Genomic DNA, 52,428 nt, shown 5'->3' with positions numbered 1-52,428 from the left:
AGAATGGGAAATAGATTTTACTGTTAAGGTTTCAAGGGATCAGTAAATGAAAAATTATGGATCAGATGTTGACCTCAGCTGGGCTTATATCCTTTCATGAAATTAGAACTTGAACTTGAGTCTTAAGAAAATAGAATTCACATAAATTATGCTGTACTCAACAGATGCACGTTCTCCGTATTACACACAAAAGGGTGCATGGTATGCAGGGAATATAAAGAGAATCAGCACCTTGGGGTTGTACTGGGCAGGGTGCTGACACAGAAAGCACCCTAGTAGATACCACTTCTAGACTGGAATGAATGAATAAATATCACTTTATGCCACATCAGCAAATTTACAGCTATTCACGACAGTCACAATGCTGGAAGATATACAACCTGTTCCTGCATCAAATGAAGATCTGGCAAACATACGACCAACATCAGGACAATGTGTCCACTAACAAGCTGATACTACTGCCTATTAACAAGTCCAACCATACTAAGACGTTTAATTACCTGGAATCTGGAGCTACTTACTATTTGGGCCAGACCAAATTAATAACTTGTTCCACAGATTTTTAAACCCAAAATACTTTAACATTGCTGAAGGGCAAATAAAATAAATCAAATACACTTTTTAAAAATAATATTTAATGTAAAAATAATCACTGATAAATGGAATTAAATCAAAATATATTACAGTAAACTACGTTTATTACGAACACACTTATAACGAACTGACCGATATAACAAACTTATTTTTTAGTCCTGGCCATTTGTTGTATATATGCTGTATGTATATGCTTATAACAAACTACAGTTATTACTAACTAAAATTAGCAGTCCCTTGAGTTCAATATAACCATAGTTTGCCGTACTTTAATTGTGGTCTTTACCATATTTCTTGTGCATATATACACAAACCTTTTGGGGTTACTGGTAACCATTCACTTTACTTCAATACTGATTGGGAGAATTTTAAATTAAATTGGTCTGGCCAAATTAGAATTTGTTGTGAAAGCCATACCAGGCAAGTTTGGCATAGTTACCATTGTAGCTGGTATTGATGGCGGTTAAGTAACAGCCGATCTCGAACAAGTCATGTCACAAAAACACCTGGGTGACACAACTGCTTACATATTGATCAACAATTTACATGAAACTGTCTTGATATGAATTCAAACCATCCTCTCTCACGTCTCCCACAAACACTGATGGAGACTGACAATATAACAACGCTAACAAATTTAGCTGGTCATGATTTTAAAATAAGCTGTTGACCCTTTGAACATTGTGTCTCTTAATACTGAACAAGAAAATACATCATTCGTCAATAAATAAAAACCACAGCAGTTTGAGAAATACTTGAACACAACGTTGTTTTGGCATGGCCAAAGAAGCTAATTGGTTATGATGATTAAGGCACAATACTGAAAGTATATTGTGAGGTAAGTGAAAATCAATAGTGTGGGGTTGGATGAAGTTTACTTCAGAACATCCTTTCTGGAGCATACATATTTGTTTTGTTGTCCTTGAAACACAGGCATGAGAGAACAGGCAGTAGGATAATTTGTACCTTTACTGCATCTAAAGGACAACTGCTTTTCTCCGTAAACGCCACATTTTGTAATATCTGTTTTCTATATTTGATGATATTTAAGAAGATTGTAAAATGAAATATTTACTGCTTAGCAAATGGTCAGACAGGATGAAAAATACAAATTGTTAAAACATGACCTATCCATTCCTTGAAAAAACATATTGGCCATATCCTCCAGCAGTCGAATTTCATCTGATACAAGTTTTGGTTTGATGGAAGAAATGATTCCCCGAAACAGGTGAAGCGGACATAGTTCAATTATGCTCAGTTTGTTTGTGAATTGAACACTTCTTATAGTGTTTTACATCCTTGTGGAAAAATATCTTGCGTTCATACAGAAGAGAAAAAGAAAGATAACATCTTGATGCTATCTAATAATACATCTCTTATATATCACCTTCCCGAGGAAAGGGAGTTAACTGACTGTAAAAGTCCACCCTTGCCGAACTAGGCTGCAATTATGGAGTTATATTTTGGCTGAATTAACGAGTCTTTGCATAGTCCAATCAAACTTACGTAACGAAATCGACATCCCCTTTGTAAATAACATTGATTTCAATGTGCAGATTTCGGTCGACTATAGGATTTGCAAAAGATATGTACTGTCAACTGGGCAATGACACAGATTTTTCAAATCATTTAATGTGTTAAATCAAGGTGTTCATGCGATTTGATGCACTTTTATTACAAAATATGTCTAAATCATCGATCAGATCGTCTTGATTGGGCATGGCCATTTTGATTGAAGCAAATGCAAGTGATATGAGAGGTGGAATCTAATTGGTCAATGATAGGGGCATGGCGCTACGATCCAGCCCAGAAAGTTCGGCAAGGGTGGAAACAGGACTTTTAGAGTCAGTTAACTCCCTTGCCTTGGGAAGATGCATATACAATTTCATTCACTACCTGGAATGTTCTAGGAAATAATACTTGAAAAACGGAAATAAAATGTGCTCATGTTTTGAACATGAAATATTCAATGATATATCCCGGGTATGTCAATTTATCAGGAAGCTATAATCTCATCATATCCAGAAAATTTTGAGGCTCATTCAGTACAAGTTTCAGTGCTAACTAGATTAAGCAGATGGCACCTGTAGGACACTTACATTGCTTTTAAAGAATCTGATGGGCCTGTTGCTGTGTTGTAAAGCAACCTGTTTAAGATATCATCACATGCTACTCGCATCAAAACTGATCCTGTCCAGGCTTTGCGTTACCATGGTGAAAGTCCAATCACAAGATATATGTTCAGGTCACAGAAACATATTTACCAAAAAACAATCTGTTATTTGTGATCAGCATTTTATGACCTGGGCCCCGTTCCACAAAGCGATCGTAGCACTAACTCCCATACTTTAACAAAGACTTACGTCAGTCTTAGCGCTAAGATGGCTTTGTGGAACGGGCCCCTGGAAGCCTATTTGGCTTGTAAAATCCTGTTCACCTCTCAAGTTACACATTCAACTCATTGCCTGGGTATACAACACTGCTGCTACATCCATGTCAACTGTACTTCAACACAGTATCACAGCAGGACCGGAAAGTGCAAAAACAAAATCACCTCGCAGATCAGAGTTTGTCTGTCTGTAGTTTAACCCCTTACTCAGCAATATTCTAGCTGAATGACTGCAGTCTGGAAATAAACTCTAGACCAGTCATATCAGTGATTGATATTATAAGTCACCTCCCATGCTGTCGAGGTACAATGAGTGAGTGAGTGAGTGAGTATGGTTTTACGCCGCTTTTAGCAATATTCCAGCAATATCACGGCAGGGGACACCAGAAATGGGCTTCACACATTGTACCCATGTCGGGAATCGAACCCGGGTCTTCGGCGTGACAAGCAAACGCTTTAACCACAAGGGTACCCGACCGCCCCCGAGGTAAAATGACACACAAGTCACTAAGTGTGACCATCTGATTCGTTTAGTTGCCTTGTACAAGTATAGATTACTTCTAACCTCAGAATTCTGCCTGAATCATATGGAGTATACACACGAAGCTATGAGTTACCCATACATTACACCCAACAGTACATGAATCATTCAGCACTTCTCCGGCAGGAACCGCAGGCATATCTTGGAGGAAGTAGATTGCTATTCCTGCTGAGTGTGCTTGGCCTTGACTGTCAGGCTGGCCTAACAATAATTTTACCACAGACCTTATTCTCTGAAAATTCATTTTGTTTTGATTGAGGGGTGTCCATGAACTTGCAGTAGGTAAAATCAAATACACTTTCTAATGACTTGTAATTTATAATCACTTCTGACCCATGAAGATCCGGATTAGAATTGGTTTCAGTAACACATTCATGTTGACAGTGGCAACTACACTTGTCGTAAGAGGCAACTAACAGGATCGAGTGGTCAGGCTAGCTTGCTTGGTTGATGCATGGCATCGTATCCCAACTACGTAGATCGATACTCATGAGGTCAATCACTTGTTTGCCTGGACTAGACTCAATTATTTACAGACCGCTGTCATATAGCAGGAATATTGCCATGTGTGTTTGTTGTTTAATGCCAAACATAATCACTTCTAAATGCCAGTAATATTCTGTGTTAAATCTAGTTCATGACACATAACAAAACAATGAGCCTGGGACAAGAGGACAAACATAATGCTGGTAGACAGACACGGATGACTTGATTGATGAATACTGGGAGGACAGAAGGATGACATGGGAAGGTTCCGAACATACTGGTCTGGAGAGACACTTGAACACACAGCTGCTGGTGTCAGGGTTATAACACAGAGGGTACCATACACAATAATGTGTACAGAGAAACCCTGTTAATACAAACCCTGTTAATCTGGACACTGCCTTATGGAGAGCTACTGTTGGGAAGATACATACAAAGGGACATCACTCCATACCCACAATGTTTTTATCAGATTTGGTCCAGATTGGATTAAAAGGGTTTCACTGTACTGGAGTACTCCAATAACAACACAGGCTGTAAATAAGGTGTGTGTGTGAGTTGGGTTTAACACCGCTTTTAACAGTATTCCAGTCATATCGCGGCGTGTCAGCTTAATGTGGGAGGAAAGCCCGAAGTGATGCAGGTCTCAGACGTTTACCACTTTGATGAAACCCACGAGCACGGGTATGGTGCTGACAAACCTAGAAACATAATTGGGGTGAACTGGGATTCGAACCCACAATCATAGGTTTCTGGCGTACCCAAGGGATGCAACTCTGCACAGCGAATCGCGGCGCCTTAGGCGACTGGGCCACCCGTGCCCCCTGTAAATAAGGTAGACATATTACTCTGAAAAGTTCAGCAGATCAGAAACATGATGCTCTGGACGGGTGTGAACATTCAGGTCGAGTCCCATGTTCATCACTGTATGTAAGTATCACAGTAGGATGTAATTATTGGAGCTGGTCACCCTCCCCCAACAGATGTCCCATCACATCATCACTCTCATCACTGCACATATATCTCAGCAGTGTTCACAGGACAACCCACTACAACGTTGAACTGAGAACATTCAGCAGTACTGACACTCTTTTTCATCTCACTTTGCCTTTGAAGTTTGCCTCACCACTATTTATATTTTGCCTGAGTTTTGAACACTGGTCTGAGGCAGAGGCAATTACACCAGCAACGCCTGATGAAGTGCTAATCCTCGAATCACTGCACACTTTTATCTAGGATCACACACCTCCTGGGATTGTCTGTCTGTGGGTTAGTTTAGTTCCTGCTAGGACTTTGGTACTGGTGGCCTTGAGGGTAGACTGGGAACCTCGGGGAGCTGGCGCCGTATGCGGGGGTGGGGGATTCCTGGCCGCGCTACACTACCCCCCGAGGTCGGGGGTGACGGACTTCCACCAGGGTTGGATAGTGTTCGTATGACAGGGGGAGGTAACCCTGTGGCCGTCGTCACTACACTCATCTCACTCTTCCTGTAACAAATAGCACAGGACATTTAATAAAGTTTTTGAAAGGCACTTAGAAGTGATACACAAAAGGAATAGAATTTATGGATGTCAGCTTCTTTTTCATGAAGGAGTAAGCATAGTCTCCGAAACGTTGTTTTCCTCATAATAAAGAAGTTGACATCCATAAATTCTCTTCCTTAGGACATTTAATGACAAAAACTTGTGAAGATATCAAAGGCGATACTTTTTGAAAAACAACACCACTTGTACCGAAACCTGTACTCGAGCATGAAGGGTGCATATTATATTCAAATGCATATTTTACACACAGAAAAATTTATACTGTGGATAAATCTCAAGCAACTAACCTTGCTGCCAGCTTGCCTGACAGGGGTGGAGTGGGCAGTTGTCTGCCGTTTGTCATAAGGGCAGCTGGTACTGGACTTTGGCTTCGTCGTGACTTTAACCTGAGACTAGGGCTGGGGGACCTCCGATGTGACCTCATAACAACTTCCTCCTCTTCTTCCGCTTCAAATGACTCATCATGCTTCAGCCCCAAATTAGGAGCTCGAAACTTATGTTGTGAGTACACTACACTGTCCTCACTTCCGATATGTGTCCCGAAATCTCCATCTGCAGTGTCATCTTCGTCACTGTCAGCGAGTGAGCTGTCCGAGAGCCCATCTGTTGGCTCCATGTGGTCCACCACGAGAACCTGGGGAGCTCTCTCCTTTTCCAGCTCTGCCATACGTCTGTTGCAACACAATAAACATTCTCAATTTGTGCTAATATTAGTGAGTGAGTGAGTGAGTGAGGGAGAGTATGGGGAACCATAAATGGGCTTCACACCTTATACCCATGTGGGGAATCGAACCCGGGCCTTCAGCGTGACGAGGAAACACTTTAACTACTAGGCTACCCCACCGCCCCTGTGATAATAATAACAACAACAACAACAATGATTATAATGATAATAATAATAGAATGTTTATATCGTAGCATATGAATTCTCTAAAGCATGCTCATGATGTGACAAGTTACAACCCTTACTGATGGATCAGTGTGCACAAAAGGCATTCTCAGCTCCCTGGGGAGGATACAACCCAAGCTGCTTTTAAGACACTGGATGTGTCACATCACGTCTGAACAGTTCCCAAACCTGTCTCATCTTGTACGGCTGGGATGCCTAAATATAGAATCTAGGGAATGTTGATGTAGAATTGTAGCTCATGATATTATTAAGCATGTCTTTCTGTATTGTGCATTGAATATGAATGACAGAAATGAACTATTTGAAATCCTTTGTGATGTGATAGATGTCTCTACATTTGCAAGACTATGTAGTGAGGACGATGATATAATCCTGTCTGTACTACTTGGCGGTATGCCTGAGTGTGTTAGCTCTTTATCTCAAAGTCTATGGGGTGACCTTATGGTTATTGTGTCAAGATACTGTAGGAAATGGCTGTATCTGTTACAAAACAGTTATGAGAATGCTTGATTGTCATGCATTTTGTAGTTATCATTTCTCATAATATTGTTAAATTGTACTACTGTACAGCCTGTAATTATACATAATATCATATATGATATGTATCTTCAATATCTGGAGGAAATAAAGAATATCTCTCTATCAAACCAGGTCCCCAGTCACTGCTGCAAGAACAGAGGTTTATTTGGAACAAAGTCATTTCATCAATAACCGGTGATTCACTGTGAACAGATTAGTGATTAGTGACTAATTAGAGTATGGACACTGAGTGAGCATGTGTAATTAGGGAAACAGGATATGAGGGTTTATTTGTTGAATCATGTACTGGCTGGTTTGACAATGTGTGGGCGTGAGTGATAGAAATAGGACTCCTTACTTCTTTTGTTTGTTGTTGGTCTGCAAAATTAACTGTGTCATAAGATTATTGTGAGTATGTCACTTGCAGTTTTCGCAGTACTTTCCTGCTCGCAAAACTTTCCTGGTTTACAGTACGGGTGGTGAGGTGAAATTGGGTTTAACGTCGCGTCCAAGATTATTGCACTTATATAGCGACGTGCATGCACGTGTGTGTGTGGCTGCTTGTACTTGTCTGGACTGATGCCAATTTATAGTGCTAGCTCACTGAGATACCATGCCGCAGTTTAACATGAATACCCCACTCAGACACAGTATACTGACCCCGAGCCGACCAGTCCTTGCTTTAGCCCCTTAATGCTGAGCGCCAGACAGGGTAACAACAAGTACCATCTTTTAACGTCTTTTGGTATGACGCGGCTGGGGATCGAACTCTGGACCTTCCGCTCTTCGGGCGGACGCTCTACCACAAGAACACGGAGGCGGTCTGGTTAACAGTACACACTGGACTCATCTGCCACATAAGCCTCATTTTGTGGCCAGCTTGAATGATATGGCACTAAGAGTAATCATATTACACTGCTCTTTTGTGATATAAATACAACACCAGTACTCTACTTCGAGTTTTGCTTGCAAATAGAACGTTCTGTAGGATAAGGGCTTCCCTGCCTCATGTTAGTACTCAGGAAGACATCTGTTCCAGCTGAACACTTACATGAATTTATTACAGTCTATGATTCGTTTAATACACTGAGGGCTCGTCTGGATGAGGCAGCCATTTGAATGCAGTTTCTATACCAAACTCGTCTTCAGAAGAAGCACTGTGATTGGGTATTGATTTCAGGTTCATGGGGGTGACAAATTCTGTGTTAAGTCAGTGATCATCATCCCGAGGCAAGAGCGTTAACTGACTTTACAAGTCTAGTTTCCACCCTTGCCGAACTAGGCTAGGATTATGGAGTTACATTTTGGCTGGGCTAACGAGTCTATGCATAGTCCAATCAAAATCGTGCACCGAAATCGAAATCTGGTTCGTAAACTGTCATGCAGAGTTCAGTCGATTGCAGGATTTGCAAAGCATGTGCATCGCCAACTTGTTGTCAACAGATATTTTCCAAATCTTTTCATGTTTTTAATCAAGGTGCTCACGTGATTTGTGATGTACTTTGCGAAGTAAGAACCGTTTTATCACAAAAAAGATCTTGATGGTCGATCAGATCGTCTTGACTGGGCGCCACCATTTTGTTTGAAGTAAATGCATGTGATATGACAGGTGGAATCTGATTGGTCCATATGGGAGAGGCATAGAAAGGACATAACTCGTAATAGCCACTGGTGGCGCTACGATCGAGCCCAGGGATTCCAGCCAAGTTTGGCAAGGGTGGAAACTGGACTTTTATAGTCAGTTAACTCTCTAGCCTCGGGAATGTGGTCAGTGATAAGAGAGATGGAGCTGGCGACGTTGCTTCCAAGATGAACTAATGGTGGCGAATGGGTTCAGAAAGTTTATCAAACATTGTATGCCACACAGTGGGATAGGTTCATCCCCCTCTTGAAATGAACATGTGGACTCCAGTTCCTCAAATCCCCTTACATACCTCCCATTATTGAAACACTGGTGAACATGATGCTGTCTAGTGTCAAGTGTACCACAGTATGAAATAAAAATGATAATGCTTGGTGAGAGTTACTGAAAATAAACAACAGATATTGTTGCCCCTATGGGTAAGATTACATACCTATCGTGGTGACTGCGCCACTCTGAGATCTCCTGTCGAACTTCTGGATCCAGCTCACTGTCCCCTGTAGAGATGGAGGTAGTCCGAGACTCCGCTAGCGCTATGTGGTGACCAGACTGTGGAAACATTGACAGTAGTACAGTACAGCTACAGGGATATGACGATCACGGCCAACATTTTGTTCATGCACATATAGTACACTACTGCAACACTTGCCTGACTGTTTCATCTTTCATGGAACAATTTGTTTTTCACAAAAATAAAACATAGAATAAAGTAACTATCAGGTATCATATCAGTGTATAAGGTCTGAACTTAATGAGACTGATTGATGCGTAACAGGCTTTATTATATACTTCAGTGTGAAAGACTGAGTTTTCTGAAGTTGAGAAAAGTGACATTTTCATTGCAGTGAATATAATAGACTTTGATATTTCACTGCAGTAAACATAACACTTCACATCTCACTGCCGTGAAGTGTCAAGCCCGTACACAAACTGTTGACGTCCTTTTTACGTAAGTTCTACATCGACAAGGCAAAATTATGACAGATGGTCAGTCATGAAGTTAATATCGCTTCTTGCTGTTTGTTATTCTCTTGAAAATGTTTCGTTTTAAATTTCTCATTCAAATTGTCAATGGAGACTGTTCATTTTGCAAAGCGCCATTTTTGTTACTTGACCAGCATGTACTCTTTCGCTTCTAACAGCTTCTCGTAGTTTTAAAGAATATTTTTTGCTAAAGTTGATTTTGTATATAATCATATCTAAATGTATGATCGAGAATTTTCGTGAACTGGTGACTTCCATTCCAGACTATGCTTTTTAAAGTATTTTGAATCAGTCATACAGCCCTAACCATAGTATTGTCTTAAGCTTTAGAGGTTGCACGATCATAAAACATATGCTGCAAACAATGTAACCTAACTATATGAATATTTCATTTTTCATTTTTATTACGTCTTTGTATCGTTATCTATCTTGAAGTTGTCACATTTTCGATCACGAAAGCTGATACAACTTTATTTCGTTTATCCAACATCCTCGTTAATCCGACATAATCATATGCAACTAACCATGTCGGATTAACAAGACTTGACTGTATATATCTAGAGGCCCAGAAACGCATGTTCAACAGTAAACAGAGCTAAAACATTCTCCTGTGATGAACAGTTTAAAGACCATGATGTGGACTGAGTATGGAGCATCTCCTCACCTCCGCTATCAGCCTCTGCTTGTCCTTCTCCAGCTCCTCCTCAGATGACCTCCGAACTTTCCTCCTGTTTTTAAGGGCTCGAGAAGGGTTCCCACATATGACGTTCCCCAGAGTTAGATCACTTGTTGCATCCACTTCCACTGAATCTGATTCAAATCATCAATTAGAAACTATTTTAATATGGTGGGTTTGATGAACAAGTTGTCTGATTCTGTATTCTATGAGCATACCTACTACCCAGTTGGAACTCAGGGTTCAGGGTTTGCACAGAGATAGTCTCAAACATCAAGACTTTCAAGGCTCAATCCCAAAAATCAAGGCCACGTAAATTTACACCAATGTGTACGTATTGTTTTCTTGGAATTTTTAAACAGTTTTTGATATCAAACAATATAAAGATATATTAAGATACGAGGTAGTTTAGTTGAGATGGAGACTGAATACGAAAATTCAAGATCTACTAAAGGCATATTATACATTTTCAAGGCCTTGAATATTGCAGAATATATCTCAGTGTTATGGGTTTTCGGAGGGCTTAAGAAACATTCATAGTCTTCCTGCTAAGGTCAAGAACAACTGAACAACATCACTTATAAAAGATGACTTTATCTAAAAAACAGCCCATATTTACAATGTCTGTGTGACGCCACACCCCTTGTTATAGCGTGAGTAATCGTGAAAAACATGTATGTCCGAGAATGTATGATGTCCGAAAACCGATGGTAACTTCAAAGATTTTTTTAGACCAATCTAAAATCAAAGGCTTTCTCAAGCCAGTGAGAATCCTGGAATTCTAGGGTAGAATTATGTGCACAGTGAGAGTAGCCTTAGGCAATGTGCAGTTGCAGCATGACAGTTGTGTGGTCTCCTGTAACAGTATTGTGCACATAGCAGGTGTGCATATTGCACATGTGCCCTGCATACAGAGGTAATCTACATGTTTTACATCTGTATCCACCAGCAGCAACACTATTGTACATGCCAGTATCTCAGACTCATACGTGTGGGCTGTCAATCCTTTCATACTGGTCATAGTACCTGTACCATATAGGCATTCTGGGTTAGAATAGCAATCCCTAGCAAATAATAATAATAATGTTGATGATGATAATAATAATAATAATGACATGTCATTGCAGGGTACAGAGTTAAACATCAAACACAGCACCTGTACAATGCCTGACATACTGACATATTCTCACCACTAGAACTTGGTCTGGCGGTCGTTGGCCTTGCACTGGTGGCTGGACGGGCTGAGGTTGCTGGACGGGCTGAGGTCGCTGGACGGGCTGAGGACACTGTTCGGCTGGCAACTGATGGGGAGTGACCACTTGTTGGACGGAAGGCTGTGGTCGGTCTCCTGAGGGCTGTGCCAGGCCGGTAGGCTGTAGCTGGGCGTAGTGCTGCTGTACCGGGACGGGAACCTTGACACAACAGTTAACGTTTCAGCATCAGTTCACACTATTTCAGCACTGGTCGAAGTTCAAAGGAAGGTCACATGTAAAACAGAGTAAAAAAATAAAATCGAACTCACATACTTGATCGAAATGATAATGATATAAGATGACAGTGAGTGATAGGAAAAAATGACATCAATACAGCTGGTTTCAATATCGATGGTTTGAATTGGATTTGAATTCTGTGAGCAAGCTTTTGAGACATCTTTGCTCAAAATGTGCAATGCCTCTTCCGTTCAAATGTCTATCCAACTGAAGCGAGAGATAGACGATAATTTAGACGGAATCAGTCATACGGGTTATAACTGTCGTATGGAATACCCCGTGTTAATGTTTTTGAGGTTGCAGAATCAGAAAACACATTCCGACTATCCCTTTCATGATCTGGTAAGCAACGCTTTGATTGGTTGGATGAAAGGTCTTTCTGACGTGACCCATAATGGGATGTCCTCAGATCTTTGCTTATAGCGATAGCGAGAAGTAAGATCTGATTTTAATGAGATTGAAGGATGATTAACATTAGACCAATGCTTGAGTACGGTGTATTATCGTGGCCAATATCGTGGAAATTGTTCAGATTCAAATAGCACCTATCACCCTGTCTGATGGTGCTCACCTGCCTCTGTGCCGATGTTGACTGTATCAACCAGGGACTCCATCAACAAGGCATCTTTCTGCAACTCCTCCAGGTATGCCCAGTCATCCTCAAAAGCGTTGGGCTTACGATCTGTGGCTGACCCGTCCAGTAGTGGCTCCTCGTCCAGAACTTGTAGGTTGGGCAAGACTTTCTTCACATACTCCCTGTAGTTATAGTCAGTCTGTAAAGAGATGGGTATTGGAGGTTTAAAGTGTATCGCAATATATTGTGATGCACAAGGCTGATTGCGATACGTATCATGATATATTGTATAATTCTAAATTTTGAATTCAGAAAAATCTGAAACATCAATGTATGGTTGGAAGTTCACAAATAGAACAAAAAAGGATGCTGGTACAAGAAAATGTTTACTCATTTGATAAATAAGCAGCCATCTTGGGGCCTTGGATGCACCCTCCGGGGCAGTGAAGGTATTTGGCAAGTGTATAACATAAAACACATGATAAAAGTCGCTATTTCAAATCCCCCGATATACTGAGCATGAAAAAATGATATTGTGATACGTATCAAGGAAAGAATTAACCTCAATTTACCGATATACTGGTAATACCACACACCCTTAGTCTACTAACATATCAATATTCTCAAACATAGGAAACTTTCTTCCGTTTTACCTGAAATAGTGTGTAGTGATGGATAATGGTGTATGGTCAAGGGGAGATAAGTCTTATTACCAGAAGTGCAGTAATTTAACAAGAGACACCCCACCTGCTGTGATTCTGGGTGGGGCATGAGACAGACAGGGTTGCCCTCCAGGGACAGACTCTTCAGACTCTGACACATGGCTAGGTACTGGATCTGACTGACATCATCAATGTAGTTTCTGAAGAACAAACATACCAAAAGGATTCAGCAACATGTCAGATTGGACCAAATTCTGATTGCCAGGTCAACGACTCCCACATTAAACCAAACCTTTATAATAAAGGTGCTCATTTCATAATTCAAAGATTTAATTTCAAGAGTGTGATGTGATGTGATGTGATGTGCAATGCTTCTTGAGAAGGAATAAGAAGAGAGGGAGTGTTGGGTTACAAGAAAGTCAGAAGCATTCTAGCTGTATTGTGACAGTTGGAAAATAATCAATTCTTGGCCTTTGGATGATTACACAGGTTACATGACACACAATCACTCTGACTACGTTATCCTGATTCTTGTCAGCACTTACAAGGTACTGGGGTCGTATTTGATACTAGAATGTAAACAGGTGCTTTTTGAAAAGCTTCTTGAATTATAATAGTTGACACAATCGTTTTATTTAATCAATCGTGTCATCATAGAGACTGCACTATGTCTGGAGCATGCCTGGAGCATGTCTGAACTATAACTGAACTGGACACTGCCCGGACAATCCATGACCACACTGCACCTACCCTTCCAGGTCCAGGATCTCTAACGTGTCGATCATGCTGATGGGGCTGATGTCAGATATTTCATTGTACGAGAGGTAGAGTTCCTTGAGACTGGTCAAAGAGGCTACTCCATCCAGCTCACTCAACCCACACCGACACATCCACAAGACCCGCAGACCTCGTAGGGATGACCCAATGTCTCTGCAAACCATGAAACATCATTGAACAGTTCGACTCCCATATGTCATCATTTCAATAAGGACTGATCTTCGCTATGGCTGTCAATTCAATACAAAAATACTAAATAGGTGAGTTGGGACTAAAGTTGCTTTTAACAGTAATTCAGTAATATCCCATCCTTTCACAATCAGATTTCAATCCACACCAACAACTTGATCCTGATACTGGTAAGGGGCATAACTCTGCAGAGTGAACTGCCACTGGGCCCCCTCATGCTTTCCAAATACAAGAAAAATTTATCTTACCCAATACAAGGAAAAACAAGAGTTATCAGAAGATGACAAATCCCCCCGGCAGCCACGATAGCAAAAGGCCCAACTTCAGCCCCTAGGTAAATAGATGCACCAAGTTTGGATGAAAACCAAATGGTGAATATATCCATCCACATTATATGCCGGGAGGAAAAAAGTGAAACACTAAAAATGATTGAGAATCCCCTGGTCACGAAGTGTTTCCTACCACCTCTATGGTTAATGACAGGTCTCTAACGGGTGCAAATTAATATTCTATGGTAGGCGTCATCAGGCAAGTCAAATTCGTCCCGTGTACCTGATTCCTGAGATGACACTGTCAGACAGCTTGAGTTGGCGGAGGTTGGGCAGCAGTCCCCCAAAGTTGCCCAGGCTGGTCTCAGTGGTGTCCACCTTCATCTCCAGAGAGTGCACCTCGTCCAGGTTCTCCACGCCCGTCAGGAGCCGCTGCAACAGAAACAATATCACACATCACACACAATGCACCTCGTCCAGGTTCTACACAATTGTCAGGAGCCGCTGCAACCAAAACATTATCACACATCACACACAATGCACCTCGTCCAGGTTCTACACAATTGTCAGTAGCCGCTGCAACCAAAACATTATCACACATCACACAGACAGGTGCCTATATTTTTGGTTTAGTGATGTTTTTTCAAGTAATGTCTGCTGGACCCGTGTGGTTTGACATGGCCTGGAATTGATATGGAGTGAGTGAGATGGGTTGGGTTGGGTTTGGCTGGGTTAAGACAGTGAATAAGTGAGTGAGTGAGAGTGAAGGAGAGAGTGTGTATGGTTTTATGCTGCTTTTAGCAATATTCCAGTAACATCATGGCGGGGAACACCACAAATAGTGGTTGGGTTTAGAACAGCATTTCAGATCTCTAAGAATTGACTTCCTGTGAGTTCATAGAGCGGGGACCAAACTGTAGTAATGTGGGAGTGTGCATGTACATTATTTAGTACCTTTACACTAAAAGCCATAAAGCAACCAGCTGTATCATGGATTAATACATTTCCTCAAAAAGACAAGAGTCATCACAAAGATGACATATCCCCCCGGCAGCTGTCTGTAAAGTAACCACAAGTAAATGTGCAATTCTGTATGTAATGGGTCAAGAGTTGAATGTTCTTGAAGAAGCATACATTGTTTACCCACAAAAGATCCACCATGGTCGCATCCATATGAAATAAAATGAAGTAAAACAAGTGTGTTTCTGTGGGTTTTTAGTCAAGCATATAGTCAACAAAGTCATCTATATCCTCCGCCCATTTTAACACGTTATGGTCCCAAACCAGGTAACTGACCCAACATTCTCTCAGCCCATGTCAAAATAGCTGCAATAGAAATTCTAAAATAAACATTTCTAAAACTCCTTAATATCAAATGGCACCAGTTCAGTATGCACTTTATATATAGACATGCAATGTTTGGCAAGGAAATATTAACAGTTTATTTGTTATACTCCATAAGTGAACCCACCCTATATTAAAACTTAAATCAAAATTGTTGCCATGGAAACGTAAAAATAAAAATTTATAAAATTCCTAAATAGCAAAAGGCACCAGTTCAGTATGTGCCTGGTAGACATGCAAAGTTTTGTAAGAAAATATTTAACAGTTTTTGAGTTATGCTCCGGAAATGAACTCTACCCTATAGAACCTAAGTCCAACTAGTTACCATGGAAACGTAAAAAATAAAAACTTCTAAAATTCCTAAATAGCAAAAGGCACAACTTCAGTATGTGACTGATAGATTTGCCAAGTTTCGATCAAATACACTGAATTGTTTTCAAGTTCTGCCCCGGAATAGGAAATGATTACAGACGGAGGGACAGACGGACAGACGGACAGACAGACTGGCTAATTGTTATATCCCCCTGCATTATATGCCGGGGGGATAAAAAAAGAGAGAAAAGATTATATGTGATGAGTATATGTAATGTGCTCAAAATGCCCTGGGATCACACCTTAACCCTCAACATATTTAGATTCATCATTGCTGAATTTGCCAATCATATGAAGGTGATTATCAAGATATGCTGAAGCAAATTGATAGATTGCTGCAGACTGCTGTCGACTGTCAGTCTAGGCAAAAGAGTTGGTCGTTTTTTCAACTCACAAAACTCACTCTCTCAAGCAATGCCACTGTCACCTCTCACCTAAAATCTCAAAATGACTTCTTAAAACATTGTGCTTTAATTTTGTGCTGATTGCCTTGTTTCTCACCACAACTGGCATAGTGCTTTTGTCTTTATTTCTATAACTACATTTCTATAAAATGGTTTTGATCTTTTTTGTCTGGGAGGGGGCAGCTTTGACAGCCCGCGACCCTCCATCTGTACCTCAGCGGGGCCTGGAATCACTGAACCCTGGCTAATATACATCTCACTCAACCTCTAGGGTTGGCAGCTCAATACTATTCTTTCTTGAGGTCTACCACAGATTTACTTTAACCTGTGACACTCTCTCTGTGACAATACATCTAATCCCTTGCCCTGATCAGAGCGATAGGGATATACATAATGGATGTAGTTCAATAGATTCGGTGGAGATTGCCACCTCAACTTGACAATCACTAGTCATAATCTCACTAAAACAGGCAGTTGAATAGGTTATGGTGAGAAAAAATTGTATTAACAGGTCAGGTTATTTTGCGTTTGTGTTTTATAGGTAAGTTGGCTGAATAAACCAAAATGCATAATGCATAATAATAATCCAGACTTTGTCATGTCTGTAGCTCACAAGAATATATCTAGTTAGTGAGTGAGTTTAACGCCACTTTTAACAGTATTCCAGTCATATCACGGCGTGTCAGCTTAATGTGGGAGGAAAGCCCGAAGTGATGCAGGTCTAAGACGTTTACCACTTCGGTGAAACCCACGAGCATGCGTATGGTGCTGGAATATATCTAAACACCATAGGCACTAGGATCCCCCTTAATTTCGAACACTGTATTCATACTATGGTGGCAGTGGGTCACAAAACAACTTGGGTTTCATAAACCCCCAGGGAGCTGAGAATGACCAATACTGACCCATTGACCTGCGTAATAATGTTATCGCTTTGACCATGCACCGTGATTTCCTTTCCCAAAATAAACATCAGTAACAGGTAACTGAGGTATCATTGTTGTTTGTGTTCGCTGCGGTAGTTTTAAACATCTTCGTTACCTGGCACTTCTCAACGACCTAAGATGGCCTCCTTGGTTTAGTGGGAGAGCGGAAGGTTGGAGGTTCGATCCCTGGCCGTGTCATTCCAAAATATGTTAAAAGATGGTACTATTTGTTACCCTGCCTGGCACTCGGCATTAAGGGACTAAAACAAGGACTGGTCGGGTCCGAGTCAGTGGGGTCTTCATGCTATACTGCGGCATGGTATCTCAGTGGGCTAGCACTATAAAATTGACAATAGTCCGGACTAGTACAAGCAGGCAGGCAGCAGGCACGCAGGCACAGACAGACAGACAGACAGACAGACAGAGACACACACACATACATCCCTATATAAGTGCAATAATCTTGGACGCAACGTTGACCCTATTTCCCTATGACCACCTGAGGTTTACTATTTGGTGGATACTTCAAGCACAGGTATGGTGCTGACAAACTAAGGACCATAATGGGTATGACAAATCCAACTGACGGCAGTGTGGCGCCGGCAGTGTATTTCGATCATGTTTCTAGACACGCTCTCTGATTGGCTCAGAGTACCATGTAGCCAATTGAGCAACTGATTGTAAGCTGCCATGGCAGGTTGCACTGGCTGCTAAGTTTGATTATGGCCATGAACAAATACATTATTTGTGGTGAGGAAAAGACCCTGGAAATACAAAACTGATTCATCAATGTCAAAATGAAAATCTCTGTGAGTAAAAGGCTGTGAGTCTGAAAAAGACATGTGAACAAAATGTCAGAAATACTGGCTTCAAGTTTCCAGAAACTACAAAGCAGATAACAATAACAATGCCATCAGGTGGAACTGACAGATTCCTTCTCTGCGTACAGAATATCGCTTGAAATCAACAACCAATCAACATGCCTCTTCAGAATGGACATTAGAATGAGTTAGCTTATTTTTTTTACTTGCTGCTACAGAGAGGTAGAGGCTGTTACATTGTGTTTTTGTAATAGATGTCCGATTCGGAACATACTAACAACCCCGCCATAATGTACATGAATCGGAGTCCCACGAAAACTGCAACACGATTCACAACCTAAAACATCTGACTTCAAAGATTTGTACTTATATTTTGATCAATTTCTATATGGTTGAAATCATAGAGAAGGTAGGATTTGGGTTGCCTCTGCAGTGTTAGAAATTGGCACTAGTCCTATAGTCCTTGCCAAACTGCCCAATGGTTAAGGTATCATAAGGACTAGTGGACTAAAACTGTTAGTTTCTAATAACTGCTTTGCTCAGTGCATAAGCGGATAAATATATTGTGTCACGACTTTAAATATAAGTACTTGTACTTGAAGGTAAGCGTCTTAGGTAGGGGATCCTGTTGCATCACTTTCTTGTAGAATATTATAAAGTGGGATGCAGATTTGTATCTGGGATCCATATAAGGAAAACACTATGAGACAGCCTGCAGCTCTGTGTAGCAACAAGTCAATACCAAAATTGTTTATAGGGAGAAGCAAAGAGACACGTTACCACAGCTACGAACAGGGCGATATATATAATCCAATGAGGAGACTGCTAATAGGAATTGTTTGTTAGAAAGTTGTTTTTATGACTGATATGACAGGAGGGAATTCCAAAAGCAATTCTTGCTAGACCAGAATGATGCCCTGGTAGTGATTGAGTTCAGAGTTCAGAGTATATCAGGACAGAATGGAGATATAATATGCTGGAACATTGATCTCAGGCTTGGTGGTACGATTTGTCACAGATCCCGCGATCTGCCGGTTACTGAGACACACTCACTCTCAGTGTTCAAAACCATGCACGCACGCACGCACACACGGACACAGAGTAAACGTCCGTTATAACAAACTCAAAGGGACACCTAATTTTAGTTTGTAATAACCGTAGTTCGTTATAAGCATATACTGTAAATCTTGAAATTAACACGAGCATGAATTAAATGTGAAAAATGCAAGTGGTCTTTGCTCGCATTTTTAAACATCGCATTTATATCAACAATAAGACATTTTGGATAGCAAAAATACCAACTTAGACATACGCTGATGTATTCCACACCACTGTTTATTGAGCAGCACTTGTATATAAAGTATATAAACAATGTCATTCAAACACAAATTACATCCTGTGAATTGTCACTGCTGGGGTCAGGACAAGAGTTGTACTCACTTATGTCATCACTGATCACACCTGCAAGTCCAGACAGACGCCACCCTTTGTTCTTAGCGACTGCGCCAAAGGCCGACACGAGCCAGCGTGCATGTATTGTTTTTGCGCAAGTACATTACTGAGCGCTAATAAGCGGTGCTATTTGGTGTGTGATTGGATTAATGTAAGGTTGGATAAGGTGAGGATTCTAAACCTGACTGAGGAAATCTTTAGATAGAAATCCACTGATGCTTGAGAGGAGGGGGTGTTGCATTCATATTGAGTCACATTTTTGGCTAGGGTCCAGTGGTCGCATTCTTTTGGAAACGCATTAATTTCATGATTTACAGTATACCGCATATATACAACAAATCGGCGGGATTAAAAAATATGTTTCTTATATCGGTCAGTTTGTTATAACCATGTTATAAAGTTAGTTTACTCTATATCAATTTCTAAACATGCTTCAGGGAGGTTGGTGGACATGGTTTAGGTTGTGTTGGAAGCATATTTGCACAGTTCTAATACAGTGAAGTGTGTGTAACTAAATTTAGTTTGATGATAATACAGATACTGCAACAAAACATGGTCCTACCTCTGATAACATTTCTGCATGTGGGCCTGCATGACTAGCACTGTCAATGTTCTGAAGTTAGAAATAATATCACAGAGTTAAAGTCTACCCCCTCTACAACAGGAGTAATTGGGGTGGGAGAAACACCTCAGAAATTAGAATTTGCCCATGTTAAAGATGTCTGCTAGTCGAGTATTAAATTTTTAAGAAAAGGAAACAGTTCATATATTTAAAAAAACTACTGTCCAAATGAAGAAAGGATATTGCGAAAGGCATACTTACTCACTATTGTGCCAATTTCACAGTTTTGTATGACATGTATACATGCTAGTATTAACTTTTTAAAAGTATTTCAACAACACAGTGACACGGATAAAACTTTTGTCTATTACAAAAATTATGATATACATGATCTTCCCAAGGCAAGGGAGATAACTGACTAGAAAAGTCCAGTTTCCACCCTTGCCGAACTTGGCTGCAATTATGGACTAGCGAGTTTATGCATAGTCGGCTAATAAAATCGACAACAGGTTACTAAACCACAGTGCTGATTTAATTTGATTGTAGGATTTGAAAAGCTTGTGTACCGCCAACTTGGCGTTAAGAGAGATTTTTCCAAATCTTTTCATGTTTTTAATCAAGGTGCACTTGAGCACTTCACGAAGTAAGATCCGTTTTATTTCTATATAGATTTTGATATCGAGCAGATTGTCTTGACTGGGCGGTGCAATTTTGTTTGAAGGAAATAAAATTGATATGAGAGGTGGAATCTGATTGGTCAATAGGATGGGCATAGAAGGGACAGCTAGTGGTGCTACGATCTATCCCAGTAAAATTCCAGCCTAGTTCTGCTTGGGTGGAAACCGGACTTAAAAGTCATTCAACCTCCTTGCCTCGGGAAAGATAACTATCTGTACGTTGTGAACTATTTCTTTCAAAAGTTTTGGAAATGTGCACAATTGTTTACTTTCCTTCATTTTCTTGGGAAGATTGCAACATTCCACTGGTAGCGTCTTTAGGTGCCATGACATCATGCAACAACGTTACAATGCAGTGCTGTCATTGTTTAAAGTGAGTGAGTGAGTATGGGTTTACGCCGCTTTTAGCAATATTCCAGCAATATCACGGCGGGGGACACCAGAAATGGGCTTCACACATTGTACCCATGTCAGGAATCGAACCCGGGTCTTCGGCATGATGGGTGAACGCTTTAACCACTAGGCTACCCGACTGCCCCTCATAGCTTAAAGAACGCTGCAGCACTACTATCAGGCTTTGTCATTACAAAGCAATGTGACACATGTTGAAATGTGAGAATTAATTACCAAATCTTACCAGCAGACATCCTTAAGAATAATGTTTTTAGTCGCAATAGGTAGAATAAATCGTCCTATGAAAAGAGGAGAGTTAGGTGGTACTACTGACTACGTCTGAATGACTCCACTATGACATACTAGTAGTCCATGTAGGCCCATGTGATAATATAATATGTTCATGAACTTTCTCAAATAAACAGTAATGATTTAAAATTAGGAAACTGATTTTTTAAACTCTTTCGACATCATTTCTTTGTCATCTTTTTCTGAATGTACACCCCCTTGTATTCTTGTATCAGCAGCAAGGTGGAACATGTGAAAAACATGGCGCAAATATACTTCCAACATCTACATCTTCATGTGACTGTTTGTTTTTTGTTTACTGTTTAGTTTGTTTGTTTGTTGTTTAAAGCCGCACTCAGCAATATCTCAGCTATATGCCAGTGGTCTGTAAATAATCGAGTCTGGACTAGACAATCCAGTGATTGACATCATAAGCATCAATCCATGCAATTGGGATACAATGACATTCATCAACCAAGTCAGCGAGCCTGACCACCCGAACCCGTTAGTCGCCTCTTACGACAAGCATAGTCGCCTTTTATGGCAAGCATGGGTTGCTGTGGGCCTATTCTAACCTGGATCTTCACAAGTCTGTTGTTTAATGACACACATGGAAATAAAATGTAAATAATCGAGTCTGGACCAACCAATCCTATGATTGATATTATGAACAACAATTCATGCCACCAGGGTACAATGACACGCAATCAACCAAGTCACAGAGCCTGACCACCTGATCCATTATGTCGTCTCTTACAACAAGCATAGGTTGCTGGAGCCAACTCTGCACATAAAATTGTGGCATCTAAGATGACTGGGTCACCATAACTAATATACAACCAAAAGCAGTGTTTGAAATAATTTAAAAACTCAACAAGACAGTCGGGCAGGGGACCCATCTTCAAAGTTACCTGTCCACATTCAGAAATTATAAATATTGAAAAATCATGAAAAATAAGAGATAAAACGTGTCTTGATTCAGTTGAGATAATGCAAACAATTACTTGAGAATCTACAAGGTGAGGTGAGGTGAAATGAGGTTTAACAATGCGTCCAAGATTATTGCACTTATATAGCGACGTGCATGTGTGTGTGGCTGCTTGTACTAGGGAGACACAGTATACTGACTACGAGCAGACCAGTCCTTGTTTTAGCCCCTTAATGCCGAGCGCCAGACAGGGTAACAACAAGTACCATCTTTTAACGTCTTTTGGTATGACGCGGCTGGGGATCGGATCCCGGACCTTCCGCTCTCCGGGCGGACGCTCTACCATTAGACCACGGAGGCGGTCGAATCTACAAGGAGTTAAAATAAAACTGAATATGTAAGAAGGCTCAAAATTATCAGCCAATCAGGTAAGATTTTCCTGCAGCCCGACAGAATGCATACCTTACAATCCATTCCTTCATTTAACCAAACTTAATCGAAATCACAACTGCTTATGATCTAGCTCATGGTGAAATGAGATTCACACTAAATTCTTCTGGGTACATATTAACATGCTTACGAGTTCTCTGCACACTTGAAAACAAATACATTACTGTCCCTGGAGTGTGTGAGTATTTCATTGATATCAATGTATCTGTGGGCTGTGAGGCTGACTACCTCTGTTGTGGATGACAACATCCTTGCTTCTGCAGAGCTCCAGATAAGCTTTTGGTGTTGTGGGTATTTTATCCATGCATTTAAAAATCATTGGGTATCAGTAATTCTATCTGGGTATTCAAATTTCTGTTTCCCACTAGTTTTTACACATGTGGGTATTTAAGTTAAATATTTAAAAACTCTATTCATCTAGGCCCTGCAAACTGGTTTCGTGTGGGTTCGAGAGCTTTATAGGACTAAAAAATACCACGATACTTCCACAAGAAAGTGTGATGGCAAATGATCAGGATGTAACTGTCATCGTGGAGTTTGGCAAGGTTGACGGAATGCCCGTTTATAATTTCAAAATAAGTTGCTGATTTGCTAATCAAATATGCAGGGTTACTTCACAATATTTTGATGATATGCACAACTTATATTTTTGTAGCGTATCTGTAATGTTCGTTGCGAATTTGATATGCTTGGATTATATTTTACTGCATATTTCTGCATTTCTGATGCATATTTTACGCAGATACGCAGCTTATCTGGAGCTCTGTTCTGTAGCATAGCAGTGTCTAGTGTGGACAGTATTTCAGTGATGTCTGTTTGTCAGCTTCGATGGGATGAAATGCTAGAGCATGGATTTGGTGCTGACAGATCAAGGATCTGTGTGAATCAAGGGTTCAAACCCTGACTAGCAGCTGCTGGCCACTTATGAACCCCATTCTTCCCCAACAAAAAATAAGACAACGGTTGAAGTGCCAGTGTATACATGTTGTTGTGTTGCTTGACATAATGTTCATGTGGTTGGTTGTAAGAAGCAGTCAGTTAATGGATCAGGCACTTATAAACTTGGAAAGACAAGTACAAAAGAGGCACTGACCAACTTGGTGGGAGATAGGGAGCCACTGACCAGCTTGGTTGGAGACAGGGAGACACTGACCAGCTTGGTGGAAGACAGGGAGAGGGGAGACACTGACCAGCTTGGTTGGAGACACGGAGAGGGAAGACACTGACAAGCTTGGTTGGAGACAGTGAGAGGGAAGACACTGACCAGCTTGGTGGAAGACAGGGAGAGGGGAGACACTGACCAGCTTGGTGGAAGACAGGGAGAGGGGAGACACTGACCAGCTTGGTTGGAGACAGGGAGAGGGAAGACACTGACCAGCTTGGTGGGAGACAGTGAGAGGGAAGACACTGACCAGCTCGGTTGGAGACAGGGAGAGGGAAGACACTGACCAGCTTGGTGGGAGACAGTGAGAGGGAAGACACTGACCAGCTTGGTGGGAGACAGGGAGAGGGAAGACACTGACCAGCTCGGTTGGAGACAGGGAGAGGTGAAGACACTGACCAGCTTGGTGGGAGACAGTGAGAGGGAAGACACTGACCAGCTTGGTTGGAGACACGGAGAGGGAAGACACTGACCAGCTTGGTGGGAGACAGTGAGAGGGAAGACACTGACCAGCTTGGTTGGAAACAGTGAGAGGGAAGACACTGACCAGCTTGGTGGGAGACAGGGAGAGGGGAGACACTGACCAGCTTAGTGGGAGACAGTGAGAAGGAAGACACTGACCAGCTTGGTTGGAGACAGTGAGAGGGAAGACACTGACCAGCTTGGTGGGAGACAGGGAGAGGGGAGACACTGACCAGCTTGGTGGGAGACAGGGAGAGGGGAGACACTGACCAGCTTAGTGGGAGACAGTGAGAAGGAAGACACTGACCAGCTTGGTTGGAGACAGTGAGAGGGAAGACACTGACCAGCTTGGTGGGAGACAGGGAGAGGGGAGACACTGACCAGCTTGGTGGGAGACAGGGAGAGGGAGACACTGACCAGTTTGGTGGGAGACAGAGAGACACTGACCATCTTGGTGGGAGACAGGGAGACACTGACCAGCTTGGTGGAAGACAGGGAGAGGGGAGACACTGACCAGCTTGGTGGGAGACAGAGTGAGGGGAGACAATGACCAGCTTGGTGGGAGACAAGGAGAGGGGAGACACTGACCAGCTTGGTGGGAGACAGGGAGACAGTGACCAGCTTGGTGGAAGAAAGGGAGAGGGGAGACACTGACTTGCTTGGTGGGAGATAGGGAGAGGGGAGACACTGACCAACTTGGTGGGAGACACTGACCAGCTTGGTGGGAGACAGAGAGACACTGACCATCTTGGTGGGAGACAGGGAGAGGGGAGCCACTGACCAGCTTGGTGGGAGACAGAGAGACACTGACCATCTTGGTGGGAGACAGGGAGAGGGGAGACACTGACCAACTTGGTGGGAGACACTGACCAGCTTGGTGGGAGACAGAGAGACACTGACCATCTTGGTGGGAGACAGGGAGACACTGACCAGCTTGGTGGAAGACAGGGAGAGGGTAGACACTGACCAGCTTGGTGGGAGACAGAGAGAGGGGAGACAATGACCAGCTTGGTGGGAGATAAGGAGAGGGGAGCCACTGACCAGCTTGGTGGGAGACAGGGAGACACTGACCAGCTTGGTGGAAGAAAGGGAGAGGGGAGACACTGACCAGCTTGGTGGGAGACAGGGAGACAGTGACCAGCTTGGTGGGAGACAGGGAGACACTGACCAGCTTGGTGGGAGACAGGGAGACAGTGACCAGCTTGGTGGAAGACAGGGAGAGGGGAGACACTGACCAGCTTAGTGGGAGACAGGGAGACACTGACCAGCTTGGTGGGAGACAGGGAGAGGGGAGACACTGACCAGCTTGGTGGGAGACAGGGAGAGAGGAGACACTGACCAGCTTGGTGGGAGATAGGGAGACACTGACCAGCTTGGTGGAAGACAGGGAGAGGGGAGACACTGACCAGCTTGGTGGAAGACAGGGAGAGAGGAGACACTGACCAGCTCAGTGGGAGACAGGGAGACACTGACCAGCTTGGTGGGAGATAGGGAGACACTGACCAGCTTGGTGGGAGACAGAGAGACTGAACAGCTTGGTGGGAGACATGGAGAGGGGAGACACTGACCAGCTTGGTGGAAGACATGGAGAGGGGAGACACTGACCAGCTTGGTGGGAGACAGAGAGACTGAACAGCTTGGTGGAAGACTGTGAGAGGGAGACACTGACCAGCTTGGTGGGAGACAGGGAGAGGGGAGACACCGACCAGCTTTGTGGGAGACGGGGAGAGGGCAGACACTGACCAGCTTGGTTGGAGACAGTGAGAGGGAAGACACTGACCAGCTTGGTGGGAGACAGGGAGACACCGACTATCTTAGTGGGGGACAGGGAGAGGGGAGACACCGACCAGCTTGGTGGGAGACGGGGAGAGGGCAGACACTGACCAGCTTGGTTGGAGACAGTGAGAGGGAAGACACTGACCAGCTTGGTGGGAGACAGGGAGACACCGACTATCTTAGTGGGGGACAGGGAGAGGGGAGACACCGACCAGCTTGGTGGGAGACGGGGAGAGGGCAGACACTGACCAGCTTGGTTGGAGACAGTGAGAGGGAAGACACTGACCAGCTTGGTGGGAGACAGGGAGACACCGACTATCTTAGTGGGGGACAGGGAGAGGGGAGACACTGACCAGCTTGGTGGGAGACGGGGAGAGGGCAGACACTGACCAGCTTGGTGGGAGACAGGGAGAGGGAAGACACTGACCAGCTTGGTGGGAGACAGGGAGAGGGAAGACACTGACCAGCTTGGTTGGAGACAGGGAGAGGGAAGACACTGACCAGCTTGGTTGGAGACAGGGAGAGGTGAAGACACTGACCAGCTTGGTGGGAGACAGTGAGAGGGAAGACACTGACCAGCTTGGTTGGAGACACGGAGAGGGAAGACACTGACCAGCTTGGTGGGAGACAGTGAGAGGGAAGACACTGACCAGCTTGGTTGGAGACTGTGAGAGGGAAGACACTGACCAGCTTGGTGGGAGACAGGGAGAGGGAAGACACTGACCAGCTTGGTTGGAGACAGGGAGAGGGAAGACACTGACCAGCTTGGTTGGAGACAGGGAGAGGGAAGACACTGACCAGCTTGGTTGGAGACAGGGAATAGGTGAAGACACTGACCAGCTTGGTGGGAGACAGTGAGAGGGAAGACACTGACCAGCTTGGTTGGAGACACAGAGAGGGAAGACACTGACCAGCTTGGTGGGAGACAGGGAGAGGGAAGACACTGACTAGCTTGGTTGGAGACAGGGAGAGGGAAGACACTGACCAGCTTGGTTGGAGACAGGGAGAGGGAAGACACTGACCAGCTTGGTTGGAGACAGTGAGAGGGAAGACACTGACCAGCTTGGTTGGAGACTGTGAGAGGGAAGACACTGACCAGCTTGGTGGGAGACAGGGAGAGGGAAGACACTGACCAGCTTGGTTGGAGACACGGAGAGGGAAGACACTGACCAGCTTGGTGGGAGACAGGGAGACACCGACTATCTTAGTGGGGGACAGGGAGAGGGGAGACACCGACCAGCTTGGTGGGAGACGGGGAGAGGGCAGACACTGGCCAGCTTGGTTGGAGACAGTGAGAGGGAAGACACTGACCAGCTTGGTGGGAGACAGGGAGACACCGACTATCTTAGTGGGGGACAGGGAGAGGGGAGACACCGACCAGCTTGGTGGGAGACGGGGAGAGGGCAGACACTGACCAGCTTGGTGGGAGACAGGGAGAGGGAAGACACTGACCAGCTTGGTGGGAGACAGGGAGAGGGAAGACACTGACAAGCTTGGTGGGAGACAGTGAGAGGGAAGACACTGACCAGCTTGGTTGGAGACAGGGAGAGGGAAGACACTGACCAGCTTGGTTGGAGACAGGGAGAGGTGAAGACACTGACCAGCTTGGTGGGAGACAGTGAGAGGGAAGACACTGACCAGCTTGGTTGGAGACACGGAGAGGGAAGACACTGACCAGCTTGGTGGGAGACAGTGAGAGGGAGACACTGACCAGCTTGGTGGGAGACAGGGAGACACTGACCAGCTTGGTGGGAGACAGGGAGAGGGGAGACACTGACAAGCTTGGTGGGAGACAGGGAGACACTGACCATCTTGGTGGGAGACAGACACCCTGAGCTGCGGACAATTTGGATACTGTGTCTACCCGACATCTTGGTGAACGCAGAACGAGGGCAGACAGGAAGAAAGGAGACAAATTATGCAAGACACTAACCAGCTTTGTTGGAGACAGGTACTGCTCTAGGAGATAGTCGGACTCCTCCAGACTGACCGGCTCCGGGTTGGTCCGAGACTCCTCCATCTGAGTGATGTGCACACCTCGAGCCAACCCAGACCTTGGACGCTCATAGTTGGGATCCATGTTTGGTATTCTGGAACAATGGGAGACATGTCATTTCAATGTGACCTCATTTATGTACAGGTGTACACGAGACAAAGTGTGTACCTACATAACATGGTATATTACATGAAACCTTACAGTTCTGGTGTACACTCAGAAAATCAACACATTTTTGCCCAACTTCTGTAGTTGGTGTTGAATCAATTCCAAAGAGTTATATCACGGCGTGTCAGCTTCATGTGGGAGGAAACCCCAAAGCGATGCAGGTTTTAGACGTTTACCACTTCGGTGAAACCCAAGAGCACGGGTATGGTGCTGACAAACCTAGAAACATAATCGGGGCGGACCGGGATTCGAAGCCACAATTATAGGTTTCTGGCGTGTCCAAGGGACGCAACTCTGCATGGCAAACTCCGGCGCCTTAGTCAACTGGGCCACCCGTGCCCCTCGTACTTGGATGATGTTTGATATCATAAGAGCCCCTTGTTGACCCACCAGCGTGAGAAGCTAACATGTTTAGTCCACTAGTCCTTATAATTATAACATAAAGCAAAACCCTTAAAAATGGCAATTTCCTACAAGTCCCAATGATACCTTAACAACTTGAAAACTTTAAATTTTAAAGTTGTGGAAAATATGTTCAAATGGCTGACAAGCCTTTTTCCCCCTTAAAACTGCAAGATTTGGACTTCTGACATGTTCAAGGAGACGTGCATGACTAAAATAAGTGAAAAAGGCAGATTTTAAAAACTTCAAATGAAAATCTAAGTACTATATATGAGCAAGTCTGTTAGCCAAGATGAATTATTTTTACTACGTTTGTAATGTTTGTATGTATCATCTTCAATGAAAATCTGCTTGTGTCAAACACTAGCTCATGTACAAATATTAACACTGCATCATGAAACCTCTACAATCAGCCTTTTAGACATACTGTATCCTCACCCATGCATTTAGCATTGTTTACTGTCGTCCTAAACATGCAATTGTTGAAAGAAATAAGTTTAGTTTCTCATTCACATATCTGATGATCTTCATAAGAATACTGCCGTGAAGATCCGTGATAGAATAGGTCTGCAGCAACCCATGCTTGTCGTAAGAAGTGACTTATGGTATCAGGTGGTCAGACTCGCTGACTTGGTTGATGCACGTCATCATATCACAGTTGCGTGGATCGATGCTCATAATGTCAATCACTGGATTGTCTGGTCCAGACTCGGTTATTTACAGACCATCTTCATACAGCTGTAATATTGCTGAGTGCGGAATTAAACAACAAACAAACAAACCAAAAAACAAACTACCCATGTATCAAAAAGGGCCCTGATCCTAGCTACCTTGTCCTCAGTAACATACATAAGACGTCTGTTCATCAAGTGACATCACTTCTAATTGGGGCCAATCTCACCTGGTAAGGTGTGCAGCATTCTGGGCTACGGCCATTTGCCTGACAGCACCTTCTACAGATCACAACGCTCCACAGGACCCTGCAAGAGGAAACACAACAATGAAACATATTTGTCCAGTGGCCTGTACAGGAACACATTGATCATAGCGAGACTATGCACAAGCTCATCCAAGTTTAATGGTAACCGATATCCTACGCTGCCTGAATCTACTTACTGTCTATCATTTGAGGTCACTCAAGTCATGTCAGTCATCATGTTTCTCTGACTGAATCAAGTTATAGATAAATCAATCTCAGCACAATGACTATCTCTGTGTTATTTAAGCAGAGTCTTGACAGCCCGATTGCTTTGAAGAAAATAGACCCTAGTTATCAATCTTAAGTAACAACAGCCAATGCTTGTCTTACTCGAAATGGTTTAATCAATAATTTTAATTTACTTGTTCATGGTCTTTTCTTGACCTAAAATAAAATAAAAATTAAAGGAAATTAGGTTTGTACCCTTCAGATATATCAAAAGACATTTTCAATTCAAAGAATAGCCTCAATCCTTTTTTCATTAAGTTCCCTGCAACTGAACATCAGTGTTTGACACAATTGTTTGTTTGTTTGTTTAACGCCGCACTCAGCAATATTCCAGCTATATGATGGCGGTCTGTAAATAATCAAGTCTGGACCAGACAATCCAGTGATTGACATCATGAGCATCGATCAAGACAATTGGGATATGATGACGTGCATCAACCAAGTCAGAGAGCCTGACAACCTGATCCCATTAGTCGCCTCTTACGACAAGCATCATAAGTCACCTTTTACGACAAGCATAGTCACCTTTAACAGCAAGCATAGTTGCTGAAGACCTATTCTACTCCAGATCTTCACATATCAAAAGGAATGTAGCTCATGGAGAAATGACATTTGCCGGGGATGAAAGATGGATTAGTGTGAGTATTGTTCTTGTGGCACACTTAAATGTCAAAGGACACTTCTAAACATCTTTATGAGAGGCACACTTCACAGAAAATACATTTCCATCCTTGAACACTGACCTTTATACAATCCTGACCATCTAAAGCTCCTCACAGAGCATGCATATTAAACGAAAAAATCTTTAAAATAAGAATTAAACCAGTCCTTGCCTCACAGTAATGGAGATAAATTCAAATACTAGCTTACCCAGGTTTATATAAGATCTGCTTCAATAATTACTTATGTTAGGTTTCACTTAAACTTAAGAATTAAGAACAGATTTATGACAAGAACTATCACGTCTCTGAAATAAAAAAATGTAAGTTTGATCCAGAAATCAATTCATTTTTCATTACCTACTGAAAGCTAAATGTAATTATTAAACAGTCGACTAAGGAAACATACTCCATAATACTAAGAGAGTGATAACCCCAACACACACAACATCAAATATCGCTGTCCTTGCTGGAATTTTTACTCAACTGCCCACTAAAAGGCCAAAGTTTGCAAAGGTCAAAGTATCATAATGAAATAAGAAGCATGGTAAGTGGGCCTGATGGTTGTGATGATGTTAAAGGGAGCTAGGATCTGGTTATTTGGCAGTCCCCTCAACATGGATACAAGTACCTCATAAAACCTTGTCTACTGCTTGTGGGACAATACACAGATGTATTGTTTGATAAGCATGACAGGAGCAGTCAACATTCGCCGCCACAAGCCATCAATCAACAGAGATCAAGGCTATTTCATCCCATCTACATGATCTACCTACTATGAACCCATTAAGCAATAATCACTTATCCTGTTTAATTGGCTTCATGTCCCATTGGCTTCCACCAATGTGTTCCCTGTCCATCGTGTTGTGACAGTATTATCCTTCTGTTGTCAACACTTACTCATGTTATCCCACTCAAGTTAGTCTGTCTTACAGACCCTGATACAAATATATATCAAATACAGCCCATGCAAGTCTATACTGTTTGGCAAGTCTAGATTACTGCAGTATCTGAAAATGAAGAGAGTTACTGGGTTCTCTTTTATAATATTTTTTATTAAGATAACTGAACAACTGTTTTTTCTGTACGAAATGTTCATTTCAGAGACTAGATGTTAGTCTCATGTATGCAATTGTTGTTACTGTTAATCCTCCACCTACTATGTGTATTCTGTACAATGTCCCTCATTCAGTCTTGATTGACAAGGATCTATACCAAAACGCAGCGTTAGAAATTGGCACTAGTCCTGTAGCCCTTACCAAATTACCCAATAGTAAAGGTATCCTAAGGACTAGTAGAAATTGGTCCATTTTAGGGGTTTTCCTCCATGTTATCATTGTAAGGACTAGTTGACTAAAACTGTTAGCTTCTAACCCTGAAACGTCGCTTTTTACAGAATTAAAGAAGTTGTTATCCATAAAATTGTGTCTACGTTGCAATACACTGACACATATCACGTCACAAACTAAGTGAAGAATATTGATTTTAACCTTAACTGTTTGCTTCAATAACTGTTTCACCAAACACTAATTAGTAGTGAAAACTGTAAATTGTCAGTGTGCCAGGTATTAAGCCATCCTGTTTGTGGAAGCGATGGGTTACGCACCACAGGTAAGAGCACAAGCAAGTATGTGTATCGTGATACGTATCGGATCGTGAGCAAGGTATTCCTGATATGTACCGGAGCGCACCGTTGGTGTATCGCCCCATCCCAGCCCTATAAAAATATGTCTCCTAGTCACAGATTTACTGGATCCATCTTATTTGAGTCGAGGTTCAAAATTATAACTTTTTTGTGATCCAAGGCATGAACATGAGATCCCAGACGGGCAACATGTGGAATGCTTTGCTTGATTCCCATGAATTTTATTGATGTCATATTATTGTACATGCTCCTAGGCCTAGTACAGATGGGGATGTCAAAGTTAGACTGAAGAAAATCTACCACTGACACCCTGAAGTTTGAGAGTTTTAATATTTCTTACTAGGAATGATTGTCAGTTATATATAACAGGAGGCATCAGAATATGACAAATCTCCCCCACCCCGGTAAAAAAACTCGAAAGAACCAATCATCTGACTGTTTACCCGATCCCGTTAGTCGCCTCTTACGACAAGCATAGTCGCCTTTTACGGCAAGCATGGGTTGCTAAAGACCTATGCTAACCCGGATCTTCACAGGTCAAGTCATCAGAAGATAAATCACCCAGTCCCCACAAATTTTGAAAGATGAAATCATCTGACAGTTACTTTAAGTCCAACTTGATGAGAGAATTTCTATCTTATCTGTCTGTCCATATACAAGAGTAGTTATTGAGCTATCAAAACAATACCATGGAATTGGGATTCTGAAATTTCTCTGTCAGGTACACACCTCTATGAACAGAGTCAAAATCAAACATTTTTCCATGGAAACAGAAAAAAATATAAAATTCTGAAAATCCATTAATAGCAAAAGGCACCAGTTCACAACATGGTCTTTGTGTGTGCACAGTTTCAAGAAAGTGTACCTATTAATTTTAGAGATACGGTCCAGACAAACACACCACTATGAACAGGGTCAAATTCAAACTTGTTGCCATGGAAACAGGAAAAATATTTGTTTTTATAAAATTACTAAATAGCAAAAGGCACCACTTCAGCACCTGGTTTAATACTTGTACCCAAAAAATGTTGAAAAGTTTTTTAGTTCTGCTCTGGCAACTACACCTACCTCTGTTTCAGCTGCCGTTTCAACTTGTTTCCATGGAAACAGGGAAAAATCAATTTTGAAAAATTCCTAAATAGCAGTGAGTGAGTGAGTATGGTTTTACGCCCTTTTTAGCAATATTCCAGCAATATCACGGCGGGGGACACCAGAAATGGGCTTCACACATTGTACCCATGTCGGGAATTGAACCCGGGTATTCGGCATGACGAGCAAACGCTTTAACCACTAGGCTACCCGACCGCCCTTAATAGCAAATGTCACCACTTCAGCCCTTGGTTAATACATGTACCAGGTTTGGATGGAAAGTCTTTCACGGTTTCAAGTTGTGTTCCGGAAACAACACCTACCCTCCCCCACTTTTGAGTCTAAGTACAAATTGTTTCCATGAAAATGAAGAAAAATAAAAATGCCCCAAATCTGTAAATAGCAAAAGGCACCACTTCAGGATCTGTTTGATATATTTGACAATTTTCGTTGAAAGTTATTGAACGGTTTTCAAATTGTGCTCTGAAAACCAAAAGATTACAGCAGTCAGATGGAATTTTCATAAATTTTTATAAATTAAACAGTGTTAGAAATTAGCAGTAGTCCTGTAGTACGTGCCAAACTGCCCAATAGTTAAGGTATCACAAGGACGAGTAGAAATTTGCCATTTTTCAGGGTTTTGAGCAGCTAAATGTTATCATTATAAGGACTAGTGGACTAAATGTGTTAGTTTCTAGCACTGTTAAATGATTCAAACAACCACACATTTTCTGTGTCCCACAAGAATCTCAATGATGTAAATTAACTGCATCTATTCTCAGTTTGTTGGAGTATAGGATGCTATGTTTTGTGTGTAGCGAAACCCTGACCAGTGTCGATGTTATAATTTACATCAATTTAGAAGTACTAGTAATTGATTTCTGCAGGGGCAACGTCTCACGTCACACAGTCTAGAACAAAACAGAAAATGGGAAACAGTGCATGAAGCAGTGATAGAAACTAACAGTTTTGGCCCACTAGTCCTCATAATGATAACATATAGGAAAACCCTTAAAATGGGCAAATTTCTACTGGTCCTTATTATACCTTAACTATTGGCAGTTTGGCAAGGACTACAGGACAAGTGCCAATTTCTAACGTTGCATGAAGCATATTGACTTTCAGCCAGGTGAGCTAAACTAATTAATTTATTCCATCCACTAAAAAAGGTAATGCTTTTGTGCACTATTCACTGCAGTAAAGTTCATGAATATGATAGCTCCATTCAAATCAATCAATAAATCAATACAGATAAGCAAGCGGAAAAGGTTACACTCAGCAATTACAGACATTATTGTTAAACTATTTGGTACTCACATTCCGATGCTGACAATCCAAAATTAATTGGGTAATGGAGATTTAATTTACGTATTTAAAGCAGATACACAGCTTACTATTTGGAGCATGGCTTTCCCCAACTGCTTATGAAACAATTCATACATCTTGGGTTGCAGATCTCAGATAGTATCAGGAATGTAACTGGTACATATTGAAAATTGATATGATAATGCCAATCATTATGAAGCTATCCTGAAAATACTTTGTTGGGCAAAGAAACGAGTCATCAGAAGGTTTAGTTTGGTTTGTTGTTGCCGCACTTAGCAATGACGGCGGTCTGTAAATGATCAAGTTTGGACCAGACAATCCAGTGACTGATGTCATAAGCATAGATCCAAGCAATTGGGATTGATGACATGCTCCAACCAGGTCAGAGAGCCTGACCACCCGATCCCGTTAGTCGCCTTTTACGACAAGCATAGTCGCCTTTTACGGCAAGCATGGGTTGCTGAAGACCTATTCTAACCCGGATCTTCACAGGTCGAGTCATCAGAAGAAGACAAATCACCCAGTCCCCACAAATTTTGAAAGAAGAAATCATCTGACAGTTACTTTAAGTCCAACATGATGAGAGAATTTCTATCTAATCTGTCTGTCCATATACAAGAGTAGTTATTGAGCTATCAAAACAATACAATGGAATTAGGATTCGGAACTTTGAAGTATCTATGTCAAGTACACACCACTATGAACAGAATCAAAATCAAAGCATTCCTGAAAAGCTTACCAGGTTTGGAGGAAAAATCTTTCAGATTTTCAAGTTGTGCTTTGGAAACCTACTCCTCCCTTTTGAAACCAAGTCCAAATTATTTCCAAGGAAATTGAGAAAAATAAACATGCCAAAAATCTGCAAATAGCAAAATGCACCACTTCAGGATCTGTTTGATACATATAGTTTATACCATGTTTTATTGAAAAATAATGAAAATTTTTCGTGTTACGCTCCGGAAACATAATGATTGCAGACGGACGGACAGATGAGGTATCGACTATATCCCACAGCATTATATGCCGGGGAGATAAAAAGCTACACTCAAGACAGGTTATCATGGAAACAGGAGAGCGACACGCCCACATCCTGCCACAAAGCTCCAATATCTATTGAAGAGTTATATTCTTCAGCTCTGGATTGTGGCATTGCAGCATCAGATTCTATGAGAAAGGTTTGCAACAAAATCACCAGCAGACCCATCACCACCATTTCCTGAATGTCCAAAATATTCCAATCAGAAATCAGATGGTGCCAAATCTGGTGAATATGGAGTATGTTCAATGAGTTGAAAGCCAATGTCATTCAGTGCAGCTATGACGACAACACACATGTGCATTGTCCAGCCGGAACAACACATCCTTAGCGATGTTTAGCCTTGACATTCACAGAGAGCTGCCAGAGCAAATTTGCATAATACTGGTCATTAACGGTCTGACCTTCTGGAGGTAGTCCACCAGTAGGAATCCTTTGGAATCACAGAAAGTCAATGCTGTCACCTTGCTAGCTGATTGAACAGACTTCGAAGGAGAAGACGTTAAATAGCCCCCGGCTAGCAGGCTAGTGTTAATTTCTAACCCTGAAAATACATGAGATGAGTTGGATGATTGACGACTCACCACATGTGACGTAGCCTATACATTTGGCATCACTCATAATAATAATAGGCCAATAATCTAATAGCCACTAAACAGGTACCTAACCCTAATGATTGCAAAGATAGGGTTGATAGATCGTAAGGGGGATCCAAGGGCAAGGATAGAGTTTGGGTAATCTAATAGCCACTAAACAGGTACCTAACCCTAATTATCGTAATGGGGTGATTGATCATAAAGAGGATCCAATGGCTAAGGATAGAGTTTGGGGTAACCTGCCCTAACACTGGCGACATTTGGATGTGTTCAGTGCCAATATAATATACCTAATAAACTGCACTGCTGTGCATAATGATGAAAATTAATGAAACTAACAAATAATATATAATATTAGTTCCCATTTACAATCATTTTAGCCACTAGAATTATGAAAAAAAACGAAATAAAAAATATGTTGAAAATATATATTGCTTTCATAAACTGGCCACAAACTATTAAAAAATTTCAACATTGCTGGACTTATTCAACGACATTGCGTGTAGAGATGGTAGATAACTGAGAGGAGCATATGCACACTCAATGATTAAGTCTGTCATGAATTCTTCAGATCTATCACTGTGATAAATCTCACTTAAACATGTTAAACATCTTAGATACATATTTTTGGGGCTTTAATACTTTGATTAAAAAGTATATGTCAATTTGTACGAATTCATGGCTTTTCAAGCTGGTTTGGTGCTTTTCAAGATTGACACTGAAAATCAAGGCTTTTCAAGAGACACCTTAGAATTCAAGGCTTCAAACTCACTTGGCCCAAGACACATCATAATACAGCTGGCTTATGGAATAATCTTGTCAGGTGCTTTCTACGAGATCTAGTAGCCTTTATCTCAAATCAAAAGGTTTGTAAGTCCTGTCACACAAAACAGAGTATTCCATCGATAAAAATGGTACATCAGTTAGTTCTAAAGACATCAATAATTCCGACACATTTATTTACATATCAGTATTAGGTTACGATGTAAAATTGATACGGACATGTTATCAAAGTTTTATAACACCAACTCCCGAGTCCATAACAACGGCCAATTATCAAACGACAGATGGAAAAGTCAGTTACCAATTGCTGAATAGGTGCAGAGAGATGTCGATGTATCACGTTCCAATTAGTTTCTTCAACAATCATAACGTATACACAGGCTGTTTTCAGATATTCAACAAGAATTCTGCCCTGTCTGTCGCAAAGGACGCAACACCGCCATTTTGGAATGCAAGGTACAGACATGCGCAATAGAATATCCGGTCGGAAATGACGTGTATCAATAGCGCGGGAAGTTGTGTCATTTTAATGTTTACAAAATCGCATGTGTGAATTTGTATCCCAGTTTAACACATTCAGTTAGCTCGTTAAAGAGGGAGTCATCCATGCCTCCAAAACGCAGACAAAAATCTGGTAAGACGCTGTTTAATTTCCAACAGGAACGCACAGGATACTCGAAATCTCTTGCAGAATTATTGCTTGTCATAGCTGAACGACAAATTTGGATCGGGTTTGGATCATTGATTGCATGTCAATGTACCCGGATGTAATGTTACTCATAATGTCACGCACTGGTTTGTCAAGCCGATCATGGGTAGTCAGTTATTTACTGGCTGCAGTGCTATATAGCAGTGGAATATAGATGACTGTTGTTTTTTTCAAAACAATAACAGATGGACTATGCATCTTGCCGAGGCAAAGGAGTTAACTGACTATAAACAGATAAAAGATAAACGATAAAAGTCCAGTTTCCACCCTTAGTGAAATATAGGCTGGAGTTACAATTTTGGCGGACTAACGAGTCTATGCATTGTCTAATAAAAATTGTGCAACAAACTCAGCATCCCGTTCATAAACAACAGTGACTGCGGTATTTGCAGAGCATGTGCCGTCAACTGGGCGTCGCCAGATATTTTCCAGATCTTTTTTGTCGTTAAGGTGCTCAAGTGATTTGATGCTCTTCGCAAGAGTTTTATTATAACAAAGATCTTGATTATCAATCAGATCGTCTTGACTGGGCGCTGCCATATTGTTTGAAGCAAATGCAAATGATATGAGAGGTGGAATCTGATTGGTCAGGAGGAGGGACATATAGAAGGGACATAACTCGTAATAGCCACTGGTGGCGCTACCATCAAGCTACTAAATTCCAGCCTAGTTCGGCAAGGGTGGAAACTGGACTTTTACAGTCAGTTGACTCCCTTGCATCAGAAGATAGGACTATGAAGCTTTGAATAACATTTGGTAAGCAGTAAGACTTCCATCCGTATCCCTTCTCAAAAATGTATATCATTAAAAGGGATTGAGCAGCAATGCATGGGGCCTATAACTTTTGGAGGGTGGATACGGGCGAAAGTCTTGCCACAAATGAGATTGTTTCATGGTGGAATTTTCCTTGCATCAAATTTTTAAATGTGCAGCAAAGGATTATTATCTTGGCTTTAGTAAACTATGTTTTATTTTGGAGATTCTCTTTCAGAAGTAAACTAAAACAAATAGGAAATCTGTTCTAATGGTGTTAAGCATCGTTTCGTTTTCCATCCCAGAGAATGAGAAGCCGAAGAAGTCCAAGTCAGAAACTGCACCACCAGAAGTCTTCACTCATTGGTTGATGAAGTCAGAGCCAGAGACCCGCATGGAGAAAGGAGTTGACATGAAGGTCAGGGTCACACATTTAGAAAGAGTTGCCATGAACGTCAGGGTCACACATTCAGAAAGGGGTTGCCATGAAGGTCAGGGTCACACATTCAGAAAGGGTTGCCATGAACGTCAGGGTCACACATTTAGAAAAGGTTGCCATGAATGTCAGGGTCACACATTCAGAAAGGGGTTGCCATGAATGTCAGGGTCACACATTCAGAAAGGGGTTGCCATGAATGTCAGGGTCACACATTCAGAAAGGGGTTGCCATGAAGGTCAGGGTCACACATTCAGAAAGGGGTTGCCATGAATGTCAGGGTCACACATTCAGAAAGGGGTTGCCATGAAGGTCAGGGACACACATTCAGAAAGGGGTTGCCATGAACGTCAGGGTCACACATTCAGAAAGGGGTTGCCATGAAGGTCAGGGTCACACATTCACAAAGGGGCCACTATGAAGTTCAGGGTCACACATTCAGAAAGGGGTTGCCATGAAGGTCAGGGTCACACATTCAGACCATGAATGTCAGGGTCACACATTCAGAAAGGGGTTGCCGTGAAGGTCAGGGTCACACATTTAGAAAGAGGTTGCCAGGGTCACACATTCAGAAAGGGGCCGCCATGAAGGTCAGGGTCACTTATTCAGAAAGGGTTGTCATGAAGTTCAGGGTCACACATTCAGAAAGGGGTTTCCATGAAGGTCAGGGTCACACATTCAGAAAGGGGCTGCCATGAATATCAGGGTCACACATTCAGAAAGAGGTTGCCATGAAGGTCAGGGTCACTTATTCAGAAAGGGGTGCCATGAATGTCAGGGTTATACATTCAGAAAGGGGTTGCCATGAAGTAAGGGTCATACATTCAGAAAGGGGTTGCCATGAATTTCAGGGTCATACATTCAGAAAGGGGTTGCCATGAAGTTAGGGTTAGATATGGAGAAAGGCGTTGCCATGAATGTCAGGGTCACACATTCAGAAAGGGGTTGCCATGAAGGTCAGGGTCACTTATTCTGAAAGGGGTGCCATGAATGTCAGGGTCATACATTCAGAAAGGGGTTGCCATGAAGTAAGGGTCATACATTCAGAAAGGGGTTGCCATGAATTTCAGGGTCATACATTCAGAAAGGGGTTGCCATGAAGTTCGGGTTAGATATGGAGAAAGGCGTTGCCATGAATGTCAGGGTCACACATTCAGAAAGGGGTTACCATGAAGTTAGGGTCATACATTCAGAAAGGGGTTGCCATGAATTTCAGGGTCATACATTCAGAAAGGGGTTGCCATGAATTTCAGGGTCACACATTCAGAAAGGGGTTGCCAAGAAGTTAGGGTCACACATTCAGAAAGGGGTTGCCAAGAAGTTAGGGTTAAATATGGAGAAAGAAGGTGACATGAAAATAATGGTCACAAATGGAGGTATGAGTGGATGTCAAAGTTGGATTACATATGGGGAATGCTGTGAAAATTTGGTCTTCAGCAAACCGTGCTTGTAAGAAGCGACTATGCTGGTCGTAAGAGGCGACTAATGGGATTGGGTGATCAGACTTGCTGACTTTGTTGATGCATGTCATTGAATTTCAATTGTGTAGATCGATGCTCATGATGTCAATCACTGGATTGCCTGGCCCAGACTTGATTATTTTCAGACTGCCGTCATTGAACTCGAATATCGCTGTCAGGTAACAGCAGGTCAGGTGACATGATATAGAGAAAGGAGATGATGTGATGGTTAGGGTCATGCCTAAAGGAGTTGGTATGATCTCATTATCTTCAGATCTTTAACTCTGATGTGATACCTCTCTGTATGAATACTGTAAATCTTGAAATTAACGTGAGTGTGAATTAAATATGAAAAAACCGAGTGGTCTTTGTTCTCATTAATGAAACTTAACATTTATGTCTCCAAACGACTTTCAACAATAAGACGGCCTCACTGCACACTTTGGACAGCTGAAATACCAACTTGAATATAAACACAAACACAGTTTATTGAGCAGCAGTATAGTATATAACAATGTCATTCAACGAATAGGAATTACACAATAAGCATCCGGTGAGTTATCACAGCTGGGGTCAAGAGTTCTACCCACTCGTGTCAAACTAGGGATCATTGACTACTCCAAACAGTGAACTGTTATTTTATTGCCTTTGAACGTCCTTCATGCCAATCAACAGAATAAACAAATGAACTGTGTGTTGTAAGGAAATCACTGTCTGTTGGTATTACGGAAGTGCTTTACTCAGTGCTAATAGCGGCCCTATTTGGTGTTTGGTTGGATTAAGGTAAGGATATGCATCATTCCACTGGGTATGGGGTGGAGGGAGTCACACTGATTTTGAGTTCCATTTTTGGCTAAGGGCTAGTCGTATTAATTTGGAGGTGCATTAATTTCAAGATTTACAGTATGTGAACCTTGACAGAACGTTGACAAAATTGGGCTCTTGGGCCAGGGTTTTATATAATTTAATAACCTAACAAGACAGTCAGGCAGGTGACCAATAACTGTAGCATGCCTATCTTCAAGGTTACCTGCCCACATTCAGACAATATTGAATTTAATGTATCCTTGCGTACCGTTTCTAGCCCCTAAGAATTATTTCTGATTATGTACGTGTCTTAATATCAATCCCATTACACTAAAATTAAGACTAGACTGACCAATGAAAGCATATTTACTTCCTTTCATCCACTGTTAATAATGGATTGCTGTCAACTGTATGAGACAAATACTGCCCTAATTCGGTTGAAATACTGCAAACAATTACTTGAGAATCTTCGAGGAGTTGTGATAAAACTGAATACGTAAGTAGTTTTAAAATTATCTGCCAGACATTAGGAGGTGATGAAAATTTCATGCAGCCTGACAAAAAGGTCACCAGCCGCAAGCAGACAGTTATTTTGGACACTTGTCTTGAGCCACTGAATACATGAAACTTGGAACAGAATGTTGGCTGTCGGTTGGGTTTTTTTCATCTGTCATTGGCTATATTTGTTTTGATCCTACAGATCATCTGTCATATTATTGATTACCGCCACTCGCCCATCTTCCCGGGGCAAGGGAGTTACCTCAGGGCTCCAGATAAAGGCTGTATCTGCGTATGTACAGAGGAAAATATGCATGATACGGTGGGGATAATTTAGAAAACGTATCAGATACGCTTCACAGCTAGAGGTACGGTCTAACACTCATTTACAGACATATTTCCCCAAAATTATATTCTGATTTATAAACAGGGTATGTTCTTAAACCTGGTGCGCTCTTTATTCCCCCCAAAAACGCTGTGTAGATGCCTGAGTGAGTGAGTGAGTTGGGTTTAACACCGCTTTTAACACTATTCCAGTTATATCACGGCGTGTCAGCTTAATGTGGGAGGAAAGCCCGAAGTGATGCAGTTCTCAGGCGTTTACCACTTCGGTGAAACCCACAAGCACGGGTATGGTGCTGAGAAACCTAGAAACATAATCGGGGTGAAGTAGATGCCTGAGATGGGGTGCACATTATACAGGCCATCATTGGTTCTGATGTTTTTTCCCCAGCACAAAGACGTTACCTTGAGCATGTAACACCAGAAATACCTTGTCAACAAATCCGTACTGAAGTACGGAAATTAATCATGTAATATTATTACACTGACTGGTTACAAAAAGTGTTCATTGTACATCTGGACTAAAGTTTGTAACCTATTTTATTAATTTTACTCCAGATTTCATTCAATATTGTTTACATTAATTTCACCGAAATCATGTGTGAAGTGATTAATAGATCACATTACTAACCATGATTTACAGCAACCACAGTCAGATTACCGTTATTGACACCTTGAAACGACTTTAGTTGACAGAAGAGAATAGATACATATATCATTCGCTTCCAACAAAATGCGGCAAAACAACCTGATTGATAATCAAAATCTATGATAATGTTATGATAATATGGGTCTTCCTTCGCCAAGTGCATCAAATCAAGTGAGCACCTTGATTAAAAACATGAAAAGATTGGGAAACTATCTAGTGACGCCATGTTGGCAGTTCTCATGCTTTGCAAATCCTGCAGTTGACCGAAATCTGCACGTCATGACCACGACTGACATGTTTTCAGTTTGGCCTGGAGGACCTGAAGAAATGCCCTGACCAGACTGCATGCTGGGATGGAGTGCGAAACTATCAGGTGAGTCAGAGCGGTGTTAACAGTGTGATAATGCTGGTAATGATTGATTGCTACCTGATACGGGGCGGTCGGGTAGCCTTGTGGTTGAAGCGTTCGCTCGTCACGCCGAAGACCCGGGTTTGAATCCCGACATGGGTACAATGTGTGAAGCCCATTCTGGTGATATTGCTGGAATATTGCTAAAAGCCGCGTAAAACCAAACTCACTCACTCACTTTTCAACATGATGACTAAACTGCAAGTGTTCCCCAAGTTGGCACTATGTTATGCTCATGTTGGCATCTACGTAGAACTGACCCTGTCAGGATTCTGGGTCAGATTAGGTGTACCTGATTGTGTTAACATGAAAGCTGGTACCTTGCGTTGTTACTCCGACTGGGAATGAAGTTCACTCGCAAATTTGTTTGTCAGTTGTATTATATTCCTGTATTTATTTTCAGGCCCGGAACTTCATGCGAGACCAGATGCGTATGGGGCAGTCTGCCTTCTTTTACCACAGCAACTGTAAGGAGCCTGGCATTGCCGGAGTGATGCAGGTAGGAGGATAGTTGTCTGGGGATAGACCTGAAGTGTATTTGTTTAGGGAGCCTGGCATTGCCGGAGTGATGCAGGTAGGAGGATAGTTGTCTGGGAATAGACATGAAGTGTATTTGTTTAGGGAGCCTGGCATTGCTGGGTTGATGCAGGTAGGAGGATAGTTGTCTGGGAATAGCCCTGAAGTGTATTTGTTCAGGGAGCCTGGCATTGCCGGGTTGATGCAGGTAGGAGGATAGTTGTCTGGGGATAGACCTGAAGTGTATTTGTTTAGGGAGCCTGGCATTGCCGGAGTGATGCAGGTAGGAGGATAGTTGTCTGGGAATAGACATGAAGTGTATTTGTTTAGGGAGCCTGGCATTGCCGGAGTGATGCAGGTAGGAGGATAGTTGTCTGGGAATAGACCTGAAGTGTATTTGTTTAGGGAGCCTGGCATTGCCGGAGTGATGCAGGTAGGAGGATAGTTGTCTGGGAATAGCCCTAAAGTGTATTTGTTTAGGGAGCCTGGCATTGCCGGGTTGATGCAGGTAGGAGGATAGTTGTCTTGGAATAGACCTGAAGTGTATTTGTTAAGGGAGTTTAAGTTGCTTATTGACTGGATAATTGTTTGGTTTAGTTGACTGGATAAGTGATGGGTTTAGTTGACTGGATAAGTAGTGGGTTTAATTAACATGACAAGTGGTGGGTTTAATTGACTGGATAAGTGGTGGGTTTAACTGACTGGATAAGTGATGGGTTTAATTGACTGGATAAGTGGTGGGTTTAACTGACTGGATAAGTGGTGGGTTTAACTGACTGGATAAGTGGTAGGTTTAAATGAATGGCTAATGTATGGTTTAATTGACTGGATAAAGTCGTGGGTTTAATTGACTGGATAAGTGGTGGGTTTAACTGACTGGATAAGTGGTGGGTTTAACAGACTTGATAATTGTTGGGTTTAACTGACTGGATAAGTGGTGGGTTTAACTGACTGGATAAGTGGTGGGTTTAACTGATTGGATAAGTGGTGGGTTTAACTGACTGGATAAGTGGTAGGTTTAAATGAATGGCTGAATGTATGGTTTAATTGACTGGATAAAGTGGTGGGTTTAATTGACTGGATAAGTGGTGGGTTTAATTAACTGGATAAGTGGTGGGTTTAACTGACTGGATAAGTGGTGGGTTTAACTGACTGGATAATTGTTGGGTTTAACTGACTGGATAAGTGGTGGGTTTAACTGACTGGATAAGTGGTGGGTTTAATTGACTGGATAAGTGGTGGGTTTAACTGACTGGATAAGTGGTGGGTTTAATTGACTGGATAAATGGTGGGTTTTCAAGATGCAGTGTGGAGCTGCTTCTTATGGTGGTCCTGATCTGTTGGCAGATAGTGAGGGAGAGCTACCCGGACCACACCCAGTTTGATAAGAAGGACGTCCACTATGACAGGTGAGGAGGAGCTGGTAGGGTGGGAAATGTTTGGACATGAACTTGGTTAGAGGCTAGAGACTTGGTGCATGTGTAGAGGCTGTACCTGTCAGCATCATGCATGCACGAATACGGTGTTAGTGTTGGGCGTCTCAACGTGTGTGATTCCCATGCACCCTTTTGAGTTGAGTTGATTGGTTCAGCTGTGGCATATGGCCCTATGACGTATGGGTAGCATTATGCAGATGCCTGTTTCAATGAATGCTCGTTCAACCCGTGACGAAACAGGTCTGGTTGTTGATGAAATATAGTGACAGCTAAATAGACAGATTTTTTTTTCATGCACCGATGTTCTTTAAATGTAATATCCAGTTATGTATGACTGTTTAATAATCTCACACCAACTTTGACTGGAGTAGGTCCGATAGTTTTTCAGATATTGTAGTAACGTCGGTACCTTAAATTACCTTCCAGACTATAGTGTACTTGTGGGATGATTAAATGCAAGACTACTCCTTGTACATTCGACATCCCACCATTACTGCATCTTTAAATATAACTCATGAATATCTCAGTGGTTAAAGCATCAGCTTATCACACCAATGGCCCAGGGTTTGACCCCCATGAAGATTCGGGGTAGAAAAAGTCTTCAGCAACCCATGCTTGCTGTAACAGGCGACCTTGGTTGTTGTAAGAGGCGACTAACGGGATCGGGTGGTCAGTCTCGCTGACTTTGTTGATGCATGTCATTATATCCCAACTGAACCCGATTTGTCAAACAAACAGAATGTGATGCTCATTTTTGACATCCCTAATAACTGATGCTTGTTGAAAGAAGTAACTGAACAAACTGGGTAATCAGACTCAATGATCAGGCTCAATTACTTTGTTGATTGCTTGTCTTGGACCCCAAAGGCATTGGACATAACTCCCAACATTAGTCATTGGTTTGTCTGGTCCAGGTTTGATTGCTTCACACAACCCTGTGATATAGCTGGCATTATGTTTACTGTAGCGTAAAACAAAAAAAATGATGGCGATGATAGTTGGCCTGTAAGATTGGGTGGTCAGGCTCGCTGACTTGATTGATGCATGTCATCGATCCCAATTGCATGGATCGATGCTCATGATGTAAATCACTGGATTGTCTGGTCCAGACTCGATTATTTTACAGACCGCCATCTTATAGCTGGAATATTGCTGGGTGCGGCGTTAAACAACAAACAAACACTCGCTCACTCACTCACTCACTCACTCACTCACTCACTCACTCACTCACTCACTCATTCACTCAAACTCACCCACTCACTCACTCACTGTTTCCCAGCAAGGCCAGCACAGATGACCCTCGCTGGTTCATGGTGGACGTGAAGTACAACAGGGCCCTGAAGAGATTCATCTCACTGGCTGAGTTGAAGGCCATACACCAGGAACACAAGCAGAAGGGGGGGCCACTTCGGGACGTGGCTCTCTTCACCAGGGCCAGACTGTCAGTGCAACCTCTGAGAGAAGGTACGACCCAATCATCTCTCTATTCCCAGTCATCCACCTTCATAACATGATCTACTCTTGTCTCTCACACAGACCCTGAAACAAGTAAATCGGAAACGTTCCAATGAAGCCCGCAACAGACATTGTGGCGTGGCAATTTATATTTAAATGTTCAAACATGTTATTATTATCAGAAACAGGATACGTTCATCCAAACTTCTGTTCATGTTTGTCCAAATAAGTACTATAATATACTATATCTTAAATTTTCTCCACAATCAAGTCCTGCATGTATATATCGCCAGTTCTGTATGTTAAGCTGGTTCTGTATATGTGTAAAGCCAGTTCTGTATGCATGTAAAGCCAGTTCTGTATGCATGTAAAGCCGGTTCTCCATGTATGTACAGCCACTTCTGCATGTAGGTACAACCACTTCTGCATGTAGGTATAGCTTGTTCTGCATGTAGGTATAGCCAATTCTGCATGTATAGTCAGTTTTGCATGTAGGTATAGCCAGTTCTGCACGTAGGTACAACCACTTCTGCATGTAGGTATAGTTTGTTCTGCATGTAGGTATAGCCAATTCTGCATGTATAGTCAGTTTTGCATGTAGGTATAGCCAGTTCTGCACGTAGGTACAACCACTTCTGCATGTAGGTATAGCTTGTTCTGCATGTAGGTATAGCCAATTCTGCATGTATAGCCAGTTTTGCATGTAGGTATAGCCGGTTCTGCATGTAGGTATAGCCAGTTCTGCACGTAGGTACAATCACTTCTGCATGTAGGTATAGCTTGTTCTACATGTAGGTATAGCCAATTCTGCATGTATAGCCAGTTTTGCATGTATGTATAGCCGGTTCTGCATGTATGTATAGCCAGTTCTGCACGTAGGTACAACCACTTCTGCATGTAGGTATAGCTTGTTCTGCATGTAGGTATAGCCAATTCTGCATGTATAGCCAGTTTTGCATGTATGTATAGCCGGTTCTGCATGCATGTATAGCCAGTTCTGCATGTAGGTACAGCGACTTCTGCATGTAGGTATAGCTCTGTCTGCATGTAGGTGTAGCCAGTTTTGCATGTATGTATAGCCAGTTCTGTATGTTTAGCTGGTTCTATGTATATAAAGCCAGTTCTGCATGTATGTATAGCCGGCTCAGCATGTAGGTATAGCCAGTTCTGCAAGTAGGTGTAGCCAGTTCTGCAAGTAGGTGTAGCCAGTACTGCATGTAGGTATAGCCAATTCTGCATGTATGTATAGCCAATTCTGCATGTATTTAAAGCAAGTTCTGCATATAGGTATTGCCACTTCTGCATGTAGGTACAGCCAATTCTGCATGTACAAGCGTAGGTATAGCCAGTTTTGTATGTATGTATAGTCAGTTCTGCATGTAGGTATAGCTGGTTCTGTATGTAGGTATTGTCAGTTCTGCATGTGCCAATATGTATTTTTGTGGTGGTGGTTCTTCAGAAACTGCTATTTCTTGTGTTTTTTGCAAGGATCGAATATATTAATCCAGGAAAGTAAGCTACAGAGCTCTAATTGTTTTATTCAAATCCCAGATTTTCTCATATTATGATCCCAGGTGTGTCAGTCCCCTGCCTCAACCCATCCACACAAACACCTATCGATCCATCCATCCACCCACCCACCCACCCACCCACCCATCCATCCATCCATCCATCCATCCACCCACTCACCCATCCATCCACCCAACCACCCACCTACCCATCAATCCATCCATCCATCCATCCATCCATCCACCAACCACCCATCCACCCACCCACCCACTCACCCACTCACCCATCCATCCACCCAACCACCCACCTACCCATCAATCCATCCATCAACCCATCCATCCATCCACCCACTCACCCATCCATCCACCCAACCACCCACCTACCCATCAATCCATCCATCCATCCACCACCCATCCACCCACCCATCCAGCCATCCATCCACCCATCCATCCATCCATCCACCCATCCATCCATCAATCAACCCACCCATCCATCCACCCACCCATCCATCCACCATCCACCCACCCACCCACTCATCCATCCACCCAACCCCCACCTCCCCATCCATCCACCCACCCATCCATCCACCCACTCACCCACCCATCCATCAATCCATCCATCCACCCATCCATCCATCCATCCACCCATCCATCCATCCGCCCACCCATCCATCCATCCATCCATCCACCCACCCATCCATCCACCCACCTATCCATCCATCCATCCACCCATCCATCCATCCGCCCACCCATCCATCCATCCATCCATCCATCCATCTGCCCACCCATCCATCCATCCACCCACCCACCCAACCACCCACCTACCCATCAATCCATCCATCCACCCATCCATCCATCCACCCACCCATCCACCCAACCACCCACCTACCCACCCATCCACTCACCAACCCATCCATCCATCCACCCACCCATCCATCCACCCATCCATCCACCCATCCAACCATCCACCCACCCATCACCCTACCATCCATCCACCCACCCATCCATCCATCCACCACTCATCCACCCATCCATCCATCCATCCACCCACCCACCCACCCATGCCTGCAGTCTTCAGCATGATGGAAAACGTACAGCCTGTGTCACATAATTTCCTTCCACATTTACATGATCAAGCTGACACACCCTGATATACAAGTGAAACCCTCTCACGCTGCACATGTGTTCTGTTGGCAGAGGAGTGGCAGTTTATTCTTTCATTGGAAGACCAGGAGGAAGGGAGCTAACTCTTGTCAGCTCTGTCACCTGACAGCCGGCTGGGAAACCAAGGCACAACCAACTGCCGAGTCAAGCAGTGTCTCCTCAACAGTTTAACTATGCTAAGACCGGCTGAGAATGCCCAGTCCAGACATTGTGAAATCTGTAAGTAAAAGGTGAATATGCTTGTCGTAGGAGGCGACTAACGGGATCGGGTGGTCAGACTTGCTGACTTGTGGTGATGCATGTCATCGTATCCCAATTACATTGATCGATGCTAATGAGATCAGTCACTGGATTGTGTGGTTAAGCAACAAACAAACAAAGAAAAAAGTCTTGAACCCATGTGCCTTGTGGAAATACCTGCCTAATATACATACGACAGTGATCATGTTGATACTCCAGGTGGCTGCAGGTAGTGTTTGTTTGTTGTTTAATGCCTCACTCAGCAATCTACAGCTATATGACTGCGGTCGGTAAATAATCAAGTCTGGACCAGAAAATTCTGTGATTGACATCTTGAGCATTGATACACACAATTGCGATACGATGACATGCATCAACCAAGTCAGCAAGCCTGACCACCCGATCCCGTTAGGTACCTCTTACGACAAGAATAGTCGCCTTTTGAGCAAGAATGGGTGACCGAAGACCTCGTCTAATCCGGATCTTCACGGGTTGCAAGGAGCCAGTTGGAGCACCATGGAACAGTTACAAAAGATGTCATGACATTACCAAATTTGGTATGTAACTGTCAATAGCATTGTAAGCAAAACAAATGTCAGGAAATTACAGGTCACAATTTAAGGCAATGGCAAATTATGTTGAAATGTGTAGTAAACTCTTCTTAACTTTTTTTCAGCTGTATGCATTGTATATTACTCAAAACAAGTTTAGGATCACCCTTATTTTAAAACATTAGTATAGTTAATCTGTCATGCCATCACTTAAGAACCCATGCTTGCCGTAAAAGGCGACTATGCTTGTTGTAAGAAGCGACTTGGTTGATGCATTTAATAGTACTCCATTTACATGGATCGATGCTCATGATGTCAATCACTGGATTGTCTGGTTCAGACTCGATTATTTACAGACCGCCGTCATAGAGCTGGAATATTGCTGAGTGCGGCAATAAATAACAAACAAACATATTACAGGGTTCACAAAAGTAATTTTCTGACATGGGACCTTTATGGGAGAATTTTGAATATTCCAGAGGTACGCCCATACAGCACAATGTTAAAATGCCCCATTGTATTTGAAAATGTGGGCCTTTTTTTCAAATTTAGGGGCTAAAAGCACAAGGTCCCACCCTAGAATTACCCCTGATATTAACTATAGTAATATGAAATAACTGGGTGATCCCTAACTATTTTTGAGTAGTATAGTTATGAAAGCCTGAAATTGTAACGTGAAAACGTGAAGTTAGACAGTTGTGAGAAAAGTTAATCAACTCCAAGTCTGATGTGAGGAAAAGTAAGATAACGGAGATAAAGAAGAGAATCCAAAACCACTCCCAGTCAGAATTAATATCGTTATTGATCATGATCAAATAGTCAGGGCTTTAAGTCTCCCCTGGCGTTATCAATCTAAGGTTCTGTCATAAGTATGTCTCTGTAGACCCTAGTTGTCTTAGCTTAAAGTTGTAAGTTGTTCACTCACTGTAAAAAGTCCCCAGCACCTGAAAGAGAGTCTATATTTGGTCACATGTGGCCAACTTGGTGACTTGATTTGGAACATGTAATGTTGCTCATGATATCAACCACTGGTTCTGTCATAAGTATGTCTCTGTAGACCCCGGTTGTCTTAGCTTAAAGTTGTAAGTTGTTCACTCACTGTAAAAAGTCCCCTCTTTCAGGTGAAAGAGAGTCTATATTTGGTCACATGTGGCCAACTTGGTGACTTGATTTGGAACATGTAATGTTGCTCATGATATCAACCACTGGTTCTGTCATAAGTATGTCTCTGTAGACCCCGGTTGTCTTAGCTTAAAGTTGTAAGTTGTTCACTCACTGTAAAAAGTCCCCAGCACCTGAAAGAGAGTCTATATTTGGTCACATGTGGCCAACTTGGTGACTTGATTTGGAACATGTAATGTTGCTCATGATATCAACCACTGGTTTGTCAGTATTGATTATTTAACGCCCACCATGACACAGCTGGAATATTACTGATTACAGCTGGAAACAAAAGACTAAATCAAAACGATACAAGAATTGATAGAAAAAACTTAGTTCTCAGGCTCTAACCTTCTATTTCTGCTATAAAACATTCATATTTAAGACACATAAAAGCCACCAATCTGCAATCTTTCGTAGTAAAGAATCTATTGTTTTTAGGCTTACAATGATATGCAGATTATTGTGACACTATCCATAAAATATATTTCAATCAATTTGAAGTTTGTTCTTTATTAGATATATGCAATTGGGATATGATGACATGCATCAACCAAGTCAGGGAGCCTGGCCACCCAATCGTGGTCACCTCTTAGGGCAAGCATGGGTTGCTGAAGACACAAGCATGGGTTGCTGAAGACACAACCATGGCATATCAATATGTGCGATAGTCCAACCATATTCAGCGCAGGAAAGTGGACATGGTGTGGCAAGGGTGGAAACAAAATTTAGATAAAAAGGCTGGTAGACCCGCTTGCCTCAGGAAGATGACCTCGACCTTTCAGTTCTAACCTGGACCGGTGAAGATCAGATCTTCAGCAACCCATGCTTGCTGCAAAAGGTGACTATTCCTGTAAGAGGCAACTAACGGGATCAGGCGGTCAGGCAGGCTGACTTGGTTGATGCATGTCATCGTATCCCAATGGTGTGGATCGATACTCATGATGTCAATCACTGGATTGCCTGGTCCAAACTCGATTATTTACAGACCGTCGTCATAGAGCTGGAATATTGCTGAGTGGCATTAATCAACAAACAAACAAACAAACAAACAGTTCTAATCTGAAACATAAACTGATCTTGCCGTTGGAGCTTTAATCTCAGAGAGGGGGGGTACGAGTGGCCCAGTCGTCTAAGGCGCCGCGATTCGCTGTGCAGAGTCGC

At 42.5% G+C, this 52,428-nt stretch overlaps 2 protein-coding genes across 3 annotated transcripts; one reads left to right on the top strand and one right to left on the bottom strand.

Moving 5' to 3' along the window:
- Nucleotides 1–4,728: 4,728 nt before the first annotated feature.
- LOC124140553 lies at nt 4,729–37,618 on the bottom strand. Of its 2 annotated transcripts, XM_048385858.1 has the most exons (13): nt 37,472–37,618; nt 29,731–29,809; nt 28,197–28,353; nt 20,128–20,178; nt 14,530–14,678; nt 13,762–13,941; nt 13,097–13,211; nt 12,347–12,548; nt 11,476–11,697; nt 10,274–10,419; nt 9,059–9,174; nt 5,842–6,225; nt 4,729–5,497 (listed from the first exon to the last, which is right to left on the bottom strand). In XM_048385858.1, exons 2-13 carry the CDS (start codon nt 29,763–29,765, stop codon nt 5,296–5,298), a joined length of 1,959 nt encoding a protein of 652 aa, XP_048241815.1. In that variant the 5' UTR covers nt 29,766–29,809; nt 37,472–37,618; the 3' UTR covers nt 4,729–5,295. The 2 variants fall into 2 exon arrangements, with proteins under 2 accessions (XP_048241815.1, XP_046364142.2); XM_046508186.2 differs by lacking the exon at nt 20,128–20,178.
- Nucleotides 37,619–37,655: 37 nt separating this feature from the next.
- On the top strand, nt 37,656–51,761 carry LOC124140589 (thymocyte nuclear protein 1-like). The gene is made up of 7 exons (XM_048386313.1): nt 37,656–37,804; nt 38,938–39,050; nt 43,129–43,197; nt 43,637–43,732; nt 45,097–45,158; nt 46,465–46,649; nt 49,346–51,761. Exons 1-7 carry the CDS (start codon nt 37,777–37,779, stop codon nt 49,393–49,395), a joined length of 603 nt encoding a protein of 200 aa, XP_048242270.1. The 5' UTR covers nt 37,656–37,776; the 3' UTR covers nt 49,396–51,761.
- Nucleotides 51,762–52,428: the final 667 nt, after the last annotated feature.

Source organism: Haliotis rufescens, unplaced genomic scaffold (genome assembly GCF_023055435.1).
Source record: "Haliotis rufescens isolate VD_foot unplaced genomic scaffold, xgHalRufe1.0.p SCAF_6, whole genome shotgun sequence".
Taxonomy (NCBI): Eukaryota; Metazoa; Mollusca; class Gastropoda; order Lepetellida; family Haliotidae; genus Haliotis; species Haliotis rufescens.
The sequence above is the reverse complement of the archived record's forward strand: the minus strand, read 5'-3'. Positions and strand labels throughout refer to the sequence as shown.

Excerpts from the sequence above, each read along its gene's own strand:
- LOC124140553 (XM_048385858.1), bottom strand. The coding sequence starts at position 29,765 with ATGGCCGTAGCCCAGAATGCTGCACACCTTACCAG. Across the intron at positions 20,179-28,196 it reads ACCTGTCTCCAACAAAGCTG|AACATTGACAGTGCTAGTCA; the intron begins GTTAGTGTCTTG and ends TTCTAACTTCAG. Across the intron at positions 11,698-12,346 it reads CAACATCGGCACAGAGGCAG|GTTCCCGTCCCGGTACAGCA; the intron begins GTGAGCACCATC and ends TGTTGTGTCAAG.
- LOC124140589 (XM_048386313.1), top strand. The coding sequence starts at position 37,777 with ATGCCTCCAAAACGCAGACAAAAATCTG. Across the intron at positions 39,051-43,128 it reads AGAAAGGAGTTGACATGAAG|TTTGGCCTGGAGGACCTGAA; the intron begins GTCAGGGTCACA and ends ACATGTTTTCAG. Across the intron at positions 46,650-49,345 it reads AGTGCAACCTCTGAGAGAAG|AGGAGTGGCAGTTTATTCTT; the intron begins GTACGACCCAAT and ends TTCTGTTGGCAG.